Below are 72,089 nucleotides of genomic sequence, written 5' to 3'. Positions count from 1 at the left end.
AGTAGTCATAGTTTTCATACCAAATTTGAAGGAGGAAAAGAATAAATAGAGACTGAATTCAGGAGATCATGATAGGCATAGATTTCAGATCATACCTGACTCAACTTCAGTATCTATTGTTTTCTCTGTAGACTTCGTAGTTAAAGCTGAAACTATGTGGAAGTTTGGGTATATTTCCAAGAATTCATTTGCTAATAAATATAAGTCTAAAGCTCAGTGACAAAGTTGCCCCAGATGTAATTAAATTTTAGAGAAAGATATCTAAGAAATGTAGTCAAGAAAATATTCTTCTTTCAATGTTTTCAACCAACATTTGGCTCATAAACAAAGAAGGGCAGTTTTCTAAAACAGCAAAGCCCTGTAAGGCTCCCCAGCCAATGGCATTTTCTCTGATCATTTTCCATACTTCAATTTCTTTCCAGTTTATCAGCAGTAATTCATAGTAGAAAGAACAGAGAACTTGGAGTCAGGAAAATTCTGTTTAAGTCCTAATACTATCACTCACCGACTGCGTAAATTTGGGCAACTAACACAACTTTTCTTCTTAGTTTCCTCAACTCACAGAGCTAATATGTGCTGTCCATCTAATAAGGTTGAATTTTAATAAAAGTTGTAACATGTAAGATGTTATCCATTCATCAAGTGCCTACCATGTGCCAGGCTTTATTTGAGGTGTGCTTGATAGTTTAAAATGGCCCCCAATAAATCAAGCCTCCCTAGATCCATGCTAATTGCAAAGTGACTTTGCTGTTCTTCCCATCAAAAGGTGGAGTCTGTTTCCCCATTCCTTGAAGTCTGGGTTGGGATGGTGACTTGCTTTGTCCAATAGAATGCCACAGAAATGGTTTTCTGGGACTTCCACTCTTGGAATTCCAATGCCATGCTAAAAAGTCTAGCCTACCCCACTGGACAGACAGGTCATAATGGAGAGAGAAAGACCCTGGAGGATAAAAGCCACATGGAGGAAGAGGCAACGTGGGTAAGCATTGAGCCACTCTAGCTCTGACCAGCACTACATAGAGCAGAAATGAGCAGACACCTCTGAGCCCTGCCCACATTTCCAACCTACATGATCATGAGTAACAACAGTGTGGTTGTGTCAGGTCACTATGGATTGGCATAGTTTGTAACATATCAGTATATAACTGATATACAAGAGGACTTTCACTATATTGTCAATCTTCAGAACAACCCTCTGAAGTAGGTATTGTACCCACTTCACATTTGAGAAAACTGTGGATCAAAATAGACAGATATTGAATGTAAAGACTACCCCACAAACTCCTGAACTGACAAGGTAGTTGTAACTGGCAGCAAAACCAGGAAACTCCCTCTTCATCAAGGAGTACACTGCAGAGAAGTTTTCTGTATTTTCTGCAAAGCATTGTTCTGCTTCATGCAATGATTCAGAAACCCCCAAATGTTCCCAATAAGTCTCTGTCATTTCCCAATAGGCTAAAAGCCTATTGCAGACTCTAGCCAAATGTAAGTTCTGGGAAGATCAAAACCATTTGTATTCTAACAAAATTTTCAGTTTCTCACATTAATAGAAACAAGACTCAAGTTTATATTAAGCATTATACAGTAGCCTTTTGATGGAGTTGAGCTAGTTCATAGAATTTTAGAACTGAAAGGAAGTTCAGAGGCCATCTGGTCCAAGTCTCAAATATCATGGCTAGAGAATTGAGAAACTTGCTTAAGTCTCCCCAGTCAGCTCCTAGCAGCAGGGCCAAGCCAGGTACCTGGCTTTCAGTTGCAGTCCCAAGGTCTCCAAGCTCTCATTGGGGGCACCTAGTATAGGATTACCCACTTCCAGAATCTTGGAAAGGATACCTAAATGCATTTCTCCTTACATCATAGCTTCTTCTATTTTCATTAAATTGCATTCTGTTGCCATTTAAGGCCAGATCTAAAGTCTTTCACAAAAGAGAGCTTCTATTTTACTTATTTTTTAAAAACAACACCGGGATGACTTTAAAGTCACATAAAGAAAAGTGCACAAAGAAGCCTGAATGGCATTTGATCAGATGAAAGAACTATTTAATTGGGCAATATGGGCTCGATTCTGAATTCATTATTTATGATGCTTGTTGACATTTGAAGTGAGTCACCAGTGTTACCTTCTTAGCATAAAATAAGTGACTTGGAGGAAATACCATGCAAGCAGCAGAACATCTTACAAGATGAATCAAATGGTAGCAGAGAAAATTAAAACATGCTATCATAAACTAGTTCTGTTTTCATGGTGTTCATCGGCTTCATTTGTGCATCTCTAAGCAGCACAAGTTAAAAACAAAGGTTGCATTCCTGATGCTAATTTTGTTAAAATATATTATCCTGGGGGAGGGGAAAGATGGCGGAGGAGTAGGGGACCCTATTTCAACTGGTCCCCGGAATTGAGCTGGATAACTACCAGACCACTCTGAGCACCCACGAAACCAGCCTGAGATGTAAGAAGATCTGGATCTCTACAAACAGAATATCGCAGGCAGTTGGTTTTGAGGTACGAAGTGGAGAGCCATGATCCTGCGGGCAGATATCCGAGGATAAACGGTGGCGGGAGGGTGCCTGGATGTGGGGATCCTACACCGCTGGTGAGTGACAGCCTCACGGGCTATGGACAGGGCACAGACTCGCAGACCGGTAGCGTCGGGAAAGGACTTTAGGGCAGCCCCCGGGTGGAAAACCAGACCAGCAGGGTCGCGCGCACAAGAACCACAGCCCGCCCCCCCCTCCCGACAGAAACCAGAGAGACGGTCACGCGCACGCAAACTGCAGCCTCGAGACGGAAACCCAGTGCGCCGGGGTCCTGCCGGTGAACTGCAACCCCCAGGGGTGGAAACTCCAGGCGGCGGAGTCGCGCACGCGAATTGGGAGCAGCTGGCGGTTTTAGAAGCACAAAGGGCAGAGACGTGCCCTGACCTGGAGGCAGGACTGGGAGCGCTGCGGAGGGGCGCACGACCCAGGACGCTGCAGTTTATAGCAGCACGGACAGAAATGGAGACAGTGTGGCCTGGAGAGCTCACTGAAGAACAGACTGAGGTCTCTCTGCTCTGAGGCAGAGGGTTGGAAACGGTCTCTTCTGCTCTGACTCACGGAAGAGACGCGGAAAGCCGCCAGGGAAAGGCGCCAGAGAACAAAAGCCCCAAAGACTGATTCCCCATGAGCCCATCCCCTGCCACACGGGGGCAGGGCAACTCCGCCCAAACTGGGTGGCCTGAGTAACAGCGCGGCAGGCCCCTCCCGCAGAAGACAGGCTGGGAAAACAAGAGGCCAGCAACCCTAAGGTCCCAAGAAAACAGGTGCATCTTGCTTGGGTTCTGGTCAATAATTTGGACTCTATACATTCCTTCAAACACCCATCAACAGAATGACTAGGAGGAGGAGCCCCCAAAATAGAAAAGACTCAGAGATTATGACTTATGCTGCACATTTACAAATGGATGCAGACATAACCAAGATGTCGGAGATGGAATTCAGGCTAGCAATTGTGAAGACAATGGCTAGAATGGAGAAATCAATTAATGGCAACATAGAGTCTCTAAGGGCAGAAATAAAAGGGGAATTGGCAGAACTTAAAAATGCTATCAATGAGATCCAATCCAATCTAGATAATCTAACAGCTAGGGTAACTGAGACAGAAGAGAGAATAAGCGATCTGGAAGACAGTATAATAGATAAAAAGGGAAAAGAGGAGGCCAGGGAAAAACAACTCAGGATCCATGAAAATACAATCAGAGAAATAAGTGACACCATGAGGCGTTCCAATGTCAGAATCATTGGAATCCCGGAGGGAGTGGAGAGAGAGAGGGCTAGAAGATGTATTTGAGCAAATCGTAGCTGAGAACTTCCCTAATCTGGGGAATGAAACAAACATTCGAGTCCTAGAGGCAGAGAGGACCCCTCCTAAGATCAAGGAAAACAGGCCAACACCCCGGCATGTAATAGTAAAACTTGCAAATCTTAGAACCAAGGAAACCATCTTAAGGGCAGTTAGGGGGAAGAGATTCCTTACGTACAGAGGGAGGAACATCAGAATAACGTCAGACCTATCCACAGAGACCTGGCAAGCCAGAAAGGCCTGGCAAGACATATTCAGGGTACTAAACGAGAACAACATGCAGCCAAGAATACTTTATCCGGCAAGGCTTTCACTTAGAATGGATGGAGAGATGCAGAGCTTCCACAACCGGCAGAAGTTGAAAGAATATGTGACCACTAAGCCGGCCCTGCAAGAAATATTAAGGGAGGTTCTATAAAAGGAGAAAGACCCCAAGAGTGATCTACAACAGAAATTCATAGGGACAATCTATAAAAACAACGTCTTTACAGGCAACATGATGACAATTAATTCATATCTTTCAATAATCACTCTCAACGTAAATGGCCTAAACACTCCCATAAAACGGCACAGGGTTGCAGATTGGATAAAAAGACAGGACCCATCCATATGCTGTCTACAAGAGACTCATTTTGAACCTAAAGATACATCCAGACTGAAAGTGAAGGGATGGAGATCCATCTTCCATGCCAGCGGACCTCAAAAGAAAGCTGGGGTAGCAATTCTTATATCAGACAAATTAGATTTTAAACTAAAGTCTGTAATAAGAGACACAGAAGGACACTATATCATTCTTAAAGGGTCTATCCAACAATAAGATCTAACAATTGTAAATATCTATGCCCCCAACATGGGAGCAGCCATCTACATAAGCCAATTGTTAACCAAATAAAGAGTCATATTGATAACAATACGTTAATTGTAGGAGACCTCAATACTCCACTCTCAGCAATGGACAGATCATCTAAGCAGAAAATCAACAAGGAAACAAGAGCTTTGAATGATACATTGGACCAGATGGAACTCATAGATATTTACAGAACATTCCACCCTAAAACAACAGAATACTCATTCTTCTCGAGCGCACATGGAACTTTCTCCAGAATAGACCATATACTGGGTCACAAATCAGGTCTCAACCGATACCAAAAGATTGAGATTATTCCCTGCATATTCTCAGACCACAATGCTCTAAAACTGGAACTCAATCACAAGAAAAAATTTGGCAGAAATTCAAACACTTGGAAGCTAAAGACCACTCTGCTCAAGAATGTTTGGGTCAACCAAGAAATCAAAGAAGAACTTAAACAATTCATGGAAATCAATGAGAACGAAAACACATCGGTCCAACACCTATGGGATACTGCAAAGGCGGTCCTAAGGGGGAAATACATAGCCATCCAAGCCTCACTCAAAGAAATAGAAAAATCCCGAATTCACCAACTAACTCTACACCTTAAAGAACTAGAGAAAAAGCAACAAACGACGCCTAAGCCACGCATTAGAAGAGAAATAATTAAAATTAGAGCAGAAATCAATGAATTAGAAACCAGAAACACAGTAGATCAGATCAACGAAACTAGAAGTTGGTTCTTTGAAAGAATTAATAAGATTGATAAACCACTGGCCAGACTTATCCAAAAGAAGAGAGAAAGGACCCAAATTAATAAAATTATGAATGAAAGGGGAGAGATCACGACCACCACCAAGGAAATAGAAACAATTATTAGAAATTATTATCAACAACTATATGCCAATAAACTGAGCAATCTGGATGAAATGGAGGCCTTCCTAGAAACCTATAAGCTGCCAAGACTTCATGAAACAGGAAGAAATTGACAACCTGAATAGGCCAATAACCAGTAAGGAGATTGAAGCAGTGATCAAAAACCTCCCAAAAAACAAGAGTCCAGGGCCTGATGGATTCCCTGGGGAATTCTACCAAACATTCAAAGAAGAAATAATACCTATTCTACTGAAGCTGTTTCAAAAAATAGAAACAGAAGGAAAACTTCCAAACGCATTCTATCAGGCCAGCATTACCTTAATCCCCAAACCAGGCAAAGACCCCATCAAAAAGGAGAATTTCAGACCGATATCCCTGATGAATATGGATTCCAAAATCCTCCACAAAATCCTAGCTAATAGGATCCAACAATACATTAAAAGGATCATCCACCACGACCAAGTGGGATTTATCCCCGGATGCAAGGGTGGTTCAACATTCGCAAATCAATCAGTGTGATAGAACACATTACTAAGAGGAGGGAGAAGAACCATATGGTCCTCTCAATTGATGCAGAAAAAGCATTTGACAAAATACAACATCCTTTCCTGATTAAAACTCTCCAGAGTATAGGGATAGAGGGAACATTCCTCAAGCTCATAAAATCCATCTATGAAAAACCCACAGTGAATATCATCCTCAATGGGGAAAAGCTGAGAGCCTTTCCCTTAAGATCAGGAACACGTCAAGGGTGCCCACTCTCACCACTGTTGTTCAACATAGTACTAGAAGTCCTAGCAACAGCAATCAGACAACAAAAAGAAATAAAAGGTATTCAAATCGGCAAAGAAGAAGTCAAACTCTCTCTTTTTGCAGACGACATGATACTTTATATGGAAAACCCAAAAGGCTCCACCCCCAAATTACTAGAACTCATCCAGCAATTCAGTAATGTGGCAGGATACAAAATCAATGCACAGAAATCCGTTGCTTTCTTATACACTAACAACGCAACTGTAGAAAGAGAAATTAAAGAAACGATTCCATTTACAATAGCACCAAAAACCATAAGATACCTCGGAATAAACCTAACCAAAGAGGTAAAGGATCTATACTCTAGGAACTAGAACACACTCATGAAAGAAATTGAAGAAGACACAAAAAGATGGAAAAATATTCCATGCTCATGGATCGGAAGAATAAACATTGTTAAAATGTCTATGCTACCCAGAGCAATCTATACCTTCAATGCCAGCCCGATCAAAATTCCAATGACATTTTTCAAAGTGCTGGAACAAACAATCCTAAAATTTGTATGGAATCAGAAAAGACCCCGAATCGCCAAGGAGATGTTGAAAAAGAAAAACAAAGCTGGGGGCATCACGTTGCCCGATTTCAAGCTATATTACAAAGCAGTGATCACCAAGACAGCATGGTACTGGCACAAAAACAGACATACAGACCAGTGGAACAGAATAGAGAACCCAGATATGGACCCTCAACTCTATGGTCAAATAATCTTTGACAAAGCAGGAAAAAACATGCAATAGAAAAAAGACAGTCTCTTCAATAAATGGTGCTGGGAAAATTGGACAGCCACATGCAGAAGAATGAAACTCGACCATTCTCTAACACCACTCACAAAGATAAACTCAAAGTGGATGAAAGACCTCAATGTGAGACAGGAATCCATCAAAATCCTAGAGGAGAACACAGGCAGTAACCTCTTTGACATCGGCCACAGCAACTTCATTCAAGACACATCTCCAAAAGCTAGTGAAACAAAAGCAAAAATGAACTTTTGGGACTTCATCAAGATAAAAACTTCTGCACAGCAAAGGAAACAGTCAACAAAACAAAGAGGCAACCCACAGAATGGGAGAAGATATTTGCAAATGACACTACAGATAAAGGGCTGGTATCCAAAATCTATAAAGAACTTCTCAAACTCAACACCCAAAAAACAAATAATCAAGTCAAAAAGTGGGCAGAAGAGATGAACAGACACTTCTCTGAAGAAGACATACAAATGGCTAACAGACACATGAAAAATTGTTCATCATCATTAGCCATCAGGGAAATCCAAATCAAAACCACACTGAGATATCACCTTACACCAGTTAGAATGGCCAAAATGGACAGGGAAAGAAACAACAAATGTTGGAGAGGTTGTGGAGAAAGGGAAACCCTCTTACACTGTTGGTGGGAATGCAAGTTGGTACAGCCACTTTGGAAAACAGTGTGGAGGTTCCTCAAAAATTTAAAAATAGAGCTACCCTATGACCCAGCAATTGCACTACTGGGTATTTACCCCAAAGACACAGATGTAGTGAAAAGAAGGGCCATATGCACCCCAGTGTTCATAGCAGCAATGTCCGCAATAGCCAAACTGTGGAAAGAGCCGAGATGCCCTTCAACAGATGAATGGATAAAGAAGATGTGGTCCATATATACAATGGAATATTACTCAGCCATCAGAAAAGATGAATACCCAACTTTTACATCAACATGGATGGGACTGGAGGAGATTATGCTAAGTGAAATAAGTCAAGCAGAGAAAGTCAATTATCGTATGGTTTCACTTATTTGTGGAACATAAGGAATAACATGGAGGACATTAGGAGAAGGAAGGGAAAAATGGGCGGGGGGAATTGGAGGGAGAGATGAACCATGAGAGACTATGGACCTGAGAAACAAACAGGGTTCTAGAGGGGAGGGGGGAGGGGGGATTGGTTAGCCCGGTGATGGGTATTAAGGAGGGCACGTACTGCATGGAGCACTGGGTGTTATACGAAAACAATGGATCGTGGATCACTACATCAAAAACTAATGATGTATTGTATGGTGACTAACATAATATAATAAAATTAAAAACTACAAAAAAATAAAAAATAAAAAATAAAGCACTTAAAGAAACCTGCTAAAAAAAATTAAAAAAAAAATTAACACATTTAAAAAAAATATATATATATATATATTATCCTGTTCTTAGATGAAGGACTCCTGAGAAATGACAAGCAAACAAACAATAACAAAAATAGCTTCATTGGCTCCAGGACGGGGTTTGGCCCATGGACAAAACTGGAGTTATTTATGCTAGTCCTGTAGCACATATGTATAGATTGCCTTGGGCTGTACTTTCTACAACTGAAATATTACTACATGCTTCAAGCATTGACGTCCCATCTCCTGAACTTGTTCAAGTTCTATGAGAGTAGAGGCTGTGACTTACCTATCTTCCTCCACAATGCCTACCAAATTCTTCACTGAAGGAGAAAATTTGCTTTTTAAAAGCATACCACTGATGATTAAAATTTGTTACTCTTGTTCCCGAGATCATCATTTTATGCCATACTGATGGAAGCCCTCTTGAGAAGGAAATCAAGAGAAGACACAGACTCAAGTTAAAGAATCTGGAATTAGAATGTAACCAGCCCCGGTGGTCTCTGCATTTTTATAAGGAGCAGTGTTATGTACTGAAGCACTTGTAATCTGTAAAGAGTTCAAGGGCCAATTGTGATTTAGATGTTATGTTCTAAATTTTGGGAGGAGGGGTATTACCTTCGTGTAGCTACACTTCGTGATGTGAGCAGAGGAGACATTTTTAGGTTGGGAGAAGTGAGGGAGCAAGCACTGCATTGAAAAGTCTCGAATTGCAAGGTGCCCGCCAATTCTCCATCTTGGGCACTACTAAATCTGCCGTAGTTCCTTGACTACCCCTACATGACCCAGGAAGGAGGAAGATAGAAAAAGAGAGAGGTGTCTACCTGAATTAGCTAAATAAGGCACACAGAGTTCACAAATGGGCCTTTCTTTCTCCCCTCTAGGGTGTGCCAGGAATGCCTCCTGTCTGCTTATGTCATTTTTTTTTTTAAGTTAGCTATTTGCTCTTCTACCAGAAAGCCTTTCTATTGACAAAGTAACAGAAGAGTAAATTTTAACTCGAAGTTTTTCCACAAAGCAGATGTCTTTTCTTGTGAGAATTGGCATATTTTTTACCCTCAGAATGATCTCTGCTTTCATATGCCTAATTAAATTTTAGAGGTCCCCTGCTTAAATAAAGATTTATTAGCTGTTAAAGTTGTAGTGTAATTCTTCTGCCACCTACATGCTATCCGTGAACATATTTACAAGCAGCCTAGCTTATCCACTATAAAAATAGAGGTGATTTAATGCTCTTATGTTATTGGTGTCAGTTACCAAAATTCAGCTTCACAACAGAGCTTTCTGAAGATACTGTTAGTTGACTTTTAGACTGTCACCGTGCTTGAAGAAAAAGGGTCTGTGAATCTCGGCGATTAAGTGTTTGAACTAGTTAAGCTAAATGGAGGTAATCAGCAGGTCTGGAACCCCAAAAGCCTGGCCCATACAAGGTTACAAGCTGTTCCCTACATGAACATGGTCACATCACTAAAAAGCCTTCTCCTCATGAGTTAATGCACAGCTACTAACATCCCTGTTTGTTTAGTGAGACACACAAAACTCATAAAAAGAGGGACTGTAATGTTTTGAAAAATACTTCCACAAACCAACAGCCTTGACATCTTCCTTTTTTTCCCCTCTGGGATTTTTAGCTGCCACTTTAGCAATATTCCTAAAATATTCAGAATTAAATTAAATCTAGTAACATTTGCAAGCTTCTGAAGTTCTGTTTAATGAAAACACTTCTAAGCATGGATTGCACTGTGCCTATTTCTCAGTGGACTGAATCTAATCAGACCTTTGGATTCAATGCAGTCAACCCAACAAAAATCCCTACTGACCTCAGAGTTGAAACATCCCTTGTAGACAAAATCAGAACACCCTTGTCTGAGTAGGGACACTGGGTAGAAACAAAGTGTGCATTCAGTTATTTAATAAAATGTAATACTTTGAAAGACATAACTTCTATTTTCTAATTTATAGGAAAGAATAAACTTTGTCAAGCTTCATTTCTTAAATCTTCAAGCCTGTGCTTCAGATGCCTCCTAGTCAAGACCAAAATGTATAGATTATAAGCAGTGGAAGTTGAAGGTCAAGGGATTGGCATTCCAATTTAAAAAAAAAAAAGAAGAAGAAAAAGTAGAAGAAGAAGGAGAAGAAGAAGAAAGGAAGAAAGATGACAGAATTTGAGAGTTATAATTAAAACAGCCTTTTTGGGGGCGCCTGGGTGGCTCAGTTGGTTAAGCATCTGCCTTCGGCTCAGGTCATGATCCCAGGGTCCTGGGATCGAGCCCCGCATTGGGCTCCCTGCTCAGCGGGGAGCCTGCTTCTCCCTCTCCCTCTGCTGCTCCCCCTGCTTGTGATCTCTCTCTCTGTCAAATAAATAAATAAAATCTAAAAAAAAAAAAAAACAGCCTTTTTGGATATTATGTTATTATAATCCAAGGACTAGGAAGAAAAATCCTTCCAAATAATTTTCATAAAAATACCTCCCCATGTAGTTCTGCCCCATGCATTCCAGTCTTTGAATAGCAATGTTAATGTTACCTTGTTATTTCACTGTAGATTAAATGAATACAACTTCTTGAACGTTTTGGGTTCATATCAAATTAGAGTTTTTGTCTCATTGTGTTTATTTATCTGCAAACACACATAAAAGCAGACACTATGTGTGTCTGTCTTAGCCATTGGAGAACATAAGAACTTTTTTTTCAGAGTGTCATCAATAAACTTAACCATTTCCATCTTTGCTGACTCATTTTTGGGCCTAAGAATATCACATGGGAATGTATGGCCTTAACACACATTAGTCCTAAAAAAGTTAAAACTATTAAGAAGGAGTAAACATTACTTTTTTTTTCTTTTTCTTGTCTATCACGGCAACATGCATTGACTTAATGCTCTGTGTAACAAGCATGTGTCAGAGGTTTTGACATACAAAGACAAGGTGAGATCCACCCAGATCTCAGGAACATGCTGTAAAATTATGAGTTGTCCCTGTTGAAATTTTAGCATATTTCTTTTTTTAAATGTCATTTAAGATTCTAAATAAAAATCGGCATCTATTAAATAAACGCATTTACTTACTTATATTTCTTCAACTTTTATTGCCCAATTGGTTTTAATATTACCATAAATGCCACAGAGAAAGGGAAAGGGAACCAAGGCTGAGACACAAGATGTATTTTATAAGCTACCAAGATATGAATTGTTAATGTTGCACCTCATTTAAAGAAAAGTGTATGAACTCACGTAGATATGTACATAAGTTTTGAAATTGTTTAATCATTTTATTGCAATATAATTTGAATCATAACAAAAATAGTTATTTAAAAATCTTACTGGGCAGTGAACTCTTTATTTAGATATTTAGTCCTCAAGACTTATAAACATCTAGATGTTTAAATTTGGGAATACAGTTACCACAGAGAGTCTAATTCTATAATTTTTTATACTGTTGTGTATAATAAATTTCCACATTCTATTTGGAAGCACTTGACTAACTTAATTTGCTTGATTAATAATAGGAACAGACAATAGGAAAATAATATATTTCTATAATACTCAGGATTAAATTATCCATATTTAATAGCAGAGTAATTTATTGTATTTTGTATGATTTCTTTAAAATATAGAGCACTGATTGCATAGAATTATTTAATGTGAGTTATTGAAATTTAGAACACACAATATGTCTTTCCCATACTTTTACAACTATAAACTGGGATTACCTTACTAGATCAACCTGTTAAAATTAAGTTAAAAACCATAACAAAATGTTTATTGTGGGCTCTCTCCACAAGTGAAAGAAAGTCAGATTCCTTATCTACCCCCTCTCTAGCTAAACACACAACTTCAGGAAGGCTTTTGAGACTGTCTCTCATGAGCCTCTGGTTATAATCTGGCATCCAACATTTTTCTACTCTCCTGTTTTGGCTTTCTCTGGAAATGTTTTCTTCAGCTGCCTTCAAGTGGTATGCAATTGCTGCTACATCTCCACCATTAATGATCATCCGAGGCTTTGGTGAAGCCAATATAATGCCACTGATGCCCTCCAAGTGTGTCCCTGCCTTTGTTGCTGCTTGTAACACCAACAATGCATGAAGTCCTCTTCAACTGTTTCTATATATGAGCTGAAGGTTAGTCTACTGTGGCTTGCATCCTGGTATTTGCACTTGAATGTGCTTTAACCTTGTTAGACCTTCTAGCCCTCTTATGTTACACTCTCTTACATAAGCTGTATCTCCATAGATTTACCAAAAAATGCCACACAAAAAAACAATAAACAAAAACAAACAAAATACACAGCCAACCAACCAAACAAAAACAAACAGATCTTTCTGAATTTATTTTTGTTTGCTTTTATTTGCTCACAATCCCAAGAACTCAAGTGAAAATTCATGTGAGCTGACCTGAAAGCTATCTTTTGGTGCCATTAGATAAAGTTTCTATGCCTTGGGGATCTCTCTTCTTACCATTCAGTTTTTCCTAAGAGATACCTCCACTCCTTATACATAGACCCTGCTAAGCACATCTATATATCTTTCAAATATGCGCAGAAAATCTTTAATGAAGATGTATGAAGTCAAGATAAAACCTCCTTAAGAAGACATACAGATGGCCAACAGACACATGAAAAGATGCTCAACATCACTTATCATCAAGGAAATGCAAATCAAGACCACAATGAGATACCACCTCACACCGGTCAGAATGGCTAAAATCAAAAATACAAGAAACAACAAGTGTTGGTGAGGATGTGGAGAAAAAGGAACCCTCTTGCACTGCTGGTGGGAATGCAAACTATTGCAGCTGCTACGAAAAACAGTATGGAGGTTCCTCAAAAAGTTATAAATAGAACTACCTTATGATCCAGTAATCATACTACTAGGTATTCACCCCCAAAATACAAAAACACTAATTCAAAGGGATACATGCACTCCTATGTTTATAAACAGCATTATTTACAATAGCCAGCCAAATTATGGAAGCAGCCCAAGTGTCAATCAAGAGATGAATGGATAAAGAAGATGTGGTATATGTACACACACACACACACACACACACACACACACACACAATGGAATATTAGTAAGCCATAAAAAGAATGAAATCTTGTCATTTGCAATGACATGGATAGAGCTAGAGAGTATTATGCTAAGCAAAATAAGTCAGTCAGAGAAAGACAAATACCATACGATTTCACTCATGTGTGGAACTTAAGAAACAAAACAAATGAATGAAGGGGAAAACAAAGGATAGAGAGAGAGAAACCAAGAAATAGACTCTTAACTGTAGAGAACAAACTGATGGTTACCAGAGGGGAGGTAGGTGGGGAGATGGGTGAAATAGGTGATGGGGATTAAGAAGTGCACTTGTCTATGATGAGCACAGGGTGATGTATGGAATAGTTGAATCATTAAATTGTACACCTGAAACTAATATAACACTGCATGGTAACTATAATGGAATTAAAATAAAAGCTTAATAATCATAATAAAGAAAAAAGATAAAACCTCCTTTTGGCATATGTATTTTAAAGAATTCTCTGGATGTTCTTCTTTTTTTAAAGATTTTATTTATTCATTTGACAGAGAGAGAGAGCACAAGCAGGGGGAATGGCAGGCAGAGGGAGAAGCAGGCTCCATGCTGAGCAGAGAGTCCAATGTGGGGCTCGATCCCAGGACTCTGGGATCATAACCTGAGCTGAAGGCAGATGCCCAATCGACTGAGACACCCAGGCACCCCTGGATGACCCTCTTTTAAAATTGAATATATTATTATTGTTGAATTATTAGTAGAATTTGTTTAAGTTCATGAATGACACTATCTTGTACCCCAAAATATCCTAGTTTTTTTTATGATACAATGTCAAGGCATAGGAAGAACTTATTTTGTAGTAGCTTGCATTTTCTTCAGGTTTAAATATCAGGTTTTTTGGTTTTGTTTTTTCTTTCTTTTCTTTTTTTTAATTTTCAATTGACTTTATTTTTTTTATTATTATGTTCAATTAGCCAACATATAGTACATTGTTAGTTTTTGATGTAGTGTTCAATGTTAAAAGGTAAAAAAAGAAAAGAAATATTCCATTGTATATACATGTTGTATACAATATTCCATTGTATATAATTTTTTTTTTACCTTTTAACGTTTCTAAAATCAAGACATTACTTATGAATCACGTGTGTATTTGTTTGAGGTTTTATATTTTTTTCCTTCAAAACATTTGAGAATGAATCTTAAAAATGATTGCTTTGAATCAAGGAAATACACTATCAGGTTTTGACTATTTTTTTATTGTTTTTGCCGGGAAACTATATTTGACCTAAGATGTATCCAAACACACATGTAGTAACAATAATACTATGTGATTCAATGAATGATTAAAAAGGTGACCTTTAACCCAGGTTTCAATGAACATGACTGAGGAAACCTAATCAACTTGGTATAAGATGTTTTAACTGCAAAAGATTGCCTGGCAGGAGATGTGTAATATGTAACTACAAAATAGTTACTCAGAATTTTGATGTTTATTGGAACACTACATCAAAAACTAATGATGTAATGTATGGTGATTAACATAATAAAATAAAAAAAATTAAAAAATAAAAAATAGAAGTATTTTGATGTATATTGTGGTATGTTATTTTCATGTGAATCTACATGGACATTATCCTTAAAATGAGCCAACAAATATTCTGCATGCATGAACCTGACTTTAACATATACTGGTTGTTGACAGGGCAATTATGTGTGTGATCCCTCCAGGGACCAGTAATCTTTGTCCTGTTACCTGACTATGGGCTGTGCCCTGATATCAATCACCTGTGTCTCTCAACTTTGCACTACTGTTTTTAATAAGTGCCTAGTAAAAGAGTGTGAATAAAATAGCATAAATGAATCCTCACTATGGGGAAATAAAAGATATTCTCTAAGAACATTCCATAAGCAAGTTCTTCTTGATTTGGAACTAAGAATAGCAAATTGCCTCTTACGCTCCAAACTACAAAGTGATGCAGACTAAATATTCTCCCAATTCCTCAACAGCCTTAGAATCTTTACCACCTACCCCTTCAGCTGTAGATCCCCTTTGGTCAACAGTGGTCACCTCTCCCTAACCTGGAGGCCATAATGATGAAACATGTGGATTGAACCATATTGAGGAAGCTTCTGATGTGTTGATTACGGAACACCTTTTCCAACTGTGTTCCAAGGGGTGTCACTGACATTGGACACAATGAGAATGTGTCTCTGAAGATGTATAATGTGGTGCTGGGAATATTGGACTCAGACTGTGCCAGATCTCAAGCCAAAACTCTGCTGCCCATACCACATCCAGTTTAAACTCTTACATCTATATTTTTGCTAGTTTAGTACAGACCTCTCCAAATTGCCAGGTCTCCTTCTAATTTGCAGTAAGTTCCAAAGAGTACCAATTTTTCCACTTTCAGGCCATCTCGGCCCTTAAAGAATCTGTTTATTTAGGTGTAGTGATTGCTAAATCATAGTCCTGCCTGGAACAGTTGCGTGGAAACAACCGGAACACTAGTTCAAAATATAGATGCTTATCCTCCACCCAAGACCAACTCAGTCTGAATATCCAGAGGCAGGGTCCATCCCGAAAGCATACCTGGTTTAGGAACTACTGATTGAGTGAGGCATCCAGCAGTACACTTCATAGCACTAGTAGAGTAGGGCAGCAATTTACTCATGCTCCTAACGGTAGTTGGTAGAAGGAGTGCAAACTGTCCTCCCTGGGAGCCTAGAGACACTCACAAGAACTGACTTCACAGTCACTGTCATTCTGTATTTCCAGCATAAAGCAGTATTACCCTCATGGGGTCAAATAAGATTCCAACACAAACAGGACCTCACAGTTAAAACTTTGCTAAAAACAGGTAGATGCCAAAGATCCATCATTCAAAAGCCAGCCTGGTCTGAAAGAAACCACCATAAAGACATCTGATGTTTTATTAGCAGCACTTTGTTCAGCTTCTGGTTAAAAAGGAGCTCTTCGCAGCAACCCAGTTTTAGCTGTCCCCAAGGCTTTGGCTTGAAACAAAGTTTGACATTATTTTTTCTAAGCCAAAGGGACACTCATAGCATAGAAGTACCAGACAAGATACCTGGTCAGGAGCACTGTAATTCACTTATTTCCCACTGAACAAGTTAAAACTCTCTCCCTTTTTGCCTGAATTGCTGTGCCCAGAAGCTACCACCATGGGCAACCTCTACCACCACAAAGCTCCACTCCTGGTATTGATAGGTCCATGTGCCAGGGAGCCTGAGGAGAAACATGGTTTGACATCCTAGGGGCAATTTCTCTCCTTGGGGAAGGGCAGGCTTCCGTTGCTCTGCCTTGCCTCTCATTAATGTGCCCAGCTAGGTCTCTTTACTGCTCTATTTAACTGCATCCACTCCATTATTGATCATATTGTGTGTAATGGTACATTTGCTGAAGAAAATGATGATTATGCTGTAAAGAGAGGGCAGTGTATGGGATCTTGTGTCTCTACAATTCAGTGATGCTATGGAGTCTGCCTCAAATAAATGAATCAGAGACGTATTCTGGATGAACAGCGATAGGAGCAAAACCAGTTCCTGAGATTAAGACTATCTAATGTTTCCTTCTACATTGGAGGCCAGGTCTACTACAAAGTAGTTGTTTCACATTTTGGCCCAAAGCATTTAACGTTAGAGGCCTTTTGTAATCCCTAAGTGGATACTCTATAATTTTGACATGGGACAATATGCCTGCATCATCACCTTTTTGGATTTTCTGTGTTTTCAGTCTCTCACTTACTATTTTATTTGGCATATGGTAAAGTTAAAAATGTTGGTACATTCTTGCCTTGTTCTCTGTATTGAAAATTGCATGGGATTATAATCTTTTGTAATTCATGGCTATTTCTTCTGAAAGCTGATAATTGCTTCTATTACATTCTATATTCTACTACTTCTACTATTACCAATACCTCCTTTCCCAGCACATTTTTCATTTTAACTCCATCAGTCATGATAATAAAGGGCTTCATTTATTTCTTTTATAAGTTGTTGAACTGAAGATGGGACGATCATTGAATCAGTCAGATTCCAATCAGGAGACAGAAACGACACAGTAATTTGAAGAATGAAAGTTTAATGAGAAAGATTATTGACTACAAGAGGGGATTATCTACTAGGAGTAGGTAACTCTTATATAAGAGGGGATAAGATTACAGAAATGGATATAGAGAGCAGCCATTACCTTTAGAGTTGAGACACAGGACCCCAGAGGCCCTCCTTCCTTCAAGGACTGAGATCCAGACCCCCCTTGGAGAGCATGTGATCATGGCCCACCGCATAGCAGGGAAGTTTGCTGCATCAGTGAACCTCTGCAAAACTACCCTCTGGGGTGTGGGAGAAGCCACACAAGGGGGTAATGCTGATGAAATATGCTGGTGCTGAGCACTCTACTGGTACCCCATGAGCTCCCAGCCACCTTACACTGCAGGAGCAAATTAGAGACCACATGAAACCAGAAAGAAAGGCCCTTTCCTTCTCTAGTGTCCCTGTAGTATCCTCTCTACTAAACAGCTTAACATTGTGCACTCTGGCAAGGGAAGAAATGTTCCATTACCAAAAGCAGCACACTGAAGGGTAGATTGGGAGCTGAGAGGCAATAGTCTAATAACTGGTATGTATGGTCTACCCCTTTGGCTATTCAGCTACTATATGTACCCTTCTCTATACAATTGAATTTCTTTACAACCATAAAACAAGTCTCTGTTTTCATCTGACAATATATAGCTATCCTTCATAGAAGTAAATAAGTTCTTACCATTTCCCTAAATTGAAGAGACACATCGTCTCAACAGTCATTTTACACATCACTCCTCAAATTCAGTCATAGTCCCACCAAATATTCTGTTACTGAAAGACTAAATATATTCCACAGCACATCTTCTCCTACACAGTATTTCTATGGTTGTTAGTCTTTTTCCTCCCAAGCACTAACTTTTGTTTCCTTGCCTAATCTAAGGTGATATGGACCAGTGATGCCCACTTTCCCCTGCTGCTTCTTCGCTACTTACTACCCCTCATCATTGCTGTGTAGATAATGCCTTAAGACGTCAATGTAGTAGAATACAGATAATATGGGACACACATAAAAAACAAAATTATACAATTGTTAAATTTTATTTTTGGCAACTAATTTCAAACTCTTTGCCCAAGTAGGGAAATTGGCTAATTTGATTTTAACTCATGTCAGTCCCTTCTCTACCCTGTTAATGAGAACTGAGTGGCCTAAAGTCAATGAGGAGAGGGATAAAGAGAAGCAGACTCGATCATTAGCTTATGAAAAGTTAAGACTTAACTATACAATGTGCCTTTTATTTATTCTAGTGTTTTTCTTCAATTGTTGCAAATCTATGATTTGTTATATTTGACCCAGTGGAAGTCTTGCAAGTCACACTGACCTATTAATAGAAACTCAGCCTCCTAACAACCAAGAAACAGAGCTCAGGTCTGCTTTATTTCTCTACTTGCACCTCAATAGCAGCAGTGACCTTTGTCTATCATACACCAACAGTGTGGAGGGCATCATATTTCTACTGACATCTCTGTTTGGCGTGTGAAGCTATTTCCAAAAAGCTTCATTTATTTAATCTTCCAGCTGTCTGAAAATCTTTATGGGTGCCCGTTTTTAACTTGCCCTTTACCCTTTGCTTTCTGAACCTAACCAGGTCCTTGCTTGAGGCTCCCAAAGGTCTAAGATCAGTAGGAGAAGAAAGTGGAAACTGGATGTCTAATGAAACAGAAGTCAGCTGGAAAAGTTCCAAAATTACTTTGGGGAAAAGCTGGTAGGAGAGATGCCACTGTGTTTTTATTTCTACAATCACAACACAAAATAATTAATGGGTAAAAAATACTTTTTGTTTAATAATTGCTGTTCTTCATTAGTGTGAACCAAGGGCACAGTCTATCTAAGACAATAACATCTGCACCCCATATTTCATTATCACCAAACTTCACATTTCACACAAAAGCATTGCTAGCACAGCCTTACAGCTTTAATTAGTTTCTGCCATAGCTGTGAAGGTCAGCCAATTATTGTGTGTGAAATTTCAATATGAAGTGGCTGAATTGAAGACAGCATTGCAACAGTGTGGGATTCTGCAGTGCTGTAAATCTAGCATTTTGGAACCATTTTTTAAAACATAAGATAACATAAAATAATCATCAGGTATGTATAGTTTCAAGGGTTACTAGTTAATTTCACATGTGCTTTGTGGGGGGGGAAAAACACAATTTCGGATTATTTCTTAAATTCCCTCTATTACACTGTCATTATCTCTGACACAATTGTTAAGCCTGATTCATGTTTTTATGATTAACTTGTTTTACTCCTTTAGAACTCCTCCGGAACATTTGATCTAGGAATAAAGCCTGGTTTTATCAAGTTTTACACGATGGAAAGTTGAAAATATTCACACACATATATATTTAAATACTGTATTTGATCCATAAAAATGTAGATGCATATTAATTGATTAGGTCAACTTCAGAATGTCCTTTTACTTAAAAACCTGCTGAATTAAAACTGTTTTTCTAGGAATCCAATTTCATGAGCTTTCTATCTAGGATGATAGAAATTTGGAGTTAGAAAGAATCTTGATGCTTATCTCTCTAGGGTTCTTTATTTTATAGGTGAGGAAATATGCCTAAGAACAATACCAGATTTCATAAGGTCACACAGCTCCTTAGCAATAATGTCAGCAACAAAATTCAAGTTCTGTCACCCTCTCCTTGTGGCTCACCACATGCCTGTGTTACTATCAAAGAACAATTTAGGTAAGGTGTACCACATGATATATAAAAGCTCCAAAGGTTGCTCAAGTATTTTCCATGAGGTTTAAGTGCTGTTTGTTTTATTTTGTTTTATACATAGACATCTACGTAGTTTAATACTAATTCAAGCAAACAAGTATTTATTGGGCCATCCTCCAAGCAAGGTACCCTGCAAGGCATTACATGTATCTAGGATGATTAAAATGCTCTCTGTGAGCTTCCAAACCAGCAGAGTAGATAACAAAGAGGAGGAGGAAGAGGAGACTGCAGGAATAATGGAAACAGATATGTCTGATTAGAGGAAGACAAAGACAGAGCAGAGCCAAAGAAGGCGGCCCAAGCCTGAGAGAGAAGGAAGAAGACTAGAGGATGTTTAGTAGCATGCCTGGCCTCTATCCGCTAAATGCCAGCAATGCCCCTTGCCCCAATCCTGGCAATAAAATTTGTTCCTAGATGGGGAGCAGGTTGTAGAAAGAGTAGCAATTCACGTGAGAACCACCGACCTAGAGTCTAGTTTCTAGACCAGAGAGTACAGTGATTCTTAGAAGACTTCCCAATTCCAGAGACTCTGCTTCAGCCTTACTGAGATGCATGATCCCTTACTCTTCCCTCATTTCCCAAGCTACTGGCTGGGAAGGTAGCATCACTTACTTCAAAGAAGCTTAGGAAGTTAAGGGCTAGACTGGAGTCATTTGATTTGATGATTTGGTGGCCAACGGGAGGAAGTTAAGTGAGCATGACTGAGTGGTAAGCAAAACAGCAGATGTGCATGAATTTTCTAAGAAGTTAAAAAGAAACAGAAGTTAAAAAGTAAAAGAAAGAGCAGAAGTGATGTAGTATGTCCAAGGAATTACAGGGTTGAGCACTCTAAACCTCAGGAACAGTTGAAATCTGGAGTCAGGGAGGTCATTGTTTGGGGGAGTAGACTGTCCTGTGACTTTTGGGGGGATATTTTGTAGCACCCTTGGTTTCTACCCACTAGATACCAGTAGGCATCCTTCCTCTCAGTTGTGACAACGAAAAATGTCTCTGGATATTGTGAAATGTCTACTAGGGGTTAAATCTCTCCTGATTGAGAAGCACTGGATTAGGAAGAAAGATTTTTGGGTTTTAATTTAGGGTGGACAAAACTAAGAAAGCGTTCAGGAATAGAAGAAAAGAACTGAAATGGGAGAAATTGAAGATGCAAGTGAAGGCAGGGAAACTTGGGGAGGGGGACATAATATGAAGAAGGTAACAAGAAAGAAGACCAAGAATGCTTTGATAGGAGAATGGACTTTCCTTCAGAGCAAATAAAGAGAAGGTCCCTAAAGTGGAGATAAATGTTAAGAGCAGCCAACCCAGGGGCGCCTGGGTGGCTCAGTTGTTAACCGTCTGCCTTCGGCTCAGGTCATGATCCCGGAGTCCTGGGATCAAGCCCCGCATCGGGCTCCCTGCTCCGCGGGAAGCCTGCTTCTTCCTCTACCAGTCCCCTTGCTTGTGTTCCCTCTCTGGCTATGTCTCTCTCTGTCAAATAAATAAATAAAATCTTAAAAAAAAAAAAAAAAAAAAAAGAGCAGCCAAACCAGAGAGTCTTGATCTCTAAAGTAAAGTTGCAGATGGGCTTCATCTGATGATAGAATCTGAGAGTGGGGAAATCACTAGAAAGTTGAGAAGCAAACTGCAGGTCACAGCTTAGCTGAGATTAGAGAGCATACCTTTGCAGAGGAACCAGGAAGACGTACATCAAAGATGCCATATCTGTTGCTTATTCAATTGAACTTTACTGGGAGCAGGATCAGAGAATGGACACTTCCTAGGACTAGGAATTGTCAAGAGAAGAACAGCAGCAGGGCAAGTGGTAAAGAAATGTGTGGGTGAGGTAGGAAATCTGCGTTAGTTACAGGAGGCAAAAACTTAGGTAAGAGGTACATGAAGTCAAGAAAGGGGCCATAGGGTGAGAAATGAGGGAAGACTCAAAGGATCATGCCTCCTAATGAAGTCGAAACAGATTCTCTGCTTTGAAATTGGGAAGCCTTTTTAAGATCCATAATACTCTATGGTCTAGAATCTAGACACTAGATTGGTGGTTCTCAAATGAATTTGTCACCTCCCCACCCCTGCCTGGGGGCATCTGGTGATGTCGGGACACAATCTGTATCATCATGATTGGGATGGGGGGGCACTACTGGAATCTGGTGGGTAGAGGCCAGGGATGCTTCTAAACATCCTACAATGTACTATACAGCCCCCACAATAAAGAATTATCTGGTACATAATGCCTATAGTGTCTTTGTTGAGAAACCCAGCTCTCGATTAAAACTAAGTATCTAGTACGTTATTTAATGGAAACTCTTGGGAAATTTTTAAAGAAATGAAACCACAGGGCACATGGCTGACTCAGTCAGTAGAGCATGAGACTCCTGAGCTCTGGGTCATGAGTTCAAGCCCCACACTGGGTGTAGAGATTACTTAAAAAAAAGGAAAAGTGGGCGCCTGGGTGGCTCAGTTGGTTAAGCGACTGCCTTCGGCTCAGGTCATGATCCTGGAGTCCCGGGATCGAGTCCCACATCAGGCTCCCTGCTCAGCGGGGAGTCTGTTTCTCCCTCTGACCCTCTTCCCTCTTGTGCTCTCTGTCTCTCATTCTCTCTCTCTCAAATAAATAAATAAAATCCTTTAAAAAAAAAAAAGGGAAAAAGAGAAAAAAATGAAAATTAAACTGCTGAAAGGTCCTTTTACAATCCTATTATATCTTAGCATCAATTTTTTTTAATTTTTTAATTTTTTTAATTTTTTTTACTATGTTACATTAATCACCATACATTACATCATTAGTTTTTGATGTAGGGTTCCATTGTTTGCGTATAACACCCAGTGCTCCATTCAATATGTGCCCTCTCTAATACCCATCACCAGGATAACCCATCCCCCCACCCCCCTCCCCTCTAGAATGCTCAGTTTATTTCTCAGAGTCCATATTCTCTCATGGTTCATCTCCCCATCCGATTTCCCCCCCTTCATTTTTCCCTTCCTACTATCTTTTTTTTTTAACATATAGCCTTTCAGACAGCAAGAACCTCCAACTGCTTTTATTCATACACTCATTTATTATTTCATGCAAAATAAGTTATTGTGTTTTATTATGGGAACCATATTAAACATTGGGAATATATAAATAAAGTAGACATAGACAAACATTAACTCAGAGAAAAGTATTGCCATGAACTGAATCGTGTCCCCCCAAAATTCATATGTTGAAGCCTGAACCCCACAGTGTGACTGTATTTGGAGATAGGGTCTATAAGGAGGTAATAAAGACTAAATGAAGTCATAAGGATGGAACCCGATCTGATAGGATCAGTGTTCTTATAAGAAGAGGCACTAGAGGGGCGCCTGGGTGGCTCAGTTGTTAAGCGTCTGCTTCAGGTCATGATCCCAGGGTCCTGGGATCGAGCCCCACATCGGGCTCCTGCTCAGCGGGAAGCCTGCTTCTCCCTCTCCCACTCTTCCTGCTTGTGTTCCCTCTCTCTCTGTCTCTCTCTCTGTTAAATAAATAAATAAAATCTTAAAAAAAACAAAAAAAAACAAGAGGTACTAGAGAGTTTGCTCTTGCTTGCCTCTGCCTCTTGCTCTTACACTCTTTCACTCTCTCTCTCTCCTCTCCCCTTGTGTTCAGGTCATATAAGCATACACACTGATGGTGGCCAACAAGCCAGGAAGAGAAGCCTCACAAGACACCAACTATTCTGGCCCCCTGATTTCAGACTTCCAGCCTCCAGAACTGTGAGAAAATAAATGTCTATTGTTTAAGCCACTCAGTCTATGGTATTCTGTATGGCAGCCAAACAGACTAGGATAAGCACATTCTCCTGTTTATCTGTTTTTATCCCAACCCTTGTCCCAAGCAAATGCCAAAACTGGCAAGTGCCAGTTTTACCTTAGGAGACTTCCCATTCCAACCTAACCCCTTTTCTTATTCTCTACTCTTCCTCCTATCTTTGACAGTATGAGAAATGGATTTGACTTTGAAATTAGGCAAACCTGATTCTAAATTCTAGCACCTAACCATAGACGCACTAAAGATTAGCACTTAAGCCCTCTCAGCCATAATATCCTCACTTATTAAAATGGACATAACCACTTTTACTTAAAAGACTTAAATGAAAAATTGGATGAAAATGCCTAATACTGCTCTAATATACAGCAGTATCTCAATAGTTAAGTTTCCATTGTCCCTCTTGGATCACAATTGTATTCAAGGGCTGTTTTCAAGAATTATTTGGTTTATTTGGCTCTTCCCAACTGTCTCATTAGATGCTGGTCTAAAGAAGCTGAAGTTTTCCCTCTTCCAAAGAATCCCCCAAAGAATTTTGAAAACAGAAAAATTCCCATTCTCTACAACTGAAACTCAAGTGATGAATTTCTGGCCCCGTAACAAGTAGAGGAAGCAATGGTATTTTGAAGTGTACCTGACTAGTATTATAAAATGAAATAAATATGTAGTTTCTACTAAAAAAACAAAGAAAATAAAATAAAGCCTATGTTTATTTCCAGCATATTAAATCATGTAAGCATTTTTTGTGACATCACATGATGCAGGAATGCACCTATCACCTAAGTATCTATCAATTCCTACAATTCACTACACTTTCATTATGTGCCAAGTACTGTGCTAAGCTGTTTGCACCCGCTAACTCATTTAATCCTCACAGAAGGCACTGCTTCACTAGCATGACTGACTGGATTATGAAATGAGGGACATGAACTTCCATTTGATATCTATGACGATCCTTCTTTTGTGTGACAAGAGAATCTGTAGAATGCCAACTCCTCTCGTGGGAGATAAGAAGAGTTGTAATGATTCCTGGAGGTGCTGGATGGCATCTGAATTGAGGAATTTGGGCCAGTTTCATTTGGCAAAAGATTATCACTAGTTTCAGATCAATTTTTCAGGAAATTTCTCCAAACCATGTCTAGAATCACCTTATCTTCACCCTCTTTTGAATATCAACAAAGAAGACAAAAGCTCTTTTCATGAAGAATTTTTCATACTTTGCGGCTGTTTAAAATACAAGTCGTCTCTCTGGTTCATCATCTGTAGCCATGTAGGGCCCTGTGGTTGCAGGGGAGGAAGGGGTGGGGATGGTCAGTTCTCTCCCTAATAAATAGGAAATGTGGCTCCTATTGCTAAGTGACAGGGTCAGGACACCTGATCTTTCAATCCACTTTTCTAATAGAGATTAGAAAAGAGACTGCAGGACCAAAGAATTGGGAGACTGGTACCCATTAGTGCATGCTCTACCCTTTGCCTTACAGGCTCTAGCTTCTACATGTAAACTTTCCCCTGTTAGACAATACAAATTAGTAAAATCCTCCTAAATGACCAGGCAGGGATCTACCTTGGTTTTTCCTAAGATAGTCTATCACCTTTGGCTATCCAAGATAGCAGGAGCCATCCTTCACAGACTTTACTGGACTCATTATTTTATTCTTTGGGTTCACTGATACAAGCTACATGAGGGCAGGGACCTTGTCTGTCTTTGTCACTGCTATCTTATCACTCCTAGCAGTGTGCTAGAAACATCATAGACATGCATAGAAATTATTCTTACAGAAGGAAGGAAAGGAAGAAGGGAGGGAGAAGGAAAGAAGTATCCTAGACCTTAAACATGGAGAAACCCAAAGAAATCAGTACACTGGAATTGCTGTTGGTATCAAAATCCAATATTAAAGTTGGCAGAAATCTCATAAATACTTATGAGCCCAGCCCCTATTTACTGAGGTCCAGAGAATTAAGTGTTTTATCATGGTCACAAGTTCAGAGCAGAAGTCTCCTGGTCCGTGGTTCAAGAGCCCTTCCCTTATTCTGTATGGCCTCTCTGATAAGTGCTTCTGACCTCTTTGTCAACATTCTCTATGTTTTTTAAAAGGTAAAGTGTACTTTACTTTGAGCCATCAAGAAATATATGATGTACTTACTTATTTTATGTAATAGACATAATCAGCTTAGTTTTAACAATGGAGCATTTCCTGTTTCTGGAGTATGTATGCATGAGTCCATATGGGTATGTGTGTGTTTTCATTTGCAGTTTTAACAGAGTAAGATATGATGTCTATAGGGCTTTCTTCATCAAAGGAGAATGATTTAAAGGAATTCAATGACTCAAATTCTCAACAGTATCCTCTTATTAAGGAAAATGCCTCTAAGGTTTTGGAATTGATACAGCAGAGACATTTAATGAAACGCTCTTAAGATTTCAAATCCTAAAGTGTGCTGTGTGCACACTGAATATTGTGACTTGGAAGAAATAATCTTATAATTCCCAAGTTTAATGTCATGCCTGTGAATTAAAAAGTTAGGCCAATTAGAGTTTCTCAGGAGACAGCAAATGGCCAACTGCCAACCCGGGAAAGACAAGCTACTGAGTTCTGATGCCAAAACAAGAAGACAGACCTCAGCAATGAGGGGGATGTACCTTCAAACATGGAAGGAAAGTTTCCACAGCCAGCCCTCTACAACCCTGGGTCAGAACTGACAGCTGCTTCAGGAGTAATTACCAAAGAGCATAATATCAAGAGTTCTGAATTTAAAATGTTATATTACATTTATATAGTGCTTTTACCCTCTGAAGAGTACCTCCCTTCTCATTGATTAGTGTAAAACCCTCCTTCCCACAACAAGGACTAGAATGCACTATTTTGTGTCTATTTTTTAGATAAGGAAACTGAAACTTGAGAAGTTAGATGATCTCTGAGCCATGAGTAGAAGTCTGTTTCCTGGTACCCAGCCCCATAGTCTTTCTACTTTACCTTGCTGAGGACTTTTTTTGGAGGGATAACTTTTTTTTCTTTTTTTGGAGGGTAAGGGGTAGCATGCTAAAAATTAAAAGATATAAGCAAAACTAATGGGAGAAATAGAAAACTGTATTCTGGTCACCTACTTATGGCTACCTACTATTGTCATTATGGACAAGGACAGTGGAATAAATAAAATCCACAAGTATACAAGACCACCTTGTTAGAAAGATGAAGCCAGTCTCTCACAAAGCTATTCAAAGAATCAGCATAGCTAATGTGCTGTTCATTTTCAGCTGATATGACTTACATGTCCTCTGCCTTCTTCAGCAATCCTTTGGAGAGTAGTGGTAATTTGTGGTGAAATGGACACAAGGATCAAAGAAGCACAGATTTGGAATAATTGGCTCCCACGTAGTTAAGAGAGCTGACTGTTTCAGTGATCTAGCAAATGGGTTCCTTTTGCCAAACAATAAATGACTTTCTGGAAGCCATTCTCCTATAACTTGTAAAAACATCTTTCAAGGATCTCTATAATACAATGTTCTAGCCCTTGGGATTCAATATTTCAAGAAGTACCTTTAAGTAAACTAAACCTCTAGAGATTTTTCTGTTTTGACTCAACTCTTGTTTCAGTTCCAGTATTTCTAGGAAAACACTAATTGATTTACTGTGGTAAATTATGAGATGTTTTTAATGTTGGGTGCAATATATCTGATTTGTGATCCCAGGCCTCAGATGTTTTATAGCAGAAATTTAAAATGTGCACCATAGCTTGGTACAAATAGGCTCACCTGCAAGCCCATAAAAGCCTCCACCTGCTGTGTTATACTTCTTTTCTCACATCTTCTGATTCTACTCTTCTTGATTCAGTCATGATCCTTATCAAAAACTAAGCAATGCATGATTTCAAATGGCTGATTTTACACTAGTCATGAAGTAATCTAAGCATCATGCTGAAAGGTACGGATGCCAAAGGCTTTATGGAGGCTGGCTATACATGATGGCAGGCATCACAGAGGTAGAAAGGTATGCTTGATGTGTCTGAAAAAAGCAAAAAAGCTTAAGCTTCAAAGCTTAATAATTGCCTGTTGCATTGTCTTTCCCCAAACTGTAAGATCTGTGAGGTCTGTGTCTACTCTACTCACCACTGAATAGCTAGTGTGTAGCTATGTCCAGCACATGGGAGGTGACAGTACATATTTATAGAAGAGATGATCAAGAGGATGACCAAATGCATCATGAGGAGGAAGAAGCACAAGTTCAATTGTGCTGATCAGACTCAAAAGCTGAATTTCTCTATTGCTTTCTTCTTTCTTTTTCAGTATTGTTTGTAGATTTCTGTCAAACTCATTGTCATTTTTTATACAGTTGGGATGAACTGAGCAAACATCAACTGCTGCCTGTTGACTCTGTTTCTAAAGACAGATCTTGGGTTTAAGCTCCATGTGGATCTGTTAATGCCCTTCTGGTCCATAGCCAGAGACTCAAGTTACATCCGTGTTAAACCCTCTTGCTGGCTATGTTAGTATTCTAATGTTGGACAGTCTGCCAAAAAAAAAAAAAAGTTTTCTGACCTTTAACCCTAATCCTCCACCTTGCAATGTGAACCAATCTCAGTTCTGCCCTGGGCACAGAGAACAACTGTTCAGTAATCTTCATGCCCCATTCTTGATTTCCTGTCTGGATCAGTTAGCTTTTGCTGTATAACAAACCACTCATCCTTAGTGGCTTAAAATAATGACCATTTTATTTAGCTCATGATTTTGTGTATTATCACTTTGGGCTGGACTCAGCCAGGTGGCTCTCTGGACTAATCTGATCTCACTTGTTTTTGACTGAGCTTACACACATATCTGGAAGGCTCAGATGGATGGCTGTTACCTCTCTTTGCAAGGTCTCTCATTCTCCATCAGCCTAAGCCAGCCTTGTTCATACGGTGGCAAAGGGTAATAGAAGCTGTGATGTTTCTCAATGTTAATGCAGACCTCATATATAATTTCTACCACATTCTATTAGTCAAGGCAAGTCACTAGGCCAACCCAGATTTAAAGGAAAAGGAAATAGATTTCCCTCTTGATAGGAAGACCATTTTTGCAATCTACCACACCATCCTAGGTTCCTTTAAGTTTTATTAGCTTCATCCTTCCCTCATATTTCCCCAAAATAAGTCCTTTTTCTGTTTATCTTGGATGCAGTCTCCAGATTTCATGTGTATGTCAAACATTCATTCCACAAATATTTATTGAGCATCTACTGTGTATTAAGAAAGTCCAACAAAACATGGTTCTTACCTTTAAGGAGCTTAAGGCTAGAGGAGAAAGCAAATATTGAAGAAAAAGGTGATAAGAAACAGAATAAAGTATTCTAGGAACCACAGAAACATAGGGCAGGGCCAAAATGTTGAGTCAGAAAAAATTTCTGGGAAAGACAGTGCTTAAATGAACAGGTGTCTTTTAGATCAGTGCTATTCAAAGTATGCTCTGTGGACTAGTGGCAGTCTTCAAACTGTTGTTACTGGTCTGGTTTGAGACAAGAGTAAGAGTTTAGAAACCTTTTAGAAATTTGGTATTGCTGCAAAGTCCAAGCACATGTGCTTTTTAAAAGTATCAGTCAGCAACAAAGTTAAAATTTAAATCTTTTTTTAAAGATTTTATTTATTTATTTGACAGAGAGAGAGCACAAGCAGGGGGAGTGGCAGGCAGAGGGAGAGGAAGAAGCAGGCTCCCCGCAGAGCAGAGGGAGCCCGATGTGGGACTCGATCCCAGGACCCCAGGGTCATGACCTGAGCCCAAAGGCAGTCGCCCAACCAACTGAGCCACCCAGGTGCCCCAAAACATGATCTTTTATCAGAGATACTGAGAAGCACTGACTGGGTGACAGAGGGTAGAAGAGAATCATAGTCACGTGTGTGATTTCCCAAAGGAGATCCAGGTCCCTAGAACCTGTAAATTTTATCTTAATGGAAAAAGGATTTTTGCAGATGTGATTCAGTTAAGGATCTTGAGATGAAGGGATTATCCCAGATTATCTGGTTGTGTGCTAAATGCAATCACAAGTATCCTTATAAGAGGGATATTTGACACTGACAGAAGAGGATAAGGCAATGTGACCAGAGAGACAGAGACTAGAGTAATAGGAACACATGCCAAGGAATGCCAGCAGTCACCAGAAATTGGAGAAGGCATAGAACAGATTCTTCACTGGGGCCTACAGAGAGAACACGTACCTGCTGAACCTTGATTTTGGACTTCTGGCCTCCAAAACTGAAAAAATAAATTTCTGCTGCTTAAGCCACCAAGTTTTTGGTAATTTGTTACAGCATCCATAGGAAACTAATACACTGTGTGAAGAAAAGAGACATGAAGCAACATGATACATTCGGGGATCTATACAAGGCTAGAAAATGACTGGGGTAAAAGATATATGTAGGGAGGAGAAGTAGAGATAAGGAAGAAGAGGAAGGCAGAAACTGGGAAGACCAAAGGTCTCAACTTCATCCCATACTGACATTTGAGAATTAACAAGAAAGACTCTGGAAGCCATTCACTTCTCAATTGGTGAAGTGTGGCTATATTCTACATGAGGTAAAACACAGAGAAATATTGCTCCTTGAACTCAATTCAGGAAAAAAAATACACCTTGCACGCACCTAAAAATTAAAAATTTGTTGTGCTAATTGATGTGTACCCTAAACTCAGCTATCTCAGGAGAAAACTAGCCAAATTTGGTGAGAAAAGTGAAGAATTAAGATTATTTACCTGGCTTATAAGAAGTGGATGTATAAACAAGCTACTGAGCTAGTAAAAATAAACAATCTGTCTAGCCTGAAACATGCATGCATACACGTGTGTGCATGAGTGCACACGTGTGCATGCACGTGCGTGCACACACACCCACACACACACACACACACATTGCAAGACCAGCCTACCACAGTAACCCAAAAGAAAAGGGAAAAATCATTAAGGAAAGAGTGGGGAGAGACTAAGGACTGACAATTGCTAGTGACATGTTTACTAAATATGCTTTAAAACGTTAAACATAACATTGGAAAGCAGAGGAGCCAAATGGTTGGAGAAGCCCACTGATTACAATTCAGGTTAGGTCTCTGATCTGCTTTCTCGGCACTTGGCTTCACAACCGGAGCCCAGCCAAGCAAATCTGCATCTCTGGAGTCTCCAGGCAACTCCCAACTTGGCATTTCTGACACAGGAGAGCTAGCCAGGAAACCCCTCTTTGGAGGGGAACCATTGGCCAGACTCACTCTATCAACATCCAGACATCATAGTTAATTACAAACACACAGGACCAACCTGACAGCCAGCTCTGCAAGTAGCAGACACCAGCCTTCCCCAGGGAACTGGCTTGGCTCCAGTGAGTACTCCCAGTGACAAGAACCCTTTTAAGCAAGACACTCCAAGGGCTCACCAGATTGCGACAGGTTTTGTATTGCCATGTAAAGACATCTTCCTACCACCACCACTTCCTCAGAAATACCAGATTTCTATTCAAAGGCAGTGAATGGAAATCCCTGGCAATAAGATTATATCCAACATTTAAAAAATACAAATGATTTCCTAATCACATCCCTACTTCCCACCCATCTGGCATTAAACTCTTTTTAGATGGGAGCCTAGGAAAAATCTTAGAAAGGAAATTGGTAAAACCCTTGACCCATGACTCAGGTGTGTGGGAGGAAACAGTTTGACTCAGAAGCCTCTGATGTCTCCCCTTTTTTGACATTTTCCAACAAGAAGTTATTCAGCAGGAAGACTGGAAATTTGGCCACAAATATTAAGATCTAGGCAATGAATTAGTCAGATGTTTTTATGGAGAACCCATTTGCACTTGACATTAATTTGGGTTGTCTGCTAGAAGGCCAGACTTCTTGGAAAAGTTGGGACCAGGAGAACACAGCACTATGCAACTGGATACTGACTGACTAAAGCAACTTGGGAAATGCACCCTGCTTCACCCTGATCCATTGGTGTGATCCTGGCACTTGTACTGGTGACAGAGAGTCATTTTGACTGATAAACGGCAGGATTAATCACATTACTCCAAGAGCCCACCAGTGAGTGACACATCAACAGCCATTACTTGGCCAAAGTCACTCAACTCAACTGAACCAGAGCATTAAGCCAACATTCTGTATGAAGTTTTTATATCCCGAAGACAATTCTGCTATTGTGCAGCTTGCCACCATAATGTGGAGCTTGGCTCTTAGGACAAGTTTATTAAAGCCAATTTTTTTTCCTCTGCTCTAGCACATTTGCTTTGTATCCTTTCAGCAACTCATTGTGCCACATTCAATTAGGTAAGAGCTTTAGGCTTTAATCCTGGTTAGATGGTGGAGAACTTTCCTAAATCTTTCTTCCTCAGATGGAACCACATGTGGACTTCTAACTTACTTTTTCTGATAAAGAAATGTGTTATTTCTGCATAAGCAAAAGATTCTTTATCCAGAAAGCACAACACCATCACATTCCAGTAATTATTGGTGTCTCTTATTCAGAAAGATTTCTCAAGTAACATTTTCCCACTTGTATTCCATTGTCCTTTTACATGCTGGCCCTTTGAAGCTTAGATTCTTAAACCGTGTGCACATCTGTCACACATAACCCTTCCCCTTAAGCATTCCAAAGGTCTGTGGCAGAATACCAAGTCCTCCTTCCCAGGTCTACACTAGTCCAGGAGGAAATCTGTGCCCTGAAAGAGAATAGCCCTAATAGAATGACCTTTACTGAGGCTTGACATCTGCTACCTTGTAAGCTTCTTACACACTCAGTCTAATCCACCTGGAGGCTTTTCTGCTTGATGGGAGGTGATAAAAAAAGCTGTTAGGCTGTAAGCCTTGTCTTAGATTCAAAGCATGTAGGCTGCTTGAGATTCTGAGGCTTAGGGCAGAGAGGAGGAAATATTTCTTAGTTCAGGTGCAATTCTCAAATGCTTATTAAGATGAACTGTAGTCTAAGAACAACTTTATTGGTACGAAAGTCAAGACAAGGCTTCGTAATAGGAAGGAGGCTCCCAGCTTCCCAACATTTCAGAAGAGCTAATGTAATGGTGTTCATAAAACTTGCCTCGCCAACAAGAACCAAGAAGCCCAACTCTAGAAATTTACAATCCACAGAGGATCAACAGCTTGTATTCTGGATATCTTAAAGGTGAATGCTCTCAAACACCCAACCGTCTGTGGTGATGAAAACCTGAACACCCATGGTTATAAATAACCCAGTCTGTTTCTTACAGCAACTAAGACTAAGGCCTAAATTCCATATTGAACTGACTTCTTGATTTATACCCTTGGCCAAGAGAAGAAAGCTCAGAGATGGAGCTTCTGAGAAGAGCAGAGGCAGGTCTTCCAGGAGAGAGGGAGACTCTTGAGATAAGTTGCTGAAGAATGCTCCCCCGAGTAATATGATAACTGCTTCTCAGAATTACAAAGTGAAATTAAAATATGAACTATGTTGGAAGAATTAGAAGAGGTAAAAATATTATTATATTATGCAATGATTCTTTTTTCCTAAATCAAGTAGTGGGACTCCTAATGCTCAGCAAACTTACCCCAAAGGGGAATTATTTATAGTCTGCATTGAAAGAAAAGTCTGCTCCATTTCAATAAATTCTTAGTGTTAAAGAATCTGATATATTGGAAAGATATTTGTAATTTGGTAAACTGTTCACATTTTTTTCTCTCTCATATATTCTTGATTAGATTAGAGAACTATAGATATATCATGATTGATTCTATAGCAGGTATGATGAGATAAATAGGTCACATTGTTGCTGACATTACCAGTTCTGTGCCCTCTGATATATACATGTATTTGAATCTTAGCACACCTGAGAAAATCTGTCCTTTGGGGAAAGGAGTGTGTGATATACATTATATCATGACAACAATAATAAAATTTCTATCAATATTCACAGCAGATAAGGTATTATGTTAGTCTCATTTAACAGTAGAATAAAATGTGAGATTAAGTGACTTGTACAAGATCATACAGCTAGTAAGGATTAAACTGGTAATCCAGATCCCTGATCTTATGCTCCCTCTAGTGCAATAAGTTGCCTTTAGCCTGAACCCTAAATGGACTACATTTCAGAAAAGCTAATAATATCTGTAAATGTCATTATGGGTAAGTGATTTATTTTAGCCAATTTCCATTCTTCCTGAAAGAGATGTCTGTATTTGCCAGGAGCTAAAACAGTGGTTGTTCTACCCACCTCACAGGAACATGGCTCCCCTGAGTTGCTAAGTTTAGGCATATCAGATAAAGTGGAAGGAGGTAAAGTTACACTAATTTTATATCTCCCAGTTGAGATAATGCTACTGAGAACCACTCAGAGTTGACTAAATTGGACAAGTGCAGTTTTGATTAATTCCAAAGGATAAAAAAGTACAGCATATTTTTTCTGAATCAAAAAGATAAAATAAATTGGAACAAAATGAAGATCCTATTCTAAGATATACTCAGTTTTATATTTATCTGCTGAATTTTGATAACTGCAGAATAATTTGCGACATCTATGCATGAGAATGATCCTTGTACTGCAAAGATTCATAAGAAAAAAACTGAGCAAATGAACTATATAAAATATACAGTTGCATATAATGCAAATTAATCTATTATGATAGCTCTGGCTAACATTCTCCCACACATACCATGTGCCAGGCTTTGTGCTAAATAGGAGTTCTTTCATTTTGTCTTCACATGAACTCTATCAGGAAAGAATGAGCATTATCTCCAATTACAGACAAAGAAATTGAGGTTCCCCGAAGTGAAGGGGCTTGCTTGCTCAAGACTCCTGAGGTAGGAAGGAGCAGAGCTTGGAATTGAAAGGTCCATGTGTTATCACCATGGTTACTATTTCTTCATTACATTTTGACCCAGTACTCTATCCATGGACACCAATTTGAGGAGGAAAATAAGTTGAGTTTAGTTTTTTAAAGTTATTTTTAAAACAACTGTCTAACAATGAATTATGTAACTAATTTCAATTTTGATAACCACTGGTATGATCCTTCCCCACAATCAGGAAGGCTGACCCCAACATAGGGTGATGGGGCCTCACCTCTCTACCCTCCACTAGCCCTTGCGTCTCAACTCTAAGCCCACTTACTTCACCCCAGAATCAGACCGAAGAATGTCATGAGTGCAGCCCAAGGTGTTAGAAAATGAGATGAAGTGGACCGAGCAGAGAGAGAGGATGATACTATGAAAGGGCAGGAAAGATACCAAACATCTACGTAACTATCCCAGCACCAGCACACCAGACAAACATTTCTGCCCTTCCCCAAACAAGCCTTCTCTTCTCACCTGACTATGATTAAGTCCCATCTATCTGCATTTTATCTAAATGCAGATATTTACCTTTATCCATTCCTTGTTCAATCATTCATTCGTGCCTATATTTAAATTTCTGGCACTATGCTAAGGATACAAAAATGAATGAGATGCCATCACCTGAGCCTTCAAGGCCCAGAGAGTGACATATGATCAGAGTCTAGTGTGGAGAGGTGGTGAAGGAAGTAAGCAGAAAGACTCTGGGAACACATAGGAAAAGCAGCAACCTGGCCTGCGGGGGGTGAACTGGTCAGAAAAGACCTTCTGGAGTAAGTGACTCATGAGCTGATTTGGGTTCTAAGAAGTGACTATATTACTGAAGGAAAGGAGGTGAGTGGTGGACTGTGGTCTGGGCAGAATGGACCTCATGACCCAGAGTAGCCTGGTCTGTCTAGAGATTCCCCATCTGTAGTGTAATTAACAGATCTAAAATGAGGCAGCTATTTCAAGTCCTGAGACCCCTCAAAAAGTAAAAAAATAGAAATTAAAGGGAAGAACCTTCATGCTAACTCTCCCCTTTCCACTCCTGTGTTTATCCAAACCACTCCATCTTTATCCAATTCTCTACTGTGGATGTGGCTACTCAGCTGTGGGCAGCACCACATTAATAAAGAAGTGCTTTGGGTCCAAGTTACAGACTTTAAAAATGAGCAGAGGTGCTAGCTGAGCAGCACTGATATGTGTGTGCTGTGCCTCTGCTTCTCCCTCTCCCATCTATGCCTTCACAGAACACACTCACTCCTGAAAGAGCAAGGAAGCCACATAAATCCAAAAGAAGCTTATGTTTTCCAACCAACACAAGCCTATTCTCTACCTTATGGAACAGCAATAACAACTCCAGCAACTATAATTATTGAAAGCTTCCTATAAGCCCAGCTACCATCAGCTCCCACCTGGACACTCAGTGGCCTCCTAATGGATCCACTTGTATTCTCTCTCTGGCCCCTTCTGATGTCTTCTCCATACACAGCCAGGGTGGGCTTTGTAAAGATGATTTGCAAAGTTGATTCTCTCTATCCCCACCTCCTACTTCATACACACAAGCCCTCATACACACTGTGCCTCAATGGATTTCCATTCCACTTAAGATAAATCAAAAATTCCTTCATTTGACCTCTAAGGCCCTTTCATGGTCTGCCTCCTCTCTCTCCATTCTTTTCTCATACAATCCACCCCCAAATACTACTCAAAATCAGAAGACCTTCTTTCATTTTCATGGGCCTGCAATGCTTTTACATTCTTTTCCCTCTGTCTAGACCACTGTTCTACTCTTCTTCACCTACTTAACTTATAAACACCTTTCCAAATGGTAGCTTGATTATCACCTCCTCAGGAAAGCCTTCTTGATCACACTGATAGTCACAGTCTCATAGTGAAAGCTCTTTAAGCAGCATACATCTTCATTCACTAACCAAAACAATGATTTTGGGTATTTGATCAATGCTTGTCATTATTCAATAAAGAAGATGCAATAATGAGCACATGAGCATGGGAGCATAGGAGCCATTGGAGCTGCCATATATGGCATCAGCTGGAAGCAGTTGGCTTTATAGAATATTGGAATGTCCTATTAAAATTTCCACTAGGGAAAAAAAATTCCACTAGGATGCCAGCCCAGGATTCCCAACCTACAGGGTTAGGGTGCTATGCTTCAGGATGTAGTGAATGTAAAAACCCTATATCTGATACATGGTACTGTGCCACAGTAGCTAGAATACAGAGGTGCACAATCTCTTGGTGATCCATCTACAGAATTTGTGTGTCCCATCACCATCACTTGAGATTTTATCAAATTAGAGGTTCTGGGTCCCAGTAGGGGGTGGGTAGGAGTGTGAGGAATGTTTTCATGTGAGGACACAGTAAGGAGTTCTGTAAACCTAAAGCTATGATTACTGCCTAGTCATGTTGGGCTCCTCATATTGGTGAACCAGCAGGCAATGAAAGGGTTTGCCATAATGACAAGAGTAATTGACTGGATTCATCATGAGGAGCTGGTGTTGCTGCTTCATAATATGGGCAGTGAGGAATGTATATGGAGTTTGGAAGACTCACAGGGTACCTCTTGTACTGTCAAGACTGAAAGAAGAGTAAAAGGGCAATTGAAGCAATTACAACCTGACAAAGGTAAGGCAACCAAGGGCTAGACCCCTCAGAGAGGAAGATAAGAGACCTCCAAAAAGCCAACTAACTACTTGGCTGAGAGTATGGAAATCCTAGAATGAGCAGGAAGATAACGAATATGACCAGCTACAGCAGGTATTTGTCTCAAGTCTTTCTGAAGAGTCAAAGACAGAGTGGACTTAATGTGGGGTATCATTGTCCCTGAGTGGGATAGGCTCACCTCACATTTCAACTGCAACTCGAATGAGCATTTATTTCCATGCACACAAGTAGTGTTCCACCTCAAGTCCCCATCAGCATCTCCTTACTTTTCTGCCTCTAGAATTTTTCTAAGCCAAGGGATCTCTAACAGCCTGAAATTTGATCTGGAGCTTATTTATCATGTGACTTTGTTTAGTTAAGAAAATAGTATGATTTTGACTGAAGTAATAAAAAGTATTTTTGCAATTGTTTGGGTTTTTTTTGTTTGGTACACATATTTTTCCCCTTGTTTGGTACACATTTCTATCATGTGTCATGGGGAATAATGGTCTAATATTTACAGTTTCACTAGGGGATACTGGCATCTTTGTTGCTGAAAAAAGGTGACTAAGGAGGACTCTTGATGGCAAATAGCTTCATATACACTTATTTTATGCCTTGAGAAATTGTAAGTGTTCAGATAAAATCTACAGCACTTATAGAATAGATTGTTTCTGAATACTCCCAAATCTTAGAGACACATGTTAGTATTACAAACACACTTTGAAAATTATTGGTAGCTCAGTCAATTAAGCATCTGGCTCTTGATTTCGGCTCAGGTCATGATCTCAAGGTCGTGCGATCAAGCCCCAAGTTGGGCTCTGAGCTCAGCAGGGAGTCTGCTTGAGATTCTCTTCCTCTCCCTCTGCCCCTCCTCCGGCTCATGCTCACTCTCTGAAAGAAAGAAAGAAAGAAAGAAAGAAAGAAAGAGAGAGAGAAATAAAGAGAGAGAAAGGAAGGAAAGGAAAGAAGGAAGGAAGGAAGGGGGAAAGAAAGAAAGAAAGAAGAAAGAAAGAAAAAGAAAGAAAGAAAGAAAGAAAGAAAGAAAGAAAGAAAGAAAGAAAGAAAAGAAAGAAAGAAAGAAAGAAAGAAAGAAAGAAAGAAAGAAAGAAAAGAAAAGAAAAAAAAAGAAAAAAGAAGGAAGGAAGGAAGGAAAGAAAGAAAGGAAGAAAGAGAAGAAAGAAAGAGAAAGAAAGAAAGAAAGAAAGAAAGAAAGAAAGAAAGAAAGAAAGAAAGAAAGAAAGAAAGAAAGAAAGAAAGAAAGAAAACTGTTAGGGTAATCATATGGGGTCTAGATCTATGCTATCTAATATGGTAGCCACTAACCACATCTGGCTATTGAGCACTTGAAATGTAGCTAGTCCAAATTGAGATGTTTTGTACATACTGGATTTCTAAGACAGTATGAAAAAATGAATGTGTAATATCTCAGTAATGTTTTATATGATTTTGTACATATTAAAATAATATCTTAGATGTACTGAGTTAAATAAAATATTAAAATTATTTTCACTCTCATTACTTTTTTTTATTGTGGCTAATAGAAAATGTAAAATTATCTATATGGCTCATGTTACATCTTTCTTGGACAATGCTGGTTTAGAGCTTTGCAAGCCAACTTTCTTCTAGTGGAGAAAATAGGAAATCTTTATAAAGGCAAGCCAGATCAGATAGAAAAACTGATATATACTTGTAGAAAATGTACTATTATCCCATACTTCATCTGATGATATTCCACTGACTTCATATCCTAAATAACAAGGAAAAAATAGCCTAATAAGTCAACATCTGCCTATTAAACATTATGAGAAACTGAGGTTGAGTCTCATGACTAAAGGCTTAATCAGCCTCTCTTTTTCTTTCAAAAGTCTTAAAATAGTGCAACAAAATTAATAAACAGTCCCTCCCCAGCCCCATATAATCACACCTTGAAAAATGAACATGGTTTGAAAAATCAAAATTGTTGATCTAGCAAAAGAAATTTGTAAACCAGAGGGTACCATGTGAATAGTTGAGTATGCCAAGAATTTACTTTATGTAATACCACATGACATTGTTTGATCTCTTTTTATCTCAGCAAGGATAAAAGGCCAGCCACAAGGAGACATGACAAACCCATGCAGCGCTGCAGAGGAACTCCGCGGCTGCTGAGGGGAGAGCATCTTGTTTACATCAACATGCCATGGCAGGAAGAAAGGAGTGAGACTTTGGTCCCTGAGGCATTGAGTCTTTGCCCTGATGGCCCAATCCAGGGCTAAAGCACCTCTATCCAGACATAGTCCTGAGCATAACAACATGGGAGATCAGTTGCCTTTTCTGTGAAATTGTCATTAAACCATGAGTAATTTGGCACTATTTTCTGCATGATTTGTCCTCTCTGAAAATGAGCAGACTCAGGCTTGTGAAAATGGAAATTGATTTACTTTCTATTCTTCTTGAGCTCATCTATTTCAGGTCTACTTCTTCTGAGATGTGCTAGAAGACTGCACTGCTTTCAAGTTGTGGAAATTTCTTTTAATAAAATGACTGAAAGAGACTTGGAGTGAGAATGTACTTGGCTAACTGGTTTCCCATCCAGCATCACATCTCTTACTAAGCAGGGAGAATCAAGCCACTGTCAAGTTGGCTAGGCAGTGGCAGCCCTATGAGTCACCTAGGTAGTTATCCTCTCCCTTCCTCAGCTGGATCCAGTCCATTCTAGGTAGCTTACTTATTTAAGTTAAAGTATATATTTTAAAACAATATTCCTATAAACAATGTCAAGCAGAAATGGTACAATGATACGCTAAATTATAATAATGATTGTTCAAAGGTAAATTGCAGAGCTTTGGCCCATTTGGGGGGAAATGTAATTAATATTGCTGCCAAGGTCTATTGGCACCAGCACCACACACTCACCATTTGGTTTCATGACAAAGTGCCACTGTGATCCACCACAGCAATGCTATCCTTTTAGGTGCTGGATTAGAATCCAGGCGAGTCCACAATATAGCCTTTACACATCATCAACTTCCACACAGGACATAAATTGCACTAATATAGTAATATACTGAAATCTCAAACCAACTGTTTGTCATCGGATTAGAATGTGATGACACAAAATAAAGATGTGAGGCGGAATCTGTGCTGAGGTCTAAATTCACATTGGAAGTCTGGAAAGAAAAGACTGTTTATAAAATTATAGCCCAGGAATTGCTGCCAAAGTCAGCCTTTGGTGCAGCTGTAAGTCGGATGGAATCCACCTCCCTGACATCAGACCCACCCACTGGAATGCTGCTCCTCTGGCTAGAGCTTTTCCCTGAGTGGAAACGACATGTCATGCTACAAAGTAGAAGCTGTCATGCCACTGCTACTCGCCTGTTTGGATCTTTATGGTGGGTAGTTATTTTCCCTCTTCGACCCAGCAAAAAGAAGGCCATCAGGGCTCTTGTGCTTTTAGCATGCACATTTGTTATCCCAGGTATTGAGTTTGGCTCAAAACCATCTGATTTCATGCAACCTTCACCTTTGGTGATGATGTGCCTGTTCTCATTTCTTCTTTCTTTTTGTCATTCTTCTTCCATTTTCTTCTTCTTCATCTTCTGTTCCCAAGAACTAATGACTTCCTTCCTCCATAAACATTGTGCTTTATCATTTACAAAACCCACATATACATTTTATTTTCTACTGTTGAGAAGCATTTGTGCCATATGTAAAGATACCATGGAATAGGTGTTCATGCAGAAATCTTGTGTGGACTAGAGAAGAAAACAGGCTTGATATAACTACTTATATAACTCAGAAGCTACTAGATGACTATCTGAAAGGTTTTTAAACACATAATGTTTGGAGTTAAAGTCACAATATAAGAATATTTAAATAAGTTTCAACTTACTGGCTTAGGGACAGCAAGATGGTGAGTGTAGTGGACATAGGGTTAACTTAAGATTTGGCTGTTTTAATATACATCATCTAAGACGGTCTTCATAAAACCAATGTTAGGCAGGAGGACTAGAAATTAATTCAGTTGCTTTTTTGTTTTGTTTTGCTTTATTTAAATTCAATTAGCCAAAATATAGTATACCATTAGTTTCAGATACAGAGTTCAGTTATTCATCAGTGGCATATAACACCCAGTGCTCATTACATCACGTGCCCTCCTTAATGCCCATCACCCAGTACCCCATCCCCCCACCCACCTCCCCTCCAGCAACCCTCAGTTTGTTTCCTATAGTTAAGAGTCTCTCATTGTTTGTCTCCCTCTCTGATTTCTTCTCAGTTTTCCTTCCCTTCCCCTATGATCCTGTGTGCCATTTCTTATGTTCCACATAAGTAGGCTCCATGCCCAGGGTAGAGCCCAATGCAGAGTTTGAACTCACGACCCTGAGATCAAGACCTGAGCTGAGATCAAGAGTCGGATGCTCAACTGACTGAGCTACCCAGGTGCCCATAATTCAGTTTTATAAGTAAGAAAATTGGTGTTTAGACATGTGAGGTGACTTGCTCAAAGTTACCTCCTAAGCAGCAGAGCCTACACAACTAGAATCCAAGTCTTCTGACTCTTAATCCAAAGTTCTACCTCCAAAATATCATTTGGATGGTAGAGTCTGCTACTTCATTGTAATCGAAGAAATTCATAGATTCAGAGCAGTGGATTTTAACGGACTAATCTTTCTATCTCACAGATATGGCTGGTCCATATGCAAAACTGCCTTGCTAGTCTCAACTACATCTTTAGAAGTTAGCAAACGTGCCTGTTTCATATTATGTAAACTCGTACCTGCAATAGGCAGTAAGCAGATGATAATTATGGATTGGCTTGTTAATATTTATTTACCATTATTTCTTGAGCACTTGTTATGTGCCAGGCTCTCTGCTAGCTTATGAGCTATTAATTAATATAGTATACTTTGCATTGGAGCATCAACCCAGATGTTCTAAAAAGAACTTATCATTCTAGGTGACAAAGTTTGTTTTTGTAATTAATTCTTGGTTTTCAGGCCCAGTGGAAGGACATAATGAACCTTATGGAATCCACTATTTAATACTAGGTGTGGGGTTTAATTATTACTATTTAATAATTAATACTATTATTAGTATTAATAATAATACTAATAATATTAGTATTAATTAGTATTATTAATTAATAATAATACTAATAATATTAGTATTAATACTATTATTAGTTATTTAATACTAGGTTGGGGCTCCTTTATGATATCAGTGTTGAAATGGAGGAGCAAAACCTGAAATAGGAAAAAAAAAATTATGGCAGATGCTTAAGGAGATACTTTCAAATCACCTAGTTAGACTGTACATGTATGGTGATTGAGAGATACTGACTCTGAACAGGTATATGAGTTTTGGGGGCAATTTGAAATTAAGGACAGTGGGAATTTTTAAGAAGGCAATGCCAATGCAGACAGTCCACTTAAGGTCACAGCAACAGTATAGCAAATGTGGCCTCAGCCATAGTGGCGTCATTCTAACTCCTCAGTCAAGTAATTTTTATTGGTTTCAAAGACACTGTATCTTCTGAATTTCAGATGTTTGTTTTGAAGGATAGTCTTAAGGAAAGAAAAAGGTTCTATTGTGCAAATTATTACAGTAAAAATTGCCACAGTGATCTTCAGTTTTGTTTCTTTCCCTAGAATTAACTATGGGCTTAAGATCTTTCTCAAAATGCTACTGCTCCCTAAATTCATCTCCTCTTCCCAAGCTTCAGATGTTCTTCTGCTATAGTAAATAGGCATGGTATGTGAATTTGGAAAATTCAAAACAGCTATTGCATGCCCTCTATGTGCTTTTAGAATGTGTCTTTATAGAATTTCTCTTTAAACAGATATCTATCCTCACACCACATTTTTGTCCCAGTTCTTTTCAAGATTATTACTCAGAAATCTAAAGCATTGCAGTTATGGTGTCTGGCTCCTTGAAAGCAACAGAGATATGCTATTTTTTCTGTTTTGATGACCTAATAGATTATTTGACCAATTTCTTCAGCTAATCTAATTACTGTTGAGAACCAAATTAGATGATTCACAAGAAAATAATTATCTTATCTATATGTACTTTGTGTATATGGCACCCTGTGAAGTTGATCAGTAATCTGGTTAACTTAATCACTGTATATAATTCACAACCCTTTAATCGTACTTAGCATTATGCCATGGATTAAATACCCAATTTCAGAATTTATTTTTCATAGGTGCCTTCTTTGACCCTAGCTGGATAAAATGGAAATGATGGAACTAAGGAGCATAGAAATAAATGTGACAAGTCCTCTTAAGCCAATTACACAACAGGGCTCAGTAGGGCACTTCTCCTTGTAGCTAGCTTGGGCTTCCTCACAGCATGGTGAACTGACATCTTACACAGTGGATAACTTTCACAATGAGTGAAAGAAGATGTAGATCTCTTGAGCCCCTCCCTCCAAAGTTACAAAGCATCACTATATTCCATTGGTCAAAACCAGTGACAGGCTTAGGCAGCCAAGATTCATGGAGGTGGACAGACTCCTCCTCCAGGAGCAGAAGAGGGACAAAAGGAATCCTGAGCCATGTTTTGCAGTCTGCTGTACTCTAGGTTGGTGAGTGTCATCATTCATCAGGTCAACCCTACAGCCCCAAAGTGTAACACCCTTTCTTATCTTTGAACCACCTTCTCTGCTTTTCAAGATCCCTGAAACCTGAAATCCAAACAATTTAATGATACCAAATGTTTCAAATTAGTGTCTGTCTTGTTGTTGCTGGTAATTGGGGAGGGGATCAATATTAATGAAGAGAGAAGCAGTAAACATTGCTAATGAGGATGAAGCAGAAGAGACCCAGCTAATGTGGGGATACATTTCAGCACGCAGTGAGTAAAAGGACACTGGCTATGAAAGCCTGAATCTTTAATGCGCCCACAATAACACCACCACCAAAGTTAGCACTGTGGATAAATTTTAATAGATGATGTCTTACAAAAAGCTCTTTGCTTGAAATGCAGCCCAAAGACTAAATTAGAGTCAAAGCCCCAGTCAGTTAACTGTGCTATAACATGTGAAGAATTGATTTTCTTATTTTCAGCTGTCAGACCTGCTACAAAGAATGAGTTTTAATTCTGGGGATGTTATTAAACTCCTTGCTTAACTGGCAGAAAAATGGAACTGCTAGCCTGGTGACGGTGGAGCTGCTGTCGGATTGAATGACACCTGTCAGAGTATGATGAATGACCCTCTCTTCCCCACAATCCCCTGTTCTGTCACTCAGGTGAGGCCCATTAATCTTCATCGTGATCCTGTCAGGCTAGGCACCCATGACGACAAAATGTCTTGAAGCATTTACCCCCAAGATGCATAGAACAACGCGATCTTCTCATTGTCAGAGCCACATCAAATTAGCATAATTTATTATGACTCCCCTCCCCCCACTCCCTACCTCTATCACCACCCCCAAAAAGCAAGTGGGGGCTAGATGGGATTAGACAGATGGAGTGTAGGACCAGACTGCCAACTACCAAGCCCCCTGCAGTGCCTGATGGGGGGGGGGAGCATCTCTACAAACCAATCAAAAAGCTGGCAGTTCAATTACAGAGTAATAAAGGGACATTCATCATTCAATTAGGCACCTGTCATGGTTTCACAAAAGGGAAAACTTCTAACTTGAGACTCTGGGGAGAAGATGCTACAACGAGGAGACAGGGAAATAAATGAAAAAGGGGACAAAATCAATTACAAAATAAGGGGAAAGTTCTCCCTAGGCAAAAATCAGAAAACTTCGATGACCTTACCCAAATTAAAAGGGGCTAATATTAAAAGTAGCATGGTGCCCTCTTCTACAGTACATCTCATGATTGAATTTTCCCCCTAGAAGCCACCCAGGAAACTGAATTTTGTAAGAAAAAGAAATCAGAAGGAAAGAGTAACTCTGTTACTCAAAAACATTGTTCTTTAAATGACTAAGACATGAGGGCTAAGAGAAGAAAGCCTAGGCTGACATTCAACTCTGATGCTTCACCATACTGCGGGGGAATGATCACAAATGGCATTTTGAAAATATAATGCCCTGCTAGTGATTGGAAATAAGAATTGACAAATTTGATTTCTTAGCAAGTATGTGTGCTGGTAATTGAAGCCAGAAAAGGATTTTCAGAGGAAAAAAATTCACATTTTTTAACTAAAATTTGTTCTTATGATCTAACAGCTGTTTCCTACCTCACTCATGCTAAAGCTTCCAGACAGGTTTTATAATGCAAGATAAGCAAATGAACCACAGAATGTTAAAGCTAAAAGTAATGACAGCAATGAGTTCAGCCAGCCCCCTCACAGCTTGGGACACACAGACCCAGGGGCGACCACCATGGGCTATGGTTCTCTAAGTTACCCTGTAAGTCCCTGATGGGGATTGACAATCACACTTCACCTTTACTTCTGTGTACATTCCATGGCTCAGCACTGCTTCCCATATGCTTTGAATTATTTTGCCAAAGATTTTTTAAAACAACAAAGAAACACCTGAGAGAAAAAAATTAGCAAAGCTCCTCACGTTATAAAACAGTAATAGGTAGAGTCAAGTAAAATAAGGTATTTCTATTTTGAATGGAAGTTTGCATATACTCATTTTTATGGAATTGATTATTCACTCTAATGACCTCTCTCTGTCTATAGATTGTCAAGAGAAAGATTTATAATATATACACTGTTTCTTTTTATGGTGGTTCAGGCCATAGGTTTCAGTGCAATATTCATCATGCGTCACCCGTCCAGGTACCAGGCTTTCAGATGTGATTTTCAAAGGCCCTTAGATTACTATATCATGCCCCCTTTATTTGATTCTGGGGAAGAAAGGTTCTTCTTTTTCCTTTTTTCCTTCTTATATTCTTTGCTTATTTTAAAGTTCTTTGTTAACTTTCAGCTTTTTTAATTTGTTTTTTTAATATTACATTTTTTTATTATATTGTTAATCACCATACATTACATCATTAATTTTTGATGTAGTGTTCCGTGATTCATTGTTTGCGTTTAACACCCAGTGCTCCATTCAGTATGTGCCCTCTGTAATACCCATCACCAAGCTAACCTATCCCCCCCCAGCCCCCTCCCCTCTAGAACCCTCAGTTTGTTTCTCAGAGTCCATAGTCTCTCATGGTTCGTCTCCCCCTCCAATTTTCAGCTTTTTTAATTTGAAAAAATACTTGACACTTGCTCCAGATAAACCACAACCAAGATGAAGTTCATCCTCAGAACAACAATCTAAGGAAATGTAAGGTTCTATATAAAGAAAGAAACTTAATTGAGACTTTTGTGGAGAAACCAGATAATGGTCTTCTTTTTAGACTGTAAGATCCCTTATGAAGGAATAAAAATCTATGTTATATTAAATTCATAGGTGTGCATGTGTGTACACACACACACATTATGTCACATGCACTCAAAAATGGATGAATACACACACACTATGAATAACTTCCTTTCTTTTTTTTTTTTTTTTTTTTAAAGATTTTATTTATTTATTTGAGAGAGAGAGAATGAGAGAGAGCACATGAGAGGGGGGAGGGTCAGAGGGAGAAGCAGACTCCCCGCCGAGCAGGGAGCCCGATGCGGGACTCGATCCAGGGACTCCAGGATCATGACCTGAGCCGAAGGCAGTCGCTTAATCAACTGAGCCACCCAGGCGCCCGAATAACTTCCTTTCAATTTTGGTTTTGAAGCCTCATCTGCAGCAAAACACTAAAAAAAAAGGCAGGGTAGACCTCATTTTGTTGTATACTAAGATATATTGACAAGCCCTCTCTATTCTTTTTCATAAGCCCTTAAAAATCATATCTGAAAACCAGAAAGGTGGGTCATTCTATCCAGAAGGTATTTATTTGGTTAACAGGCCTCTGTAAACGATGTTGTCAATTCCACTGTGGGGAGTGGAGTAGGGAGGAGAGGTAATGACTACTGCTACCTCCTCTCCCTGTCTCTACCCTCTTGGTTAGACTCATGTTGATGCATTTTTAAAGCCAAGAAAGACTGTAGCCTTTTTCCAGATTTATGTTCTTCCAGGCTTCTGTATATTCTTTGGGAAAATAGAAATAAGAGTACAGAATAGAGGTTGAAAATCACCAAGGTTATAATTACTCAGAAGGAAAAACTTCTGGGACAGAGTCTTCAGTTAAACCCAGGATTAATAAGTCCCTAACCAGTGAAAAACCTCAATAAATGTTCATCAGTGCTAATAGGACAAAGATTTAGTAGAAGAATTAGATGTAATAAAGTTTCATGCATAACCAAAGACACAAACAGTTCTACATTTTGTTTATACGAAAATTTGCCCTGCAAAATGCATGTGTGATGGTAGCAGGATATCCCATCAGGTGCAGAAGGTCCAGTTACTACCCTGAGCAAACTGTGAGATCCCAGTTGGCGAATTTCATTTGGGCTTTAGATTACTCATTTGTAAAATGAAAGAACTGAACTAAATCATCTGATATAATTTCTACATATAATGATTTGATTTTGTAGTTCATATGCTAGAGTTATATTTTCAGAATGACCCACTTTGTTTTAATGAAGAGGCCAATGATAGTTGGAGGCCAGCCTCTAATTACACCTTCAAAAATTAAAAAGGCTGTATTCTTTTTAATCACATGCAGTCAGTATGGGGTGTGTCATATAAATATCACAGAAAATAGAGAAAGAGCCTATTTCCTCTAACCCTCTGAGTGCTTCCCAATGCTTCCAAAGGGAATGACAATGCTGGACCCAGAGTCCACTGCTTATGTAAATTCCCTGAGCTTAACCTGCTTTAGGGGACACAGTTTGATTCCATCTTTATCATGTAAAGCTAAACTGAAATTAGATGTAAGTTAATATACAACAAAGGGTAAATTAACTCCAAGTTTGCTCTTTTTGAATACAATCAATACTTCCATTCTAATAATTTTAAAGTTGTTAAGTTGAATTGAAATTATTTCTTTACCAGAAAGTTCGAAGAAAAACAAAAAGTCCAGGAGCTTAAAGCCATTTTTCTCCATGTGGTTCATACTATGGCACACACAGAAATGGTTAGAAGCTAAAAATCTAGCCACCAAAAGAGATACCATCATTTTATGTGCCGCTAAGAAAGAAAAAAATAATTTCTCCCACCTGTAATAGCTGAGCTTGGCTTCTGATAGGTTTCATCTATTGATGGGCATCTTCCTTTTCTCAGACTCATAAAGCATTTGATTGTTCATCCTGCCTAGACATATTTTGCTTCAACAATATCACATTTACATCCACATCTCTGTTTCCATGCCTTTCTGTGCACATGATAACTTTTTTGTTTCAATGTTGAATCATAATGTGTTTTAATGTAGACACTTTAAGGGAAACTCAACCCAGTGTAAGTAGTACAATGATGTACATCACTCAGTTAAAGTTAGGACAATATGAACAGCTGCAACCAAGTTTAGTCAGGCTATGTGCAGGCTATGAAAACTACCTCATTAAGTTTATGTGCAGACTATGACAACTGCCTCATCACTGCCACCTGGCCAAAAGCAATTGCAAAATATTGATAAGGAAAAACATTTGGATTTCAGAAATGTTAAATGAGGAAAAAGATGTATGTCTTCAAATCCATAAAACAAAGGACAAATGAGTAAGGTTTCTCTCAGTCCAGGACTACCAGTCTGAGGTCCCCAGCAGATCAGGCCCACCCAGGTGTCTAAAGGAGAAAGAAGAACAACAGCTCAAGCACACCCATAACCTATTCTCAGCCTGGCACACTGATAAGAAGACCCAATTTTGAAATTTTATGGAGAGAACTTCCGGACAATATTTCTCTACATATGACTCTGTAGAATAGTGACTAGCTGAAATATAACAAATTAGAATCCATTTGGCCAAAATCACTACTTGTCTTTGGCTTTGTAATCTATCTACCTTGACAAAGCTGAAGTTTTATATCCATGTCTTCTCATTTCTTTTTATTCTTTCAGAGAATTTGGATCTTTGCTCTTTTTTCTAGTATTTGTGTTTTGTTTTTTTTTTATTTATTTGGTTGGTTGGTATTTTGTTGGTTTGTTGGTTTTTTGTTTTTTGTTTTTTGGTTTTTTGGTTTTGCTTTTTGCATCAGAAGGCCATTGCAGATTCTTGGAGGAGCAGTAACATGGCATTTGGGAAGGTTTATTTGGTGGCAGAGTGCAGACACATTGCAGAGAGTATAGCTGAGGCAGTTAGGCATGATCTTACATGCAAGCTGACCTAGGTATTTGAATATTATAGCTGGTTGGGGTGGAATATCAAAACATTTCCTCATACCTATCTCTGCCTTTCCCTTGATTTGTCAACCTGCCTTTCAGGTAGTACCACCTCTACTGTCAATCATCCTACCTGTCCAGGACAAAAGGGAAGTACTTCTTGTCCTTACTGTATGAGGTAATGACTTTGGTCTGTGTTACACCCTCTCCAGCATTCTACATCCTGAGGAATAGAAACTGGCTTCCTTGGTTTTCTTGTTGACCTTGAATAAGTGAAACAAATAATAGACTCTGGGTGTAAGTCCCAGTCCTTGGCCTCTGTCCTGATCCAAAGCCCATTCCAGCCTTATGGGTGTTTACTGTGAAAGCTCACTGAAATCCTCCTCACAATCATCTAGCCATCTAGATCATGACAGTCAATCCTAGTAAAACACAATTTTGTTCCTAAAATTACATCTAATTTTAAGAAGTAATTTCTAGAAGAAATTAATAATCATATGTAGAACTGGGTAACAAATAGACTTGGGTACTTTGCCTCAAGCCTGCAGACACATCTTCACCTACATGATCCAGATTGTAAATACAAAGTTTTGTTTTGTTTATTTTCCTGTGAAACATGAAGGTAGTACTCAGGCTTCCACCTCACAAACTGCCTGATTATAAATAGACGGGGCTGAATATTAGGCATGATCCAGTACCCATAATTCATTCATTCATTCATTCATTCACTCATTCACTCAGTCATTCATTCAATGTCATGTGTCAGGCATTATGTTGGGAATTGAAAATACAAAGCTAAATATGACTTAAGCTCTGTTCTCTAGGAATTCACAGTCTTTGAGGGGGAGAATCATACACAAACAGATGATTATAACACGGTGTGATAAGCACACTGTCAAAGAACTGTCAAAGATAGGCCCAGAGTACTAGGGAAGCACAAAGTCAGGGGTGCCCTAATTCCCTGAGACTCAGAAGTTAGAATTCCCTCTAGTAGACTTCTATCATCATGTGTGATATCCTGGATAAGAACTGAAAAGAGATGCTGTTTAAAGCAGAAGAAAAGGAAACTATAGAACCGAAGGCTTTGTTTACACTCCAGGTAAGGAAATTGAGGGTTAAAAAAAGTAATCACACCAATGCAAAAAGAGGAGGAAGACAGCAAAGTATCAGGAATGCAGCTGGATGAATAATTGATGAGCTGGTGGCCTAACAGAGAGTCTCATTAATATAATCTTGCAGTTTCATTAAGTACTGTTCCAGGCTTGTCTTGGAGGGGGCCTCCTGAGTCTTGATTAGGGATTGTGTGGCTTATGCTTTGACATCAGAACTTTGGGCCTTGGGTTTTGACAACTGCTTCCTAAGCTCCTATCCTTTTACCCCAGCACCTTTTAGAAGCTCTTCTCAATGCCCCTCTCACTAATCATGGGCCCCTAACCATGACAGTCAGTCCTAGTAAATAATATATCAAGATAAATGATAATTGTTCTGTTTTAAGTGTCTCCTAATGAGCATCATAAATTAAAAATTAATATTGCAAAGACTGTATGAATAGCATCAAATCCATAAACAAAGCAGCGGGTATCACGCTTGCAAATGAAAGCTAAACACCTCCCATGCCCTCTTTCCCATTTCCCACCTCTTTCTGCCCTCCCCCAACTCCTTCCCCACCATTACCCTAGGTCTACAGGTCTGAAATTCAGGCTACCAGGAATTATGCTGCAAATAACAATACCAGAAATTTTTTCCCTGCAAATTATTTCTGGTCTGCTACTTACCTACTTGGCTTAGTGTGATCAATCCAGAAATTTTATTTCTCATTTTTCTTTTTCTTGGCCAGAGACAGAGAAGGTAGAATTGAATTACAAAAAACTTTTATGTGGGTCAGATGAACTAGGTCAGATCCCATACAAAGGGTGAATATAGTGTTGTTTTTATTGGCATCAAATAAGTGCTGTCCTTCCATCTTAGAGAATGACATTTCAAAGGGGGCCACATTTAAGGGAAAATTATATACCAAAATATTATTAAGAGAGGTCTTTTTTCTTGTCTGCATAGATTATAATTATTATTTTATCTTTTGGGGGGTGCTTTTCTGAATGTTGTAAATATCTACAATTATTATTATTACTTGCACAACAGAGGAAAGAAAGAAAATATCATTCAGAAGTGAAGAAGAGTACTTGGTGGGACACAAGCCCTGTCACAAAGATTAAAATAACCATCATTTTATAACCATTTTTTTAAAGATTTTATTTATTTATTTGAGAGAGAATGAGAGAGCATGGGAAGGGGGAGGGTCAGAGGGAGAAGCAGACTCCCTGCTGAGCAAGGAGCCCGATGCCGGACTTGATCCTAGGACTCCAGGCTCATGACCTGAGCCAAAGGCAGTCGCTTAATCAACTGAACCACCCAAGTGCCCTTATAAGCATTTTTATAAGGCAGCAATCACTGTACTAGGTGTGTGTTATCTCTATCATTCATAGCAAGCACTGAAGGGTAGATGATACTCTTCCCAGCATCTAACTGCTGTCTAGAGGAAAAGGAGGCTTAGCCAACAGGCTAGGGGCATTCCAATACCTTTTTTTTTTTTTTTTTTTTTAAAGATAGACACACAGACTGTCTTGGCCATATGGAATGAAATATTCCACTATGTAACCGATGCCCCTTGTTGGAATTACAGGATCACCTCACAACCCGCTGGTTATATTTGGCTTCCAGTGCAGGCTGTCCGTGGTGCGACTACACATAGGTCATGCTCAGGTAAATATTCCAGGCCACACGGCAGTCATATTTCTCACTGTAAATGAATACGTTGTCTCTGTTCTATATAAAATCAATTTGACAAAAACTTCGATTCAGTTGCTTTAGGACTGAAAGGATAAAGATTTCCTAAGCTTTCAGTAATTGCCAAACTCTCTATTCCAGATTCATATGAGCTCCACATCCCTGAATCCTATCTCAGTTGATTCGTGTATTTTACTAGTCTAAGGATTCAAATGTTCATACAGCCACGTATGGAGAAAATATAAAAACAATTCACCTTTTTGGCAAGTGAGCTACATAAGCAAGAAAGGTAGTATCACTTCAGGCTGTTACCCAGATTACTTTTACTAAACTTAGCTGAAATGCCACCCCCGTGCCCTGAGGACTGCAGAACATGCACTGGTGCGGGTGCTACTACCACTGGGATTCCCTCACAACTAGAGGCACCACCTTCGTAATACTGCGACCACGAATACCCGAACCTCTCTCTCCCCGGGATGCCCTAAACCCTACAACAGCTAAACCTCTCAAAAACCAAAGTGCACATAAGTATACAGCGCTTTAGATAATTAAATCCATTGCAGAACCAGGAGAATTCCAAGAACAGCAGTAATAATTTTTATTTTATAAAAAATGCCCCCAATGAAACAGGAGATCTGAATGCAAATGTAAAACTAAGCATTTGATAATGTTCCCTTTCACATCTGTCAACATTTTAAAGAAACTTCAAATGGAATACATTTGTGGTTCTAGAAACTCTTAGTTTATGAATAGAATACATTTGAGGCAACTTTATTTTCACAGGTATCCAGGTTTCAAATAAAAAATATCATGCAATCACAGACCTTTGAAGCTGGAAAAGATCATGAGAGTCAGGTAGACCTACCTCCCCCCCCCCATTTAACATGTGTGATGAAAGTTCAGAGAGGTTGAGACATGGCTCTAGGTAGCTCACATGATTAGATTTCAAGAAATCTAAAGGCTAAAGAGAAATTGGGGGCAGATTTCCCACTGTACCCTTAGCAGTTGAATGGCAAATGACTCCATCTTTGATCAAGGGCTGAACCAGACAAAATTCACTGGCCCTCTGACCTTTCGATATTTTTACAAGCAAAATTAAACAGAGAATTGAAACATTTGCCCAAATTGCTTTGGTTAATTCACTGAACTTTGTTTAGCTTAAAAAAAAAAATGAAGTAGAATAGGCTATGTAACACATCTTGTAGTGTTTAAATAATAGTAAGGTTACATTTGATGTAAAATATGTTATTTTTATTATATCTTACAAGAGTATTATTTCACAAAACTTTTCATGTTTCAATTACAGCTGACCCTTGAACAACGCAGGGTTTAGGGGTGCCGACCCTTGCATGTAGTTAAAAATCTGAGTATAACTTTTGATTCCCCCAAAACTTAACTACTAATAGCCTACTACTGACTGGAAGCCTTATCAATAACATAAACAGGTGATTAACACATATTTTATATGTTACATGTATTATATACTACATTGTTATAATAAAGTAAGCTAGAGAAAAGAAAATGTTAAGAAAATCATAAGGAAGAGAAAATATACATACAGTATGTACCGTAAAAAATCCATTTATAAGTGGGCCCACACAATTCAAACCCACGTTGTTCAAGGGTCAACTGTTTATTTATATGTATACCCAGGTTACACACATATGCTGGGTTACAATGTACTTCTTACTATGGGTCATACTAAGAAGAAGGAAATTCAGTGCAGTAGGAATTTTACTTTTGGCCCCACTCAACCTTCTTTAAAAAACAACAACAACAACAACAACAAAAAACACTAAAAAAATGTAAGATAGCACCTTCTTAAAAAAACGTGGGGCTCTTTGTGCTAAACAGTCATTTTTTTTTAAGTCACTGCAGCCTAAAATCTTCTTTCTACCCTAGACCATACAGTGTTTAGTAGATTACTAATAAGGAAATATTAAACATAAACTAGAGAAAGGACAAATGCATAACAGATGAAAAAGGAAACAGAACATTCCTTCATGGTTTTAAGATACCTTTTTTTTCTTTCCTAAAATCCAAGTTTGAGGTACACAGCAAATTTAATTTACTCAGTTCCTGGCACACAGTAAATGTTTCATAATTCGTGTTGAATGAATGCTGAACTAAGAGACAGAAGAGTCAACTTGCTGTGCAAAACTAGGCAAAATTCTTAACTTCACTGAGCTCCAACTTTTCCACTGGTAAAAAAGAAATGATGGGGCAAAAGCAGTGTTTCCTCCAGGGACATCTGCAGAACTATTTCCATGGAATGTTAATAGATGACCCATGAAAATAATCTATAACTGATAAATTTATCACCAGATTTCTATGCCCTCCATCCTCATCTATGTATTCCTGACTATTCAATGAGTCCTAACCTCCTAGCTCAGAAACAGTGGCAGAAGAAGGAGAAGGAGAAGGAGAGGAAGAGGAAGAGGAAGAAGAAAGAATCCAAAAAAGACCAGGGGAAAAAATCACTCTGGATTTTTTTTTAATACGGAGAGAAAAAAAAAAAAAAGTACATCCACCTACATAGACAAGATTCTATTAAGCCCCCCAAACTAAGGAACAAATGTTCTGGCTGTGAATTGGTGACCTGTTTATTTTCCATATATCCTTTATTTTTATACATCTGACCTTTCACAAAAAGGACAGAGAAACAGAAGGTATTTTTGGCTCAAATCAGTGTCTTGCCCAAAAGACACCACAGCAATGGGCACTCTGCACCATTTGTTCAGGAATGGTTCTGTAGCATCAGCACCGACTTACGAGGCCTAGAATTAGCACAGGGCCCACCCACCTGCTTCTGTGACTTCGGGATTAAAAAAAGCCAAATGAGCTCTAGTTCTAGAGTTGTACCTGCCATCACCCACAGCTGCAACTCCGGCTTGCTAACACTCGTATCAAGAAACAAAGATAACCCTCTCTGTGAAGGGGTTCTGACTTTGAGTAGCCAGACAGCGTGCTTTGTCTGGAGAAGTACAATGTAATAGTTAAATGCCTAATGTTAAATTAGGCAAATTACTGAGAACTCTAAGCTTCAATTTTCTTATGCAAAATGGGAATAAAACTAGAACCTACCTTATGAAAACTGGAAAGAACTGAATAAGAAAATACATTTGTAGGTCTTGACCCAATACCTGATACAGAGTAAGTGTTCAATAAATGGTTTCTATTTTTATTATGGTATAACTGAATCCAAACCATGATTAAGAGATCAAGGATAAAGAAATTTTAAACAATGTGTTAGTGTAGACACATTCTACTGTGATGTAAAATGCATTAGAAAGACATCAAGGAGGTATTCACGTTGAATTGAAAACCAGTGCTACCTTCATTGGTTCATTTTATTCACCTTACCCTAGCAAATGACTTAGAAGTGTTCAAGAAAACCAGTAGGTTACCCCTAGATGACCAGCAAATCTTGTACTTTGGGTAGCCAGAGAAGCATCAATTTCTCAGAAGATATCCTATTGCCATAGGTTTCCATTCTTTCTTTAAAATAGCAACACATTTTGGACCAAAAATGTTGGGCATTTTGCAGCCATTCTGCCATCCTGAGTCTTGTATATGCCAATGAACACCTCCTAGTTATCATTACTAAGCACTGATATTTCATGCTGCAGTCTCTAATTATCTTTATGTGGTCAAAGATGGCTTCAGTTTACCTGGCAGGACAGATTACTAGATGTGGAGACAGAAGTATGAGGGGGAGCAACACCTTGCCCAAAGGGTCTATTGTCTGCCCAAGGGACTGGACCACCAGATCATTAAACATGGCAGTCAGCCATATGGTAATGACAGCCCTTAACCATCCCACCCAACACACAAAGCGGGTTCACACTCACTCATTTTCCAGAGTTGTTTGGGTGGTGAGCACAAGCCTCAATTTTTCCAGGTGTCTGTACTGCAGAAATGGTTGACAGGCTGAAACAAGGTATATTGGGGGGGGAGGGGGGAATAATAGTAAAGACTTAATTAAAGGTTATCTGAAGAAGGCAAAAGAAATTACCCAACCCATCTGCAAACCAAACACTGGAAATGAATGGGTTCTTTAGTGTTTGGGACATTTTAGTGTTATAAAAATGTAGACTATAGAGCTATTATATCAAGTAATTTATGGGATGAATATTGTAATTCATTGAATGTCACGACTTATCTTTTATTCATATAGTTACTATTCCATTACCAGAGAGGGAGGTTTGTCAAAGGTTAATTATTTTAAATTGCTCCAGCAAATTTATTTTGATTTGTACAATTTTTTTTGAATAATCACAGGTCTATATATTCATACATCTTTATGAGGCTTCTTTTTAAAAAATAATATTCTTTGATGAGGCAGTTAAAGCTAGATAAATGCTTTAGTGATGTCTTTAAAATATATTCCCTTTAACTCTGGATGTAGATCTATAAAGAATTATTCTATTATTATTATTGTTGACATGATCAGTCTTTTTTAGAACTTCCTATTTTTTCCAAGAAAAATTCCAATTAAAAAAATGGCCAAGAAATTAAGCCTTGACTTTCTCAAGGGGTTGGTCACGGTTCATAGTATCTTTTAGCCCTGGGTCACTAGCTGGAATGGCACCCATGCATGGTGGATGAGGAAAGCTATCACACCTGCCCTCTGGTGTGCTCCCACTTCTGTTTCATGTGAGATTGTCCCTGGGCCAGGGAACACCTCCTCAGGATGTGAAAACTGGTCTTTGTGGGACAATGAATACTAGAAGATAGGTCAAATACTTTCAAAGTTAGGAAAATCATTTTGAATTATAAATCTAAATTAGAAAGGAAGCCAGAAGCAAAGAGAGGAGTTTGGAAGGCTACAATACATACAGTATATACAATATAGAGATTAATCCAGCTCTGCCTCCTTCAAAACCTATTGCCTCTCTCAGGAAGGCTTTCTGATTATGTTTGTTTTCTTGATATTTCTCAAACACTTACGCATCAGGTCTATATTTCATTAATATGGTATTGTTATATACCTTTTTAATTATTCATAAATCATTTGAGAGTTAGAGAGATATAGTGAGAAAAGCTTCAGTTGAAAGTCAGAAGACTTAGACTCACATTTAAGCCCTAAGGTTTATTATCACTATGGGCTTAGATAGGTTGTTTGATTTGTCTGAGACTCAGTTTCTTTTATGCTAAAGAGGAATAAGAAAACCTGCCTATGTGCTTTGTAGAGTTGGCAATATGTCACCTAATAATTGCATACTTCTCTGGGTTTATAAAATTCTTGCATATTTATCTCATTTAATCCCCAAATGACAGAATAAGATGAGCACTATTACTCATCCATTTTTATTGAACTGTGTGAAAATATTTTTAACAACATAATTATTATTTTCAGTCTGTAGATTTTGTATCATCAATTTAATATTAACAGCCCTAAGATACAGACCATATCTATCTTTTATTTCTTTTTTATTTTGTTATTTCCTTGTATCCCACTCTTTTAGGTGGCTTGATAAATAGATTCAGAACATAGATTTTTCCAGTACAGATAGCAAAGTGCTTTGTAAAACAAAAGCACAGTAAGAGTATATCTGTATGTTGCCAGGGTAACATAATTTTACTTGATGTCAGAAAGAAAATAATAATCTACCATTTGATCAAAATGTTTACTTTTTAATCAGTTGTACTGCTCTTATACACATGGTAAAATGTTCCTGGAAAGCACAAAAATTCCAGAAGTACAGAAATAAAATGCACACCTACTCTATCATGTTGTAGCTAACACAAGGCACAGTACATGATTCTGGAAATCATGAAAAGTGGCTCAGGTATAGAGGCTGTGAGGTATTTCCTAGTTATGGGTAACCACTCCATCCAAGAGGATATCTGATTTATTCACAATCAGTAGTTTGGGGTCCTGGTTCATAGTTGGTGCTCAATAAATACTAGCTAAGTATAAAGTCTTCCATTATACTCATATAAATACTCAGAAGACTATGAAACTTTAAAGAAGAACTTGGAATTCTGAAGTGGATTCAGAAAAAAGAAAGTGTTAGAAATGGGACTCATAAAAGAAAGTTAAAGAAGTTATTAGTCCCAATAAGAAAAGTAAGGGGATATTGCAAGCATCGTACAGCTTTCTACAAGATATCTATAGTGGAGCAGAACATGTTGGCAAAGGGATCCTTGCTTCTGCTGTGAAGACAAGCAGCAGAAGTACATTCAACTGCGCTACAAAGAATGTGCATTAGTAAAAATAAATAAATATGTAAATACATACATGTGTGCATACATAAAATAAACCCTCATTGAGGAGTAGTAGAAAGTGAATAGGGAAATTACAGCATTAGCTCTTCATTATTGAGCATTTGCTATGTGTCAGACACAGACATAGTGTGTTTAAGTACTTGACTTACATTGTCTCATTAAACAAGTTCTCTGGTAGATGTTATCATAGATGAGGAAACAGAGGCTAGGAGTAGTTAGTAACTTATCCAAAGTCATCAGCGGTCAGCAGACCCTGGAATTAGTGCATATCTCTAACTTCTGGATCCACGTGGTCATTTTAAGACACCCACCATATGCAATCTCAACATTGACCAGCTCTATAGTTTTTCCCTCCACAGAGCCCAGTTTCTATTTTTTTACTTATTTTTTACTTAATAGACTGCATGAGAGCAAAAGCTGATGGACAGCCATGATAATGCAAAACCTTTATTAATGCTGCCTACAGAATTATTTGTTTAAAATATATATATATATATATATATATATATATAACCTAGGCAAATATTTTACTGTTACTAAGTCTTCCTTACCCAGATTTCATGGTAAAATTAGAGCCCAGAAGGATAGATTCACTGAATCAGCAAGTAAAATGATTTCATTTTCAAAATGGAATATGTGGCCCTAAACATTTTTATTTTCCTGTCATCTAGCTATTTATCAATGAAGGATGTACTGAATTATTCTGTATTGTTAAGGTTGGTCAACAGTTTCACTGCATTAGTTGGGTGTCCATGAATCAGAGGTCCTTAGGTGAATGGCATGGCAGGCAGTTTGCATTGTCATTGAATTATTCTGAATTGAATTGAATTATTGTCTAAACTTAATCAATTAGTCACATAATGGTCAAATGGTCAAATATCCAAGAATCTATTGTCTAAAGTGAGATTTCTGTGTGAGGAGACACTGGACCATGGTGTGAGCAGCATTGGCAGCAATTTTGTGACTGTAACAGCCCAAAGTATTGCCATAAATCATCAAGATGGTAGAATGAAAGGTAGGCCCCCCAGAGAATATCATGGCAACAATGAGCCCACCCTTTCCCCAAATCTATTTAACATCACCAGAGAAAAGTGTTCTGTATCCAGTTTCTTTTACCAGGAACAATCTGATTGTTTCAATCCTGTGGGTTGGGATATTTCCATTTTTAAATCTCCTTAACAAAGACCTCTAAGTCCAGAAGCTTCCTCCAAGGCCTGTGAAGTGCTATTCTGATCACCCCTTCATGTTTCTAAGCTGCTCTGGGATAATGTTGTAGAGAGAAGGGCCCCAGGGGAACAGCTGATTGGATTCTGGCAAGACGGACCAAACATCTGCTTCAAACAAAAGACATCTGCATATTTCACATTTATTTTTCATAATTTACAGAAGCAACCTGCCAAAATTCAGCAAGGGAGAATACACTAGCACATAATTAGCTTAAAGTTTGCTTGCTTTAGAAGTATGAACATGAAGCCCAGGAGCTCACCTGGGAGGACATCAGGAATGGTGGAACTGCAGTTTGATTTCTGGATATTCAGTTTTAGACCTCATTTGCCAGGGCAGAAAACCCAGCACTGCTAGGCTTGCAAGGGAGAAGTAAATATGCCAGAGGTGACATGAGGAAGTTCTTCTGTCCTCACATCAAATAAAAGGGTTTCACACCAAAGGGGTGGCCTAAGGTAATATCATTTATTAAATAAGGTTTGATTAGGCAGAAATATTTTACTTCTACCACTTAGCTCTACAATACCCATGTTAGATAATGGTGCAATGCTACATGATTTATAACTAAAAATGTATATACCATAAGTACCAAAGGCATGGTGAGAAATTTTGTGGGGGCTGTTGCATTATTTTTCAAAGCATCTGAAAGTATTCAAACCAAAAAATACTGGAAAATATATTTGTTGCCTAGATAATAGTACGTTTGGAATATGTGATGAAAATAAAGAGAACAAGATAGTGGATGATATGATCATTCTTAATACATCCTGGTGGAAGGGATACAACAAATTATCTGCCCTCTATGAACTACATCTCCCAAGCCGAATTTCAAACTTTGCAAGATCATTATTATGTGAAATAACTAAAGCTTGCTTAATTGGAGAATAAAAGGTGAAGAATGGATTCTTGAAAGAGAGGTTTTCTGTTGTTTCTAGCAAAGGAATTTCAACCCTATGTCCATATTTTTAAAAATACTAGTTATAAGATCCTATGGAATTTCCCCTGATCTTAACTCCAGGGAGAAAGCATACTTAAAGCAAAGTCTGCAAAGTATTGGGTGCTGTTGTCTTGAGAGATTCAAAACACAGGCCCCTGGTGGGAAGGTGGAGTGGCATTTTGATTTTGCTGACTGTCTATTATCTTCTAGTCTTAGTCATTGCTTTACAAAAGCAACTGTGTTCCTGATTTAGTTGTAGCCACAATGCTGACCCTATACAAATCTCTGCAGTAACAGTATGGCAGCTCCAAAGGATTTAACATCTTAAGTTATTTGAACAATGTAAAAGCAATGTGTTCAAGCCAGGCACCATGAATAACTCCTTGGTAACTCCCAGCTAGTTCTAAGGAGTGACTTGGTTGTGGTCATTCCAAGCATCATCTAGTATAAATTTCTGATATCTGATTTAGCATGTGTACACCAAACTGGTTTGAAACATGAAATCCCAATTCAAACAAGCAGCTAATTTGAAAATAATAATTTGTAATTATGCATTAACCCATTGAGATTCGCTAGTTATTCTTAAATATGTATTCTATTAAAATTTTTTAATGTACTTAAATTTCAAATCAGTATATTATACACATGAACCTCTTGTATAATTATAAATTCTCTTCTCTTTTTGCAGTGGGCTCTTAATAGAGGGGCAGTTTGTTATAAATGGAAAGAGGCTGGACTTGATTTGAACCAAGACCTCAGACCTGGATTTGAATCTTGATTCAACTATCTATAAAGCTGGGTGACCTCTGACAAATTACTTAAACTCTCAGGGTCTTATTTTTTTCTGTCTCCTAGGGGAGGCATTTTTCCTGTAAGGGTTAAATGAGGTAGCTTGTGCTTATCACAGCACCTCATCTGCACCTAAACAGATATTTTAATTTGCTAAAGATTTGAACTTGCTCAAATTTAGTTGTCTTATATACTGTAGAGCTCTTTGAAAGAAAACTCATCCCAAAAGAGGAGGGCATCTGGCAAGAAGACAAACTTTGAAAACAAACCTCAAGGTTGATTGAGAGCAGTAATACTAATGTACTGGTGTTTATCATTCTATGCACTTGCGTGGAAGTTATAAATAACTGAAAGTAAAAATTGAAAAAGCTGTTTGTCTAAAATTTATGCAACATGGTGGGGCACAATATATATACTCTTTGGGGATTTGCCTTGCTTACTTCCAGGCAGCACTGTGGGGAGAATGCCAGTAGCAGGTGGTCATACCTTGTGGAAGCAGTGGATTCTGTTGAGAGTTGGCAGCAGTCCCCAGAAGAAGTGGTATGGGAGAATGGGATGTTCCCAACAGAGGTAGCTGCCATGTTCAAGGAAAGAGCAGTCACCCAAAAATACTCAGTGGGGGAAGTGGTAACCAGCAGTAGTGCCCGGGAAACACCAACTTGTGCTGTGCTGTCCAACACGATACCACTAGCCACAGGTGGTTATTTAAATAAAAATGAATTAAAATTAGACTTCAGTTTCTCAGTCTCAGTCACAGATCCTTCATAAACACTGCATAAGCAGTTCTATTGGACAACACTGGACTAGTAGACAATTGCTTCATTCCAAAGCACATGTGAAAGACCCCTTTAGAGGCTTCCCAAGTGCCTGAAGACTGAGGCAGTGGGTGAGGGGAAGGAATGAGGTCTTGAAACAGCAGTTATGGGTAAGAGTTGGTAGAAGTAGAAGTTATTCCCTTTAATGGGACTTCTTTCCACCCAAGGTGAAAACCAGGAAATTCAGTGCATGCACGATATAGACCTAGTACGTTGCCTTGAATGTAATAGACTTCAACAAATATAAACTTTCTTCTGCTTAAAATCTGTGCCAGTGTTAGGAATTTCTAATATAACTAACATTCTGTTACTTGAATGATCTCCCACCATGTATATTAGATCATTAATCCCTTTGAAAGCTGCCAAAGACTCTTTGTTGAATAAAGAACACGGTACAAAGTCCTGAGACTCGTATCTTACCAAGAAGAGCACAGACACTGGAGCCAGAGAGCCTGGGTATGAATCCAGCTCTGGTGCTTGCTGGTGATGCCCCATTAGTTAATCTCTCTGAGGCTCAGGTTTCTCATCAAGGATTGTATTAGCACAGACATCATTAAGTTGTTATGAACGCCTGACATATTATCAGCACTAGAAAAGTGCTTGCTAAGTAAGTATTTCTATTCCTCAACACACTGATCTCTAATCACATGTCAAGTCGGTTTTCTACTATTGTCTTGTCCCTTCTCTACATTTCAACTGTGCATTATTCTCTCAACTTGACTTAAATACCTTTTCCTCTTTTTATATTTATTGAAATCCTGCATACACATCTTTTGAAATGCACCTTCTGAAAACTTTTTCCTAGATTAGTCCTACTAAATCATGTCTATAACCTACTGTTTACCTCAGCATTTTAAGCTTTATTTCATTCTATTCTGCCTTGTTCTTCACAGTTTGGTCTTGACATGTCCACACTCACCCTAGATTATAAATTCCTCAAGGAATTACTCATGCTTGTAGTCCCCAGAATACATGTCTAAAATAGGTGCTCAATAAATGCTCATTAGAAGGTGAGAAGGAAGGAGGGTATGGCATGCCTTTCAGAACAATTCTATAAATACCTACTTTGTCCAAGTGCTACATTTTAGAATATACACATAAGTGGCTTTTCAAGTTGTCTAAACACAATATCAAGCATAATATCCTTCAGATGATGAGGGTAAAATTTGTTAATCTCCATTACATGTTCTGCTTAATGCCAAATACCTAGGTTTCTTTGAATATGGCAGTAGGAAAGGACAACCACAACCTTAGAGGACTGAAAGCAGTGACACTAGATACAAACACACAAGTGGTCCATTTATCTTCTTGATAATTTCCCATGTGATTATTTCTGAAGCACCCTCTGGCTATGTCACAAGGATTCCCCACCAAGAAGAATAGCCTGGAACCCAAATGCCCCTTTGTGGGTACTGCTCTTGCTGAATAGTGGCAGACTCAGGAGAGTTCTGTCTGTGATCAAGTGGACCTGTGTTTTTTATGGGCTATTGATTTCTAAGGATTAAACTTGACTTTACTTATACAGATATAAAAGAAGGACATACATCACAGAGGATAATGATAAAACGCTGGATCATGAACAGATATTTTCAAAACCATCCCCCAAAGGTAAACCTTCAACCAAGGAGGAGGATGAGCAACACAACAGTACACTGGTAATATCCCAGGAAGGCATACCACTGAAAAAGAAGAACCAGAGAGATGCACAGAATATGTATACCTAGACCATCCTTACATTGGATAATTCTCTCATTGAATGAGAGTTGTCTACTTTATATTGTAGGCCTATCTTAACTCTGTAAGGGATCAAAATCTCTACTCATAGAAATTATTTTGAGTAACCATGACATGGGTCATATTCCCAGCAAGTTGTCAGGATCATATATCCCTATCCTTCTCCCATTGGGAGGCAGTGGCTAACATTTTTAAAAATTGCTGGAGTGGAGGGGGGTGGGAGGGATGGAGGGCTGGGTGATGGACACTGGGGAGGGTATGTACTATGGTGAGCGCTGTGAATTGTGTAAGACTGAGTAATCACAGATCTGTACCCCTGAAACAAATAATACATTATATGTTAATAGAAAAATAGTTATAAAATATATTTGGGGAGTAACTGTAGGAGTTTAATAATGAATTATACCTTAAAAAATGTACCCACATAAAGGGTTAATATCCAAACTCTATAAAGAACTTACCAAACTCAAGACCCAAAGAACAAAAAATCCAGTCAAGAAATGGGCAGAAGACATGAACAGATATTTCTCCAAAGAAGACATACAAATGGCCAACAGACACATGAAAAAATGCTCAACATCACTCAGCATCAGGGGAATACAAATCAAAACCACAATGACACACCACCTCACACCAGTCAGAATGGCTAAAATTAACAAGTCAGGAAACAACAGATGTTGGTAAGGATGCAGAGAAAGGGTGGGAATGCAAGCTGGTGGGAATGCAAGCTGGTACAGCCACTCTGGAAAAGAGTATGGAGGTTCCTCAAAAAGTTAAAAATAGAGCTACCCTACAACCCAGCAATGACACTACTAAGTATATACCCCAAAGATGCAAATGTAGTGATCTCAAGGGGCACTTGCACTGCAATGTTTATAGCAGCAATGTCCACAATAGCCAAACTATGGAAAGAGCCCAGAGGTCCATCGACAGATGAATGGATAAAGAAGATGTAACATATATATAGTGAAATATTACTCAGCCATCAAAAAGAATGAAATCTTGCCATTTGCAATGACATGGATAGAGCTAGAGAATATTATGCTAAGCAAAATAAGTCAGTCACAGAAAGACAAATACCATATGATTTCACTCACATGTGGAATTTAAGAAACAAAACAGAGTAGCATAGAGGAAGGGAGGGAAAAATAAAATAAGACATAATCAGAGAGGGAGACAACCATAAGAGACTCTTAACCATAGGAAACAAACTGAGGGTTGCTGGAGGGGATGGAGGTGGTGGGATGGGGTAATAGGGTGATGGGCATTAAGGAGGGCACATGATGTAATGAGCACTGGGTGTTATATATAACTGATGAATCACTGAATGTTACCTCTGAAACTAATAATACACTATATGTTAATCAATTGAATCTAATTTTTAAAAAATGTACCCACATGCTCAGGATTTATCAACCCAATCATTGCCACTAAGGATTTTTGCACAGGACCTTTTGCTCTCTCCATCCAAAAAGTAGATCAGTAGAGCAGATTTGAAAATCAATCTGATTCAAGCATTATCTCTAGGTCATCTCTTTTTTTGATGTTTAAAAACCACAGGAATCACATATATCTTTCTTAATTTTTTTTCTAATGGGTCAGTGGCTGAATTTTGGTTGATACTCAGTATCACACAGTATGTACACATCTTGGCCAGGGCTGCTGGGATCTGTGAGTGGAAATCCCCCCCAACCCAGAGCCCCTCACTCTCCTTATATTTATATATAACTCCTAGATAATAAGCACAAAAAAGCAAAAAGACCCTACTTCCTCTTAGCCTCAAAATTTTCTTGAATAATTTTATTTCTTTGTTAGAAATATAAAATGAAGCTTTATGAGTCTTTAAAAGTCTAAAGAAAATAGCTACTAATGGTATCTTTTTATTGCCTACAATTCATCCTGCTGAAAAAGGCAGTAATGTTCTTAGAGTTGATTATAGCTCAGTCTTAAATTTTCTAATTGTTTTAGATTTTTCACTTATTTTAGACATTTTCACTTTGCCCCCTAGAGTAAATTAAGATGAAAGGTAAATTAAAAGAAAGGAATTCAACATAAAGAGAATAAATAAATAAAACACAGATTGCAAAGCAGGAATGAAAACAAGGTCTCCCAGACCAATCTGTTAAAGGAATGCTACAAATGTGAAGTGTTTACTATTTTAAACATTAATCATGCACTCACTCTGTTTATTTAGCTATCAATGTTTTTCCTGTAACTCTGACTTGAAAATGTGTAAGCTGTTTAGAATTAGGACTCAAACTAAAGCCAAATGATATTTTGATTATTTATATTGCATAGCTTGTCTTAAAACTTCAGTTTTGCAGTCTTTTCATTTCAATTCACACCTTTTTTAAAAGTCATTATTATTTTGTATAATATGACATCTCAAATAACTTTTATTGCCACCCATTACCATACGCCCAAGTCATGGCCATTAAAGATAGGAGAGCCTGAGTCCTCCATCAATGGGCCTATTCAGAAAATTTCCACCATCTTGCTTTTACTTGAATCTATGCAACAATCCCAAAACATAAGACTAGCTTAATAATCAGAATTAGGAAATCGAAAGAACTGTAAGTTTTCAAGTTTCTGGCATTATTTTCTTGACAGATATTAATAGTTTTTAATAAAATTTAACATTTGGATCTGCTTATGGAAAAAAGCCGCCAAAGCTACCATATACTCATCATGAACAGGAACCTCTCATCTAATCTCACAAAATTATAAGTCATGTTAAGGACAGAAACAGATCACATAAGGTTGATTTATTATTTCTTTCCTTTAAGAAAGTGAGGAAAGCATTAAAATTTTCTCCAGGAATAAATATGTTAGAATTTTTCCCATTAGAACACCTAGACAATGACATGGACAAGATCTGCAAAGGTACATATTTTCCTTGAAAATTGTGTTGTTGTCATAAAATTAACCATATGACTCAGATGTGCTAGAAAATTGTAGCATCTTTATTTTCTTTAGCTGACATAAAATTCCTCCAGTGCCCCACCCCCTTTCTTCTAATTTGAACAGTTCACCCTCCTGTGAAAGCTGTTTCTTCCCCCACTCGTTCCTTTCCTGAATTGGTGTGGCAGTGTATTGCCATGGTTCTTGGGCTGTTGTCTGCTGCAGGGTCTCATTTGATACTTGGTGGGTGTTGGCTGATTCTGACATGTTTCATATTCAATGTTCTAAGGATACTCAGCCTCTCATGCTAATAGGTCAGCCCATTCCTTGCCTGGCACTCTGCTTCAGCCTACTTGAGGAAACTCAGAAGACCAGTCCCAATCTACCTCTGACCCTCTCTTCACAGTCCCTGAGAACCAGAAGGGCTTCCCTTCATTTCCCCTTTCATTCAGGCCATTGAGATTTCTTCCTGCTCTATCTCGTCACCCTTTGAAGAGTAATATTTGCCTTTCCCATTTCTCGATGGCTATGAGAACAGAGTAGCTGTTGAGGATAGGACATAATTTATGTGAGAAAAAATGAAAGTTTCATCAGTTTGATAGTTTCTAATTTGCATCCCATTAGAGTTATGTAGAGGGTGGTGAGGACTATAGGTCATGGATTCTTCCAGGCCCTCCTCTCTGTGTCTTTTATCACCCTCCATCCTTCAATGGTAACTTCACTCCTGCCCTCTGGGTGCCCAGTGCCCTCACAAGCTATTCACCTCCTTCAAACTAAACATTTCTGACAAACTAGCTCATAGACATTCAATGGCTGATATGACTTTAAGTATCACCTCTCTTAGAGGAATTACAAAGGACTAACCATTGAGCCAAAGCAATGAATCACTAAATATGGACTCCTGATAATTAGTGATTGAAGAAGAGCACTGAGGGCAATAAAGGAATTTTTCAGATTCTGCTGAAATAACACCTTGTAGATGAGATGATCTCATGAGGTTTTTCCATTTATATGTTCAACAATGGATGTACATACATTGACATATGTGCGCACACACAGAGACACTTCAAATTGAAATATCAAGATATATAAACATGAGATTAACAAATATGAAAGAACTTTTAAAACTAATAAATGTTTTATAAATATATAGTGTTAATGTGTGTCAACTCATCTGACACAGCCTTCCTTATGTAAAAAAATAATCACAGACAAATAAAGAATTACAGGAATGACATAAACTAACCCAGTCAAATCCCAAATAACCTAGTTGGTTCCAGAATTACCCAAAGAACTGACTTTAAATACAGTGTTTTTACTCATTGCCAGAAATGGTCACAGGCATCTTGCTGTGACCAGTAATTGACAACAATATCAACTGTCCTATTTGGTAAAGGATGTGATTTCAGACAAACCTAAATATGTTTACAAAAGCTGATTTTTTTATTATAGGCTATGGGAGTCTGAATTACTGGTGTTTTTAGTAACTGTAACAAAAACAATTTCCACTATTTTAAATACACAATAATTCTTAGAGAATATGTGGTACTTTTTTTTTTTTTTAATCATTTTGCTACTTCCCTGGAACTTCTGACAAGAGAAAACTTTTTGCAGCATTTGGTGGATGTGCCTCATCTTGGCCTGGCAGCTCAGTGTATGCCTCATGATAATATTTTGAAAAACAAATCTGGATTTGCCTGGGTATATCTTGATGGACTTTGTTTCTAGATGTGTCTAGACAAACTTCAGTGATGGTTTTGTTAAATCTGTTACTTCCTGGAAAGATCAATAAATCACTTTTCCAATATTCAGTTTGAAACTTCAATCAAATCCCTTGCCTCAACTGCTAACCTTTTCATAAATACCCATGAGCGAGTGCATCAACCACGCTGCTCTGAAGTGGAAAGGTCTCCAGCTTTGAGTGGTGGTTGGCTTTGCAGGATAGATTTTCTCCTTTAGGAAGGATCATTACCACATTGCTACTCAACCTTCCTTCATCCACAGTCCCAAAGTGTGCCTGTTTGTCATGGCACTAACACTGCATGAGGTTACTGCACATCAAGGATGCTCAGCTCTGCCACCATGTTTGCAGTGCATCTGCTCCCATGGTTTCAAGGTCCTCCTCAGGTAATAGGGCATCTACACTTCACATAATTCTCTGGATGAAAAAAAATGCAAATGTTGGAACCTACCTCCCATAGTAAGGAACAGCATCCACTTCCAAGGAAATCTGATTGCCTGCTATTACAGAAATAGTTTATTATTTCTTGACTTCGATTCAGATAGTCCAACAGCCAGATTTTAATATTAAGTGTATATATTATAATAATACTCTATTTGGGATCCATATTATGTGCTTCATTTCACTGTTTTATGTTTAGTTAAACTATCTCCAAACTTCAACAATCCTCTTAGATAGGTATGATTTATTTTGAGGAAATGTAAGCTCAGAGAAGTAAAGGGACTTGTCCAAGTTCATGCAGTCATTATGCTGTAGGAATTCTGAATTCCTGCCTAGTGTTAAACTTTATATTTAACAATGTGGGGGCACCACCTTCTATGCTTTCAGCCTGCCTTTTATACCAGCCACAGTGTTGGCAGCTAGTCTTGCACAGGGATAACCTGCAGTGCCTCCCTCAGTCATTGGCATGTGCCCTGAAGGTCCTCTGTGGTGCCCATTTGATAGTCACACATGCAAATATCCATTACGTGCCCAGAAGTGTCAGGAGTGGCTAAAGGCTTTTCCCTTCTGTTCTTTGAGACAATTCTGAAACATGTCTGCACAGCTCTTCAGAAAGTACCAGCAGGATCAAGCATGTTAACTACAATGGTGGCCTGCTCAGTATTGCGCCCTTGAATAGTTGTACTTTTCAAGTCCCATTTCTTGTTCCCTAGCACCACTTCTAAAAAAAGAAGTCTGTCTTGGGTTCTACTCTCCAGAAGAACCCAGGGTAAAGTAAGGACATTGAGCCACACTCTGAAAGTGGCAGCAGAATGTATCAAATGGAGAAATGATGTGTTTTCTTTTGAGAAAACTCCTTAATGGACTCTATTAGGCAAATCTTAAAGCCAGGTCTGGAAGGAAAGCCTCAGCAATGGAAAGTAACCAGCAATGTGAGGGGGAAAAAAAAAAAAAGTAGTTGAAGCCTTTGAGAGGAGCTAAGTGTACAGACCAGAAAAGAGAGAAAAGGGGGAAGGAGACTGACACAGATGAGGGCATGGGCCCCCCAAACATGACAGAAGACCTGGGTCTAAGGAAAGAAATGTCCAGCAGGTGACCACCCATGACAGATGGTGACCAACAAACCTCACGACCTGCAGTGTTTGTTCCAGAGTTGTCTATGCTGAGTGGCTCTCATGATTTCCCCAAATCCTCAGCAAAGGTGCTTAACCATAGCAACCTAATGCAACTTTTATGGCAATCAGGGGAACAGAGTTAGATGTTGTTCTGTACTCAGCGAAAAGTTGAGAGGAGAAAAAGCCATAGCCTCCCCAAGGACAACCTGGAGAGCAAGTGGCAATAATAGAACAGTTTGGGTTAGGCCCAGAATGAGAAATGATAGACAATGAATGAGACATCTAGGCACCTACCAGGAATCAGCAAAATAATTCAGGGATAGGGTTTCCTATAGTTAGTTATATAGGAACTAGGTTTGTGTTGTTTTATTTAGACATTAAAGATAAAGACAAAAGAACTTGGGAATATTTGAGCAAATATTAAAGAAAGTTAAAGAAATGGGCAGAAAACATGCCATTCATACATTTTATATAAGAATGAATGCTCTGAACATTCATTTGTTCCTTAAATATTTGTTATATATCCATTATGTGCCAGGTACTAGTCTAGACACTGTGGAAGAAAAGCAGTGAACAAAACAGAAAAAAAATTATTCTACTGGAAGGAAATATAAAAAATTAGTAAAAATATAGAGTCTGTTGTACAATATGGACAATAAGTTCTATAAAGAAAATAAAAGAGGAAAGGGACATAGAAATGTTTGGGAAGTATAACAATACAAAATGTTGGCACTATTTTTATGATTCTTTCAAAAGAGCAAGTTTTGTGGACTATGACAACCAAGGCCAGGTATCTAGGCTTAATCAAACACTTATTTAATGATTGTCAAATGTTATTTGATTACTTGCTATGGGCAAGGTGCTGAGCTGGGCAACAGGGTGAAGACAAAGATGAACAAGAAATGTTTTCAAGGATCTTTCAGGCTAACAAAGATGCTTAAGTATTTACAGTCTAGCAGTCTTTCTCCATCAGGGTCCCACAAGAGTATTAAGGCCTAATGCCTTTAGGCCTTCACTTTAAGTAATGAATTACCCTCTCTCCTATGACATGGAGTGTTACTGGTTCTAAGCCATCCTTGGCATAATTGAGAAAACAGTTACTCAAATAACTTTCTATTTTCTTTTTTTTATTATGTTATGTTAATCACCATACATTACATCATTAGTTTTTGATGTAGTGTTCCATGATTCATTGTTTGCATATAACACCCAGTGCTCCATGCAGTACGTGCCCTCTTTAATACCAATCACCAGGCTTTCTATTTCTATTTTCTATGGTAGAAATGAGGAATATCAGTTGGGAAAGGCAAAAAGGTATGAATAAAAAAAAGAACCTGTTTTGCTTTGTTTTATTTTTGGTGGTAATTGTTTACTCATGAAGACATTCAAACCACCTATATTGCTGGCTATTGCTATGGGATAAATATACTAAGAAACAGCAAGACAATTTGGCTTCTGCAATTTGTTGAACTAAATATTTAGCTTGGAAGAATTATATGTACAACATTCATAAAAAGAGATATGACTGTCACCTTGTTACCTTCCTTGGAGTTTTACTTGAAGCTTGAATGAGACTGAAACCACTTGGATACCA

Source organism: Halichoerus grypus, chromosome 10 (assembly GCF_964656455.1).
Source record: "Halichoerus grypus chromosome 10, mHalGry1.hap1.1, whole genome shotgun sequence".
NCBI classification, from domain to species: domain Eukaryota; kingdom Metazoa; phylum Chordata; class Mammalia; order Carnivora; family Phocidae; genus Halichoerus; species Halichoerus grypus.
This window is presented reverse-complemented; position numbering follows the sequence as displayed.